This window comes from Mercenaria mercenaria, chromosome 2 (assembly GCF_021730395.1).
Source record: "Mercenaria mercenaria strain notata chromosome 2, MADL_Memer_1, whole genome shotgun sequence".
NCBI lineage: Eukaryota > Metazoa > Mollusca > Bivalvia > Venerida > Veneridae > Mercenaria > Mercenaria mercenaria.
The window spans coordinates 94,360,405-94,432,493 of record NC_069362.1 but is presented as its reverse complement, the minus strand read 5'-3'; the positions used below and the strand labels follow the sequence as shown (position 1 = coordinate 94,432,493).

Below are 72,089 nucleotides of genomic sequence, written 5' to 3'. Positions count from 1 at the left end.
CGCAATTTGTTTTCCGTTTAAATCAATAAATATATGTAATAGACGTACGGCCTATATAATGATTGGTATCACAACTCTGTTTTCGGCCGTCTATAACATTCCGAGATGTTTCGCTACAGGAGTTACTACATGCGGTGATCGTTGTTATATGATCATAACTACAGATTTTGGCAAAACCAATTTTTATACAACTGTTTATAGCGAATGGCTGTACACAATTCTTATCTATGTTATTCCTCTTCTAATGTTAGGGGTTTTAAACACTCTTCTTATTACAGAACTGATGCGCATGCGTAGAAGAAGAAGTGTTACAAATAGTAAAGAAAACACAGAGTTTAATTTAAGTATTGTGCTAGTTATAATTGTAGTGGTATTTATCATTTGTCAGACTCCTGGATTAGTGGCACAATTTCATTTTCTGGACGCCGATTTTTTAATGCAATGGACATGTGTGAGTAACACTTTATTTGTGTTGAATTCGTCAGTGAATTTTATTATATATACCGCGGTTGGACGGAAATTTAGAACGCTTCTTTTGAAAATACTTAAAAAGTGTTTTTGTGGTCCTGGAGATTCCTCGAATACAGACAGAGAACTAACTACATTAACAACAATAAAAGACACATATGGAACGCGTGTAACAACTGATGAACTGACTGCTTTAAAAAACGATGATTTATAGTTTTATGTTGGGAGTATAAATGTAATACATGTATATATGATAGAAAAACTTCATGTGATCATACATTTCTTCAGAATTTTACTGATACGTATCCAAATGTCTTTCATTATTTATACCGTCTGTTTATTCCGAATTATTACGTCTTTCCTAAAATTTCTGAATGTCGCCCAGATATATTAGGCCCAGAGTATAGTTTGAACACGAACCAAAATATGCCTGTAATAAATCATTTATCATGGAATAATAATACGTATATTCTACTAATATATCATATTCCAGCTTGAATTGTCCCGCTGAGCAGATCGTATATCATTTATGATTGCAGATCCCAGATCTTATTTAATTGATATTGTATTTTCGTAATGGCCAGAACTCTCAGCCATACACATTTTATGATATAATTGCATGAAAGCGTCATAGGCGACAAAACAGATTCATAAAAAATTCAAGCATATACCAAAAATAATCTTTGATATTAGAATAAGGCGGATTTCACTCAAGGACTTTATAAACGCTCCATCTATGTGTTTGAAAGATTTGACCAAGGAATATTTATGAAATATGGTATAAAGGTGGTAATGTGTCTGTGCTAAACGAAGCGTGTTTTCAGCTCATAGAACTCATATTCTGGTATATTTTATATAGAGGATATTACATGAGTGTCTTTTCATATTGAATTTATTAAACAAGTTAAATAAAATAATAATAGCGAGTCACAAATGTAATATTCTTTTTATCACATGTTAGCTTTTTCTGACTAAACATCAAAAATGCTACTTTCTTTTACTATATAAACAAGTCTATTTGACCAACGTCTCCTGTACTGTAAACGACGTCGACGCCAAAGCTTTATTACACTAGTGTATTATCCTTTTTATGTAAAGGCTTTATTACACACCCGCGACGTCAAACATGTGATGATAGGATATATAAAAATTCCGTTGTCGTCACTGGAAAAGAATATCCGTTTAAGTCGTTACACCGTTAAAAGGTAAATAAATTGACCACTTTGCGAATGATAAAGGGATGAATTGATTTTAATGTTGCAACATGCCAACGTAGGTGATGTGGACGAAATGTAAAATGCTCACATGGTGTTGCCAAACGTGGAATCCTAGAGCCACAGCCTGTCCAGTATTATTTCGGTGACTTTCCAACACCGATATAACTGGATAGTATTTGGTGTATTACAAGCAAAGAATCTGAGAAACGCCTACTTTAAGAAAAAATAAATGTCAGCACTGATTTTAATGAATAGAACTTTAATTTGATAAAGTAGAGAAATTTTGAAAGAATTTTAATTTACTTGAACGACCCATATACATTTTGTCTGACTACAGACTGGCTTTGTTGCCTACAGTTTTCTTTTCTCTCATATACAGACAGACAGTCAATACTATTAAGCACAGTAATTAAGTAATTACTGTCCACGTTAGGAATGCATTTAACAAACTATCTGGAAGAAAGAAGCACGTGAAATTGTCATTCATTTGTATGTTTGATCTAAATTAAACTGTGCTGATAAGGATGTGCACAGTTTCATTTCAAGCAAGGGATAACATCAATCAAGTTCCGGATATTCTTTGACACGGAACACGATGCTTTCTATATGAGAGATGATATGATTGAATTAATATTGTTTCTGAAATATTTTAGGAAGTTAATTATATAATGAAAACGTTTATATAAATGTACAGGTCCGTCTCAGAATTTAACTAAATAGCAATCTGTCTCATAATTGTTCGCATACCCCGTTTTAGCGTGATCCTGATGTAGCCGGCATAGAAGTATGCGAAAACAAGTTAAATTTTTAGATAACCAAAGTTTTTTTGCAGTTAATGGTCAAAACCTGCAAATATAGTTTAGATGGTAAGCCATAACATATAAACATTAAATAAACGTAATTGGTTTCCGTTCAAAGATCTTATTAATTTCAAATAAATGCTTTGAAATAAAGTCAACAACCTCCCAACGATAGGAAAAGAAATGTATGACAACGCAATCCACACCATTACAACTGATAGATTTTATGTATTACAGTATAACAGGGATTGATTACAACAAAATAATTGAACAGTAATTTGTCATTTGTGTAATCCGTCTTTGTCCTATAAAGGAACTTGTCAGGACAAATCACAATAACTCATTTTGTCTATTTATATTTACTGAAATATAATGTTATGCATTTATGTTTAGTAAAATGGTACATTCTTTTCCTTTCCAGCAGCCTCTACACATGATTAAATAAAATGAAAAAATTAAGATAGTGGCCTTTTACATGATGTTATACTAGCATAACCGAACCATTGAATAACAATAGTTCATCATAAAAACGTAAATAACACTAAACAAGCATTTTCCAATTTCTGTATCAAATATTTGAACTTTCATCCTAGAGTGTGGTGGTCAGGACGAATTTCGGTAACTCTTTCCGACATAATCAGTGCAGCAGTATTATATATTTATGTGTTGGGTTTGTCTAATAGTCTATAAAGAAATAGTGAGATAATAATTCTAAGTTAGCGACAGCTATGCTAGAGAATATCTATCACGAACTGAAGCTTTATCTAAGTGCAAAAAGGAAACATTGATGATAAACACAAACTACGACAAGTTAATTAATTCATTGCTCATTATTTCGATCAGATCTGTAGTTATTGTGTCTAACATCAATACTGATTCTTTTGAATATTTTTACTTTAAAATGTTACTAGAATATCATGCTAATGTTTTTCAAAGAACCCAAAAATCGCTGTAACACGTGCGTGCGCATGCAATCATAATTATTCAGTTTTGTATTAACTACATTGAAATGCACACGATTTGTCAATATCAAATCCAATAAAGATGTACACATTTTCTTATAACCTTTTAAATAAAGTCTATCAATCCAGGTTATTTTCCTGTGATATACAGTTATTACAAAAAAAAATCATAAATCATTTAATAGTAATAAATGTATCATGATCAAGTAAAAAGTTACAGATGTTATAAATAAAGATACAATAATGTTAAAACACTGGTCTTGCTGAGTGAAATTCCAAACAGAACACATTGTGCACAACTTCACATGCTATATAGCACACATGCTAAATGACAATTTTGTGAGATTTGATGACTTTGGATCAAATACTTGGGACCATTGATGGACAGGCGGACGGACAAGGGCAATTCTAAGTTCCCAAATAATGGTTTGGGATACAAAAAGTTGAAAATGTTGCAGGTTCGGATTGATTGAGTCTGTTCCTGAATGGCAGTGGAAATGCATGTTACTGTCTACGCCACAAAACAAATACAGTCGACATGTCAAAGTATACCTCTTGAATTAGGGTTTGCTTAAGCGGTCCGAACAAATGTTTGGTAGAGCGATGGAATTGAATTCCTTGGCACATGGACTTGTCCTGACCTGGCTGCGCATGTTTAGCTAAGAACTAAATGTTCCAACCCTTTAATAACATTTTTACATAATGCCAAGCACTCGACATATGTCTGTCACTGTAGGCTGAAAGAGATGTACAAGAAAGATATGGTTGCTATAGAAGAAGCAAAACTGTCAATTTATCGATCTAATGATTAACAAATGACATAAGTGTCAGACAACAACCGATTCTTAGACATTCTGTTGCGAGGAAGTTAATATAACTAGGTCATGTTTTTGTATAATGTATATCGGTTGATATCTGTCATGTTCATATTTTCAGCTTGATTGACATCGCTCATGATTGTGCTTTTCCCATTATTTCGTATCTCAAAGATTGTGCTACGTGATATACCATTTTTGTGTTTAAATTTCTAGACCATAGAACACAACGGTAAATCAGATTCAATGGCATTTGAATTAGTATTAGTATGTATGGTAGAAGGTAGAACATCACGGAAAGTAAGTCACGAGAAGAGAGCAAAATATGCTGTGTACTGATAAAACAAGGACAAAGATGAAGTCTTGCAGAAAAATGCTACCGACATAGCAGACGAGTGTAAAATGTCGTTTCTTCAGAAAGAAAAACTAAAACATTATGGCAATTGGAAGTGCTGGTGATCGATAACGACAATAAAACTCCCACTATGAAAGGATCATTGTTTCTTAATTAGAACACTTCAGCCAAATGTAACACGCAATGCTGATATACGTTGTTCGCTGCAGTCCTATCGCTCGAGTTAGCTCATTGCGTGTATTTGTGTACATGTATATTATCTTTATTTTGCCGAACAGCATACGCGTATATCTATATATATTGCAAATTTCATTCACAAGTTTAAGATAGTGTTGTCTTACTTAATGTCACATTCGCATAATTGAATGACCAAATAGCAAAATTGAAAATAAAAGTATACCTAAATACAAAGTATCAATAAACATATGTTCATCTCTATAACAGATATTTAAACTTTAATCCTAGGACCGTCATGGTTTTATGTTAAGTGTTTATTGAGTAAGTTTGTCTACAGAAATGATGAAATGATAACTCTTTGTTATTGTCAACCTTGCTAGACAATGTTTATCAAATTAAGCTCTACTGTATTGCTGAAGCAAGACAAAACTGCTTAAAGGTGACCAATCACAACTGAGCAACATTTTATGACCATTTTCAGTTTTCATATATTCCGTCAGAGATTTATCTAAAGAGTAAAAACCCTGATTACATAGAATTAGATACCTATTACAAATGTATGTATTACTATTTTTATGAAACTTTGCAGATACCTCGTTTTTAATCGTGGTCTTTTTTATTTCTATATACTTCCTAGTTTTACATTTGAGTTTGATAGATATTGTGATATTTTAGCTACTTGAAACAAGATGCAAGTTTTAAAACAGCTTGTATCTTAGATATTCATCTATTTTCAATCTATCTTAGCTGCGCATCCACGATAGGCAGGAGATAGAAATGATTTTGAAAACTTGCATTTCTTATGAATTTAGGCAAGCATATGTTTATCAATGCAAATGTTTGACAAGTTGAATACAATAGTCCCTATATTCGCATTATTCCTTCGGCAACATATGTTTATCAAATTCATAATTATGCTAAAATAACGCTATTTTGGTTGAGTAACCAGGATAGGAAAATCATACTTTAGATATATATTTCCAGTCAATTGTTCAAGTTTGGAATTAATCCATTATCTGACAAAGATCGGAAAACCCACCTTTAAGACTGGTAAATCTGATTTTGTTTTTTTGTATTTTTTTTTTTGTATGAAGAAAATATCAGTAAATTAATTAAGAAAGAGTGACAAATCATACCAATGCAGTGATAAAACGATAGTTTAAAAGGTCAAAGAAACAGAATTACCATGTTGCTAATTTAAAGTGGAAATTGTGTTTAATGTTTATTTATAGTTGCATTTTGATTTGAAGAACAATACATAAACATAAAACAATCACTTGTGCAAAACACGAATATCAAATGGATTCATCTCCAGCCCACCTTTTGGCCTACTGTCAAAGCTCAAAGTTTTATTTGACGTATTTACATTCGGAATTTATTTACCATTAAAGATATTTTTTGACTGAGTGTTAGTAAATATTTTAGACAGCAGACATCCATATTTTTTGAGCTAAATAGCCCGTTTATTCAAAACTTTATTCATACATAACATATATACATATATAGATACATACTTCTGAAAAGATAAGTGAACAGAGAAAAAAAATCATTCAAATATACATCAGTACGTAATTCAATATAATATGTATAATATGATTATATTAAACAAAAAACTAAAAGAACATTCAAATATACATCAGTATGTAGTTCAATATATAATCATTGATTTGAGATAATTAATAAACGGTTCAATCCTTGGATTATGATTTCCTAATTTGCATTTATATATAAAGTATTTTGCTTAGATTATGATGTAATTATTATCTGTTGTATTGGAGATTTTGTTTAAGAACCAAATAAAATTTTGGAAGTTTAATGTATATCCTATACCTTTGTTATTTAAGAATTATCTGAAACTTGACCAATTGTCTTGTACGATTTCGCATTCCCAAAAGAGATTGTTCAAAGATTCTATCTCCATGTTACAAAAATAGCATAAGCTAGATTCGATTATTTTGCATTTATGCAGAAACTGATTAGTTGCTATAATCCTTTTAAGATATTTATATTGGAAAACCCTTAATTTTGAGTCTATACAACTAGAAAAAGTCGCACTATATATCATTTTCCAATTTAAATTTTCATAGACACTATTCCATTTAATTTCAGATTTGTTTATTGTCGTTGTGTTTTTTCTCTTATATTGTTTATATAGTAATTTATTTGGTTTTTTAACTTTCTGAATAGTTGCAAATAATGTCTCTGCCTCATCATATTGATTATCATTTTTTAGCTTTTCCTTCCATTCACTTGGAATATTAGAGACGATTGTATGATAATTAAGGAATTCTGAATTGTTTACATTAAACCTATTTTGAACTGTTACAAATGGCAAAAACTGATTTTTTTTCTAAAGTCGTATATATTTTTAATGTATTTAACTCCAGCTGTAAACCATTCTTTATAGTACATGGTTTTATTTTCATTTTTGATAAAAGAGTTGTTCCATATGATTTCATTTGACACACTTCCTACATCTGAGTTGAAGTTTATACGTGTTCAACTTATAAGTACGTCTTTTAGGAATGTGTGTTTTATTTTTCCTTTTATATCGTTTTCAAAGATGTTTGTTTCAAATAACAAGTTACCGCCAAATTTTTGTATTTCTTTTTTTGTATATATCTTTCCAGAAGCCTGTGTTTTCAATATTTGTTATGCGCTTTACCCAACTTGCTTTAATTGAGCTTATATATGCTATTATATATCTATCATCTTAAGTCCGCCTTCTGCATATTCTTTTTTTTATTACATTTCGTGCGATTTTTTTCTGGTTTATTATCCGACAGAAAAGAATATATACGTTTTGTTATATTTGTCAGTATATGTTCTGGAGGATTTTCAAGGACCGTCAAAGGGTATATTATTTTAGGTAGAGCGAAGGTCTTTATAACAGTAATTTTTCCAAGTAAAGTTAGTTTGTGTTTTTGCCATCTATTTAAGCAGAGATATAACTGTTCTAATATATTATTTAAATTCAACTCCACTCTATTCTTTTGATTTGTAAATACAATTTCTAGCGTTGTGGCTTTGTCAGATGTCCAATTAAATGATTTCATCTTGCAAAATATTTTGTCTGTGTGTTGTTGACTTTTTTGTGTTAAGTTTTAATCCGGAAAATTGACTAAATTCTTCGATTTTGCTTAGCAAACAGTTACAAGACTTTTCTGACTCATCTAAGATGAATGTTGCATCGTCAGCAAAAAGTGATTCTTTAATCTCATGGTTTGTTAGGGTTACACCTTTTATATGGGGCTCATGTTTTACTTTAAGAGAGAGAATTTCTATCGCTATGATAAAGAGATAGGGAGACCGCCATAAAATTTTAAGAACTATATGTATAAGACATTTCGTGTTAGGCCAATCGTCATTTAAACGATTTATACATTACCAAACCAAATCTGCTAATAAATTTACAAATAAAATTCCTTTTATGTATTTTATCTTTTGTTATAAACGTTGTCACTTTACACTCTACAATCATTTACATTTAAGAGAAAGTGTAAGGAAATCCGTTTACTTCCAGAATAAGCAATTATTCCTTTAGCAATGGCTTTAACATTTATTGCTTTTGTTTAACAATTTACTTTTACGCCAATTTAGTTTCATCAGAAAACATTTACTTAATGGGCCAATTTGGGATCGTAAATATCAGTCTGTTGTGAAATCTAGAAAATTGTTTTGTTTAAAATGAAAATTGATTCATCGTTTTAATATTTTAAGTATAGTTTGCCTAATAAATAGCGTTAGGTAATCTTCATTGAATTTAAATGCATGTCTTTAGGAAAACAATTGATCATGATCTCATTGATTTTGTGACGTCATTCTTTATTTTATATAGACACAAGGCATTGTGTAATCATGAACATTTTTTGTTGTTTTTGTTTGGTTTACAATCATACCGATACAATTATAGGTCACATGCCAACTGATCATTTCAAGCACGGACAGGTACCTGGATAGAACAACAGACCTTCTGTAAGCCAATTTGATGATTTTCTGATATGAAAGAATTCTAAGGCATAAGCGAGGTTCGAACCATTAGGGAAAGACCTTAACAACTCGACCACGGAGGCACCCTATTTATGAAAAATATTCCAGCTCTGAAAAAAAACAGTTTCTTTCCTCCTGACGATAATCTTAATGCAACATTTTCAAAGTCTGTAAAATATAAATCAGTATCATTTGTCTTTACTCTGAAGATATTAGTTTTAAAAGATAAAAGGTAAGGGAAGATGTCCCGGAAGCACAGTGCATCCCAAACACAGCCATAGATCCATGCATCGCAAAGTAGGCCAACAACAAAAAGAAGCTGTAACGGAAAAATATGTAGACGGGTTGCTTCTAAAACCCAGCAACTACATTATTTTAAAGATATGCAAAATACAGAAACATGGGGGGGTGGTGGGGGAGGGTAAGGAGTAGATAAAAGTGTCGGGTGTTTGGGGAAGGTGGAGCAAGGAGGAAAGCCACGTTCCTTAACCGCAGTATTCCTACAACATCACAGACACGCACTTACAAAAGACAAACACACACACAACTTGCATACACAGATAAAAAAGACAAGTAAGAAAAATCAATAAAATATACACACACACAAACACAAAAACAACAGTCGGGCATCACCTAAGGACGGCCGGCCAGTAATCATTCTAACATATTACATCACGCGTGAAGTGCGTGTTTCTTGACACAGTTTAGGACCATCAAGTATCTTTTACGAATTTATTATGACGTTGCCGTGTGGCGGCCGTAACAAGTCTCCCCAGAGCTGCTAAGTTTTATTTTGATTTTCTCAGACCGTTTTATGTTTTATGTTGCGTAAGTGGTTCTGCTTAAAAATGTTGGCTAAGGTTGTTCCAATACTCACTCTGTAAAACTTTATAGCTTTGGGTATTGACTAATCATCCCTTAGACATGGGGACTCCTTTTTGACCTTGTCTTTTTGGCAATTTCTGCATGCTCTCCTATTTTAATTCTAGTTTGTTTAATCCTGGATATTCTTGCATACCAGACGGGGATTTCCGGTATTTTTACCGGTGCTGGAAAAATCCATCTTACACCCCGGGGTGTAAGATGACTCTCGTGCTTTAAATGACGTATTACGAACTATATATATGTAGAAGATTTATGTAGTTATTTATATTTTATTTCGAAAAACGGAATAAAAATCCAGTACCTTGACAGTTCCTCTTTGTTCCTGATAGTATATTTCTCGATTCAAAACACGTTATTTATCAAAAATTCATAACGTTACGCTGGAACTGATAAAACAAAACCGGAACTAAACATTGTTATTTGTCTTTGAAACGTCATGACGTCTTTCGTGTTTACGGACGTTGATTTCCCGCGCTTTGTTTAAATACGCTGCGATAAGAAATAGTTCTAAAAAGAAAGCCGTTCAACTGATTTTATTTTTATTATTATATCTTGATATCGGTATGCAAGAAAAAGATTCTGTCACTGGTTATAGGTGCAGATGGGAATATCCGGCTCTCGGGTAACTGTTTCGGCGGTAACTCGGTAGGAACCTCGTTACTGCCTAAACAGTTACCCTCGAGGCCGGAAATTCCCATCTGCACCTATAACCAGTGAAAGAATTTTATAATGTTTTACACAGTCCTGCAACTTTAGAACATCGTGGGGACTAAGAGTGAGGAAAAAATGCAGCATTAACCTGTAAAAACTAATCAGTGGTGACTTTGCCACTGGTCTTACCAATGCGGTCTCCACCGGATCCCTTTATTTTGATCGTTTCGTCCTTGTCTGTATGTTTTACTTTGTCTGTGTATTTGTGTATGTGTTAATCATATACACATCCATATATACTCTGCTTTTGGGTTGCGTCTTGAGGAGGTTGGTTCTACGAAATTGTCTTTCCTATTGGACATTTATGCTTGATTTATAGTTAATAAAGCAGAAGCTGTTTGTCCTCATTTTCGTGTTAACTGTAATTTGCTACAAATCGTAAAATATTCATTCCTTCTGAATGTCAAGACTGTAAAATGAGAATAATAAAATTCGATCCTACTTTTCTCTTTGAACCAAATAAAATTTTATGTATCAAGTAGCGTGATCTTCAAAGATAAATGAGAACTACAAAATCAAGATTTAGGCAGTAACGGCAATCAATCAAACTGTGATAGGAACTTATGTATTTAATAAAGGTACATCTTATTATTTATTTCTGAACGTGTATGCCATGGCTCAAATCATTAGATCGACGAATTGCATATTTTTTCATCTATTGTTATAAAACTAAATAAACTTTTTTTTTTCTTCATTCACCTTCAGACTTACTTTACGAAAAATGTGTGTCAGGTGTTTGACATTTTGCAGGAAAAACACTTGTTAATGTTGTTTCTTACTTTTGTGTCAAATGCTGAAAGGTCGGGACAATATATAGGATCCTAGACTACAGAATACAGATCCGCCGCTCTCTCGGACCTTCTACATTTCTGCTTATAACAATAAGTAGATAGCAAAGGCGATAGATAGTTGTGCTTCTGAACTGTCATTTATTGTTTCAAAGTCACAGAAATATGAACGAAAATAAAGCAATGATGTTCGTATTACAAAATATATAAACTGGAGTATAACAATAAGTCCAAGTACGTAACTAAATACTAATGCTGGAAAGTGTTCCATTACATAGTGTCACATCGGATTTTTGATGAAGGAGGTGAACACTAATGAAAAAAAAAAACTAACATACTAGTTAAAGAGAGTTCTTTGTTAATCACAATCACCTGGGGAATGAATTTGTATCATAACAACCTAAATATCATCAAACATTTTTTTTTCATTTCTATAACAGTTATATACACTTTCGTCCAGCACACAAACTGCTTCTGATAGAATTAATTCATCCACATTCAGTATTCATTTACCTGGTTTGTCAAAGAACCTAACTCCACTGCAGTTTTTAGAAAAAAACATGAGCACAATGAGTAAAATTTAGATATGCAAAACCGGTCACATCACAATAATTCTAGTGGGCATGTTAATGCCAATCATTTTACGTTACCCACAAACTATCACACAGCATTTCACAAATGAAATTCCTTGCAATTCTTTGAAAGAACTGTATATAAATATTTCATCCTTTTATGGCTTTTCTCTATTTAAGAGTATTGCTAAATTACTTTTCTAAATAAATAAACAAAATTTAAAGTACTATTTGGCCAATTAATCATCCTTTACCGTTCCGATTTATACATGAATTCGACACTAAATCTTGCCAACAAAACGCTTTTTTGCTTTTTATTCTTTTTTGTTAGTTAATGTTTGTCAGAAAAATTAATTATTTGGCATAATTCAGTCTAATACAATTACAAAAACGTTAATAATATTCTATATTGTGTGAGCTACAAAGGTAATCTATGTAAAATCGAACATAACGCATGATACAAAATTAAGAAACCGGAATAACAGAAATAACAATGTCTTTCTGTGCATAAAATATATTTTATCGTGATTTCTGTCTCGAACGATACCAGGTTCTGAGAACTTTGTGGGAAAGACCATAATGTCAAGTAGAGGTTATAATTTTTTACACAAATAGTACTAAAATGGTCCCTGTGCTTCTGATAATATTGACAACAAGAGGACCATGATGGTCCTGAATCGCTCACCTCTTCCCACATGATCCAGTTTTGGGTATGACGTCGTTTTTTCTATTATTTGACATAGTGACCTAGTTTTTGAGCTCATGTGACCCAGTTTTGAACTTGACCTAGATATTATCAAGATAAAAATTCTGACCAATTTTCATGAAGATCCATTGAATATGGTCTCTAGAGAGGTCACAACCTTTTTCTATTATTTGACCTATTGACCTAGTTTTTTAAGGCACGTGACCCAGTTTCAAACTCGACCTAGGTAGTGTCAAGATGAACATTCTGACCAATTATCATGAAGATCTATTCAAGGGTATGGCCTCTAGAGAGGTCACAAGGTTTTTCTATTTCAAGACCTACTGATCTAGTTTTTGATCGTAGTTGATCCAGTTTCAAACTTGACCTAGATATTATCAAGATAAACATTCAGACCAACTTTCATACAGATCCCATGAAAAATATGGCCTCTAGAGAGGTCACAACGTTTTTTCATTATTTGACCTACTGACCTACTTTTTGATGGCACGTGACCCACTTTCGAACTTGACCTAGATATCATCAAGGTGAATATTCTGACCAATTTTTTTGGAGATCCATTCACAAGTATGGCCTCTTAAGAGGTCACAAGGTTTTTCTATTTTTAGACCTACTGACCTAGTTTTTGACCGCACATGACCCTGTTTCGAATTTGACCTAGACGTTATCAAGATGAACATTCAGACCAACTTTCATGAAGATCCATTGAAAAATGTGGCCTTTAGAGAGGTCACCAGGTTTTTCTATTATTTGACCTACTGACCTAGTTTTTGATGGCACGTGACCCATTTTCAAACTTAAACTAGATATCATCAAGATGAATATTCAGACCAACTTTCATACAGATCCCATTGAAAATATGGCCTCTAGAGAAGTCACAAGGTTTTTCTATTATTTGATCTACTGACCTAGTTTTTGAGGGCATGTGACCCACTTTCGAACTTGACTTAGATATTATCAAGGTGAATATTCTGACCAATTTTCATGAAGATTTCTTGAAATATATGGCCTCTAGAGAGGTCACAAGGTTTTTCTATTTTTAGACCTACTGACCTAGTTTTTAACCGCACATGAGCCAGTTTTAAACTTGACCTAGATATCATCAAGATAAACATTCGGACCAATTTTCATGACGATTTCATGAAATATATGGCCTCTAGAGAGGTCACAAGGTTTTTCTATTTTTAGACCTACTGACCTAGGTTTTAACCGCACGTAACCCAGTTTCAAACTTGACCTAGATATCATCAAGATAAATATTCATACTAACTTTCATACAGATCCCATGAAAAATATGGCCTTCAGAGAGGTCACAAGGTTTTTCTACTATTTGACCTACTGACCTAGTTTTTGACGGCACGTAACCTAGTTTCGAACTTGACCTAGATATCATCAAGATGAACGTTCTGACCAATTTTCATGAAGATCTTATGAAATATATGGCCTCTAGAGTGGTCACAAGGTTTTCTTATTTTTAGACCTACTGACCTAGTTTTTGAAGGCACGTGACCCAGTTTCGAATATCTCCTAGACATCATCAAGGTGAACATTTTGTTCAATTTTCATGAAGATCCATTGAAAATTATGGCCTCTAGAGTGGTCACAAGATTTTTTCTATTTTTAGACCTACTGACCTAGTTTTTGACGGCACGTGACCTAGTTTCGAACTTGACCTAGAATTTACCAAGATGAATATTCTGACCCATTTTTATAAAGATCCCATGAAAAATGTGACCTCTAGAGATGTCACAAGGAAAAATTTATGCACGCACGGACGGACGCACGGACGCATGGACGACGGACGCTGCGTGATCACAAAAGCTCACCTTGTCACTTCGTGACAGGTGAGCTAAAAATCGTACTGAGAGAAATTATGCTATACAAAACGAACAACAACGCCTTCAAAATCAAAACCATGAAGTTTTAATTATGAGTAGGATTGAAAGATGCCAACTATAGATAATAATCCACTTCGAATGTGCCACTCTTATATTTTTTGTTATTACTTAGTAGTAATATTTACAGAATCATACAGCTTCATAATAAAATAAATGCATCGATGACGTTAGTTCAGAACTGTCTGCTATTAATGCCTAACACAAAGACTTTTCTTGACAGTAATCAACTTGGAGTGTATGATTTCAATTATATAGAAAATCAGATATTGATGGTACGGGGAACTGGAAAATCTAGCATCTTCATACGCATGCAGTCATATTAGTGTTTGCATTTACTGCATTGAAACACAGACACACACACATGCTGTAAATCTATCATCGAAAGATGTAACCTTTTTATCATGATATCTTATGCAGGTTGTCAATTCCAGCTGTTTCCCTGTAAAATATTCTATAAATCATGTGATACTGAAAGACAAAAATGCTAAAGTATGACAGAAAATGATGTGCAGAAAAATAAAAATAGGGATATTTCTGTTGAAAATAGTGTGTTACATTCGACCTGGTTAAAATAAACGTGCAAAAAGAAGTAATGTGTTGATGTCAACAGCATCTGCTTATTTCCGTTTTGATAGTTGATGGTTTGTTTATTCGTTCTTTGACTCATTGTTGTTACATGTTCTTATCCCACTGGGATCAGGGCATCTAATCAGTGTTTCTAGATAAAAGATTTCCAATTACGTCAGTGCTAAAAGCGTATTTCATTACCTCCAACGAACAGACTCAAACAAATAAACCCTACTATTATTTTGCTTCCGAAGAATCTTATAGATTGTTTCTTTTGTCATTTGTTTTTCAATGCTTATTCAAACTTTTCATGCAGATAATATAACGGAGAAAAAATCACAAATGATGCCGTAAGTATCGTTTTAACGTGAAGGGGTTCATTCTTATAAGCTCTTCAGCAGAACATATGTTTTTATTAATTTTAAATAACTGTTATCGGATAAATTATATCATGCTTGTAAATAATCATGTATACGTAGAGGTCCAAATAAATGTGTTCACATCCGGGTAATGCAGTTATCCGTTTATCAATTGTCTCACCATTTGTTTTTTGAATAATTCTAAATCATCATCATTTCAAACTTTTAAATCAGAAGTATGAAATGTTCTTGAACATATACTTCTTGGCGAAGATGCTCCAGAGTGGACCATGTGAATTGCACTGAAAAAGAGGAGATCAAATACATAATGTGTGAGTTAAAATTGTAAATATCAGCCTTTTATGCAAAATCTAGAATGAATGTAGAGCAGCAAATTGATTAGCCAATATACAGACCTTTATTCCTGTCTGAAGTCTGTGTTCAACGGAATAGAATTAAAGCATAGACAAAAATCTAACAGGAAAAGTTACGTTCCAAGAAAATTACCTCTCAAAAACGTAAACTTCCTACAGTAAATGTAAGAATGTGTAAATCTTTGACTTGTACACAAAAATCCGTAACATGTACACAAAATTAAGACAATTAGACATTAGAGCAAGCATTCTAACCACACAATAAGAAATGTACTTATTACTGAAATATGTAAAATGATAAAAGTATCATATTCAACATACAACAGACATTAACCAAGAGATCATAGCCCTCACATAGCAAAGTTCTTAGACTTAATGAAAGATTTTATAAACTATTACTGAACGTTTTTTGTTGACTTGCACTGGCAATTTAATTTCAGAAATGATGTTACCCGGACAACAAGGTTTTCCAAGACATTCGCTTTGTGTTGACAGCGATATTTTCACTGTTAATTCGTTTTAATACACTAATTGTTTGGTGATAATGATTGTTTCTCGAAATTGATATGTAAATGCAGAATGTTTGTTAATTTCACACTTAGAAACTTTTGTTCTATTGCATTATCGCAGTGTCCTGAAAAAGTGTAATCTTATCAACTGTTGTATTATGTTTAAATACATTGCAAAACTTTTAGTTTTTATAAATGTTTTGACATTTGATTTATGTGTAGAATAATTAAATCTGATAAATGCAGTCTGGTTACCTCCAATAAATGCTCAAAATTTCTCATTAGAGAAAGTATTGACAGATGCTTGTCATTAGTTTGTATTTGTTTCCTAAATTAAAAACTAATTTAGAGATGATAACTTTCTCTAATTCATCGCACAAATTCATAATCGTTACTTATCATTATGTGCTTACCATGTTGTTTGATGTAACTTATACATTTTATTATCTTTAGACGTTCTTTAATTACCCTAATATTGTGCTTTTATAGATAAATGAGTACATCAGTTACACATAACATAAACCAAGATGATAAATTTCTGTTATAATTTTCTATTTGAGAAAAAGGTTTTGTTACATTCTTAATCCTTCAAAGAATATAATTTAATGACTTAAACATAACCTGGTAGAAGGTATCACAAGACAGAAATTAATGACTTTTTCAGTGCAACCCATTTGCTATTCTTGTAGACTATATTCCTTTTGGTGAAAATTCTAAGCATTTAAAGAGTATACTGAAATGATTTTTAAATTTTCCAATTCATCTGTCATTTTTAGCAATTTGATGTATAACTTTTCTTCATTACATGTCGTAAAATTGTTTGAATTTAGTTAAACGTTTTTACACAAGTCAGAAGTAGAAGTTCATTGTCTGAATGACAAATATCCTCTTTGAGTACTGTAGGCTGTCCGTTTGCTGTCTGGTCATACTTGAAAAATAGTACCAGTAGCTGTCTTGGCACTCAGCACTCACATAAGGGACACTGGTTTGTTTCCATTCTCTCATATCCTCGTGGTTATGTGTAATGATAGAAATGAGGAGTTGGAACTGATTGCAAGTTGTAGAACTGGTTTCAAAATCGACCTGAACTACTTCAGTATGAACAAAATAGCTATTGCACACACAAAGATACTAGTAATCTGTGAAGAGATCCTTTGGAAGCATAAAACGCAACCAAGCAACATAATAGCAGACTCAGTTTGATATAGACTGTTTATGAGAGGCAATAAAATGTGCAACACACTCACATCCCTTAGCACCACATATTAAGCGGAATTCTATTTTAGTGAAAATAATGTACATCGTGAATAAAACAACACATGTACTGGATCAAAGTACGCCACTCGGCACTTAAATGCTGCTGTTGTGGTACTCAATAAAATCAATAAATGATGCTCTTGAGGCACAGAATGCAACCCGGCAAAAACATAGCACTCATTTGGTCTGTGAGGACTGTTCATGAGATGTGATGCATTGTGTGACACCCGTCTCGATCGCACGCCCCCACCCCACCACATACACCGCGCAGCCCTCTAGCACGGCTTAAACGGAATTCTATTACATAGTATTGAATTGCCTCCATGATTCCAAAGGACCACAAAATATAACACCACTTAGGCCAAGTATGGGGAGCTTTTTACAGCCGCCTTTCAGCACTTTAAGGCTGCTGTTGTGATAGTTGATTCTGTGCAGAGATCCTTCAGAAGCATAGAATGCAATGAAGTAGTTACACAAACTGATTATTTAACACGTCTGTCAGTTGCTGTAAATTGCCAGTTGCTAATTGGTATTTCTATTGTATTAAGATATCTGATAGATGCACAGGTTTCAATCAATGGAATTTGGCAACGTTCCTAGAATGCAGAACCATCAAAACGTACCCACGTAAGAGAGCAACCGTACCAATAATAAAACGACAAATAGCAACTGGCAAATAACAGGACGCAATTGGCAAATAGCTACATGCAATACTGTAACTGTCTTTTACTTATTACTTAATAAACAAGAGCTCCGCCAAGCGGGGCAATATACGCCCGAAAGGTTATATCAGAGGAGGATGGAAGCAAAATTTAAAGAACTTAACTGTTGAAGCCGAAAGGACAGGAAGAAAAAGGGAAGAAATTCAAAAAAAAATTCTAAGTCGACAGAAAAAAATTATAGGTCAACAAAAAAAGTCCTTACCAGGTATAGATATGTCAAAATACACCTAAACATTGGAGGTAAAATCCATGTTGTACTAGTGGTCTCGGTTTTTCCCTATGACCAATAATAAAAAAGTTACAAAATAAGCTATTTATAGTAATATAAAAGGGAGGTAATTCAATAAAATAATATTGTTAGTTAACAAAAAAGTGATCTGCCAAATAAAAACAAGAGCACCGCAATTCAGTGCAATATACACACGATCAAAAGTCATATGACATTTGACCCCTAAGTGTGACCTTGACCTTGAAGCAAGTCATCCAAAACATGCGCCCTGCACGTCATCTTGATGTGGTGAACATTTAAGCCAAGTGTCTTTGAAATCGTTCAAGGGGTTCAAGAATTATAAAGCAGACACGAAATTGCTAATACGTCTCTTCGGGCGTATAAAAATGGCAATTAGCAAAATCAAATGGCAAATATCAATTAGCAACTGTCATACCGCTATTTGCAAATGTGAACTTGAAATCAGAATTCCGAAGTCAATGTCAAAGAAGACGCTAATAGCTTCCTTCCGTTCTTGAGAAACTTTTTACTTAAATAAGAATTCATTTTGAAGCATAGAATGCAACCAAGCAAAAGAATAGCAGACTCGGTTTGATTGAGTCGGTTCTCGGGAGATAACAGAAAATGCAACACCTGTCACGTTCCCTAGCACCGGCTTAAGCGGATTCTTTCATAGATATGAATGGACCCCATGATCTCAAAGGATCAGAAAATATAACACGGGACCTCCGTGCCCGAGTGGCTAAGGTAGCTTCCTTCGAATCACTTTCCCCTCATCGATGTGGATTCAAGTCTCACTCGGATATTAGACAGGAATGAACTATTGATCAACGAGACAAAAATTCCTCTTCTTTAAGAAAACCTTAGCCATCGGAACGTACGCATCGATGTATTTAAAGACAGCGGGCGTTTCTTGCTGCCGTTTCACTCTTACAAAATCTGTGTTTTATTGTCTTAATGTTTGTCATTCCTTAAACTCTATAATTATTCTAGCTGACATTTACAGTTTTATCATCCGAGATATTTTAGCTACATTTCTGGAAATTAACCGATAAATAAATAATAGTGTCATTTCTATTAATGAGAATACAACAAAAACGTGTACTTTCAGAAGTAATTTAACTGCAATGTACCACTTCAAAATGTAAAACTGGGAGCTAATCAGCATTCAAATCGCATGCAACCATGTGTTTTGAGTGGCATGAGAAGAATGGTTTCTTTTGATGTCGGTTTCTGGACTAGAGTGTGTTTTATTTTCTGTCTTTTGAGCGACAACCACGAAACAAAGAAAAGAACACAGTAGGGTACCGCATTGGAACTGTCGATTGCAAACAAAAATGTAGTTAGTTTATTGTGGACACAAAACTTTCCACTCTCTTAACCGGCTCTGGATTGCATTTTAGACTCCTAAAGATCTTCTTAGAGATTGTGCTGCTATAGCGAGTCATACCGTAGTAGTTATGTAACCTTCATTTACAATTTGTGTTGCTTTAGTCTTGCAACCATTAAAGGGCTGTTGGTGCTCTGACTTCAGACAAGTTTTTGAATACATTGGTGTAATTATACCTTAGATTGACCTATATATGTTTTCTTTATATAATCTGGTACTTTGTCACTAATGTTGAATTCTTTCTTTACGCGGTGCTATTTTTACACTGTCTTGTCTAACTTCTGTCTATGTTTCCGTAAAAAAATATTGTTGGCCTTTTTTGCGATGCGTGACTCTGGCTGTGTTTTGGGTGCTCCACCCGAGCATTTTACTGTTCCTGCTTCATAATAAAAGAAAGCTAAACAAGTTCCTGTAGTGGCTAAATTGATATATGATATCAGTATTTAAGTACTAATGAACACGATTAACTTATATGATGTTGTAACAAGCGTAAATACAGTTCATGACACAGTGTTTTTTATCATTAATCCAACAGCCTAAGTAAGTCTTGGTTAAGACAAAGCCCAGTAACCGGTTTTAAGCCATATTCATTAGAGTAATTATAGTTAGTATCTTGTCCTTCGCCTGCAAACTGTGAAGTCTTTGCCACTGTCAGATATATTACAGAAGTTCTTTCAAATACATTTCTGTACAATGAACTGAAAAGTCTTCACTCGGTGAGGGAGGCCTATTTTATGCATCGATCACGTTGTAATATTCAAACTATTTTCCAAATTATTAAATTTGCTTTATTCTAATATCTGTACTTGGTATCTTATGTTCAATAAAATGTTCATAAGGATACTCTATATTTACTTTGTGAAAAACTGTCCTTAATGGGATGATATATCGCACATACACGTATTTAAAAAGGCGTTTTCGTAATATTTCAAATGAAGGAAATTGATAACGACAGGCTGGATATTATTTTTAAAAATTCTACGTTTATTTACTCTTATTTTTAATATGATATGTTCCGTTCTAGTCCTTTCAATAATTTCTGAAATTTGTAAATTTGTTTCAGTATGTATCGAGCTAAAGATTCACAACATAATTACAATCGCAAATCTGTGGGAAGAGAAATAACTAATATTCACAGTTCATGCACATTAAGTCAATTGCTAGAACAGATAAATCTTTTTTTTTTGTTAGAATAAAACAAAAACAGGGAAAGAAATATAGATATATCTAGCTTTTCTAGCAAATAGATAATCCAATTTGCAATGTTTGAGCATAAATTACGTCTATGAGCAGCACTCTAATAATCTCCGTGACCTGAAAATGTACTGATGCTTAATATGCAATATCTGTAAAACATAATCAAAAATAAAATCTAATATATGCCACATGAGCTGTTTGATGTGCATTCCTTCTATTTGCTAATAAACGGAACAGATATTTCCGTTAACAAAGATTACAGTAATAGAACAGACACGCGGGTATCATGCGCGCTATGGCACTTGTCATTATTTATAGTACAGGAATCAATGCTGCTACTTTCAGGTAATACTATCATTCTTCTGGTAATAAATTCACCATTCATCTTTTTCGTTTGTGAATTCAATTTTTGCCTTTTAGATTTATCCAGCAGTGAAATCAAACATTAAGTTCGCAAATTAATATCGTATATGCAAAATCCAGAATGAAAGCAGAAATCAGCCAACAAGCTGCTAAGCCAAGTTCCTGAATACCTATCTCAAATCAGTCTTTTGCAAAATACAAGGACATAGATCAAAAAGCAATGAACTTGTGACTTAAATTATCTTATTGCTTATTTTATCTAGACATAAGATATTTACTAATCATGAAATAGATCGTACGTTTCCGGTCCTAAGATAGCACTCTTCTTAGGAGTTTTGAGAGCTGCTGCAAAGAACGCACTATGTTTACACTCTCTATTCATTTACAATTTCTAACAATTGAAAGTTCGTTTTAGGTTTTTCTGCGACACATGCGACAAATGTAATGATTTTTTACCATAACATTTTTCATAAACACTGCAGAACATTTTTCGATCGCTCAGTTAAGTTGTAATTTGCTTTGCTTCGGCCACATTTGAAACAAACTAAATAACTGTTTAAAGCTAACAGCACCGTCAGTACCCAATAACTTTGCAGTCTTGCGGAAGACAACCGGTGTTTGATTGATAGATATGTAATAGTGACTTTAAAGACATTTTGCTTACGAAACTTCCACGTTGATCTAATAAGTATTGAACCACTCAACAATAAATTATTCGTTATCGATTGTGTCAATTTAATGACACTATAATTCTATTCATCTTCTTTGTAGCGAAATAAATGTCAAACGATCCTGCTTGTTTTGGTTTCTTTGTGAAAATGAAATATTAGCAATACAACATGACGTAGCTTAATGATTCCTTTGTCCCGCGTCAAAAATATCCTCTCGTCCTGTAGAGAAAGCAGAAACCTTTCTTGTTCTTCTAATTTGGACAACGTACTAAAACTATAACCAGTACATTTAATGACACAGAGTATGGAATTTTGTCATTTGGACACAAATTAAAATTTAGAAACTATCAAATATCATAATATCACTGTCTCATACTGAGTTACTAAAATCTGGAAAGTAGATCCATCGGAAGCACTGAGAACAAGGCAAACAGTGAAAATTGCAGACTCGAAACTCATTATAACTTCATATAAATTAAGAATGTTTTAACAACTAAACCTCAGAACGGCACAAGTCGGCATGCCACAGTGTATAGCTTAAATGAGAATTCGTGCAAGCTGTCCGATAGAGCGTTTGGTGATCTGGCTGCACATTTTTATCTTTAGTAACTTGAATAGGAATGTGTCTGAAGAATGTCAAGCACTCGACATATTTCCGTCACTTTAAGCTGGAAGTGTGGTAAAGGAAAGATAGATTTGTTATATAAGAAGCAAAATTGTCAATATGTCGATCTGATGCTTAGGCAAAGTAACAGATAACAACCGATTCATAGACATTCTGTTAAGGCGCAGTCTTATATAACTTACCATCAGTCGATATCTTTCATGTTCCTATTTGCGGTTTCGTTTGGCATTGTATCATTATCTCGCTTTTCTCTATCATCATGCTACGTGTCATACCATTTTTGTCATTCGTAAAGAATAATTTATTCAAGCAATTTCTTTGAAACAAAATGTATTTTTACATCTTGAAGTACCTTACAATCAGTGTTAATATAACGCATGCAATGGTTCTAAGTGTATGCAATGGCCTTATTTTTAGACAGCTGACTGTAGCTTAAAGCGTTAAAAATGAATCGACCGAGGTCAAAATCTTGAATTAAATGTAACTTTCAAAATTGTAGGCAGTGTTTTCCTTCAAAATAATTTTCAATGCAGATTTCGTGCTGGAATTATGTAGAATGAAACAAATAAAAATGTATGCATAGTATAAGAATTACAAAATGAACATAATGAGTAACAACAAATCAGTAAATTATCACACCATATATACCCACTGAACAACAATTTGACTAACAAAGAACCTAAGATAAATCACTCTTAAAAGTAACAAATAAAGCTGCTGTGGTTTTAAATTTGAATTCATCATTAAATATTTGGAATAACTATTGATTAAAAGGGACTAAAACAAAAATGATTTATGTACCTTCTGTAACCAACAACCAGAAACCCTAGTTCATCTATTCTGGCACTGCGATGCAGTATAGATATTTTGCAAAGTGTCTAGAACTGGATAAGAAGTAAATATAAAACCATAGAAAAAGAGTTGTCTAAAACGACTGTCGTTTTGGGAAACTGGCATAAACAAAATAATCAAGGTGATAAATTTCATATTTGCAAAAATCTATCCTAAATATTCAAGTGTTAAAGAATAAATTTCATTGCTCTTTAACACAGAAAAACTTCAAGCTCAACAATCTAGGACGATGAACAAATTTCAGAAAATATGAGGACGTCATGCGGTACTGCTTGGAGACGACTAACTCATAAAAGCAAGGTGATATTAGTAGGCAAAAAGGCCACCTTCATCATTTACATTAATCAATCCTTTGGTAAAGGCAAGTTGCCTGTAACACAAAAAGAAGGGGTCGTAACTTAAATAACCAAAAGGATTATAAGAAAACATACACATACATGAATACTATATTACATTTAAACAAACACGCACAGCAAATATGTCAATTTCAAATTTCAAAGAGAGTGTTTGTGAACTATTTACTGCCTAGACCTCACCGAGTCGCTTCGCTTTTTCTTTTATTTACAATTACTATATAACATTGGAAAAAAAACGTTCCCTAGACTACAGGGTGACCTATGAATTCCAGGACAAATGAAAGATTTAAGTTAAAACGTTACATGATAAACGGAGTAGATCTTTAAATGCAGTCCTTAGAAACTTTTCTTCTATTGCAGTATCACAATGTCATGCAGCACACAGTGTAACCCTAGCAACAGCTGTCATTACATAAAACATGTTGCAAAATTGTTGATTCATAAAAAGTTGATATCACTTAACTAATGTATAGAATACTTGAATCTATACGATTAAGTTATATATGTATATATATTATCTCAGTGTTAGTAATATTTTGATATTTTTACCATAACAGTTGCCAAATTTATGGCCACAATCAGGCTACGTTTCAAAAACTGTATTTTTGAAAATTCTGAGAGTATGATGCATCGGCAGATGATTTACATTAAAATTGCATTTTTTTTCAAATTGAGAGCTAACTTGAAGATGATAAATGTCTCTAATTCATTTCATCTGATGAAATTGAATATTGCAAAAAAAAGAGACATTTCTTCCAAGTTGGTGCACTGCTAATCGATAGGTGTGTTCCATGTTGTTTAATGTAACGTATATATTTGATTAACTATTACTGTTTGACGTGCGTTAATTACAGTAACATTAGGGTATTGTAGATACAAAAATATGTTAATCAGTTGCTCATAATATCAAGAAAGATAGTGGCTTTCTGTAATAATTATTAATCTGAACATGCGGTTTATATTTATATATATTGCATTCCTCGGTCGATTATTCATATTTCTCGAGGCGAACATTTTTCATATCAACCTTTTAGGAATGCAATATTTATTATGTTATACCCAAAACATATAAAGGTCAAAACTTTACTAGAAATTTCACAATTTGAGTTAACTGATATAGCATTCATATGATGTCACATGCCATGTTTTGCAGACAGTGCAACAGAATTAAACACATTTTTTTTATATTTTCTCGAACTGGGGTGATAAGCTCATATATTCTATACCTCACTCATATGTCTCGTTAAAATTTCAAGGTTCAAGATTACCAGCCAAAGCTTACCTATGTTTCTATCGTGTGCGTATGAATTCAATTTGAAACATGTAAAAGGCAAAATCAGTGTACATTATTTGAAGGTTAACAAAGCATTACTATTTTATCATGCGTTAGCATGTGCTAACTGTCTATTGACATTTACCTATTGGTACTTTTGCTTCACTACATTGTCAATGTTAACGTGTTATCTTCTTCTTCTTCTTTTCGTTCGCGACTACACTGTCAGACCAGTAGCCTCGATGAAACTTGTGGTTTGCCACAGATCCTCAACGCGTCCATACAGTTTCTGGTGGATTGAGGTATCTATCGGCCAAGTCGCAGCTCGCTCCTGGTCATGCCTTTTACATCTCTGAAGTATATGCTCCGCAGTTTGATCTTCTTCGCCACATGGACAAGTTGGCGATGATGTCAGTCTGTATTTCTTGTACATGTGAGCATTGAGCTTGTTGTGCCCTGAGCGGAGCCTGACCATCATCACTTGTTCATACCGATAAAGGAGATGAAAAGCATCTTCCTCCATCCTTGGTCTCGTTAGTGCCTTGATGATGGTGACTTTCTCCTTGTAACTCACAGGTTCTGTTGGTTGTTCTGACTGAGCTCCTAGCTTAGCCAGTGTGTCTGCCTCTTCATTGCCTGCAAGTCCACAATGGGATGGAATCCACTGAAGTGCTACTTTGCAGGTTATACTCAGGCTCTGCATTCTCCTGGCTAGCTGCAGAGCTTTATTGTTGATCGGAGCTTCCATGACAGACAGTGCATCTGTGAGAAAGACGACTGAGGAACTTTCTTCTGCCGAGTCTTCAACCATTGAGACGGCCTTCATGAGTGTTTCAGTCTCTGCCTTGTAATTGCTGCAGTGTTTTCCTGTGGCTGCATGTAGTGTTTCTTTCTTGCCAGATGGGTATTGAATGAAAACTCCTGCTCCTCTATCTTTGACGGCGCATGTGGCTGATCCGTCTGTATAGACATGAGTCCATGATTCCGGAGGATAGTCTTCATTGATCATAGCAAGTGTGAGGCTCTTCCGAATGCCTTCATCCTCTTGCTTCCCGCGGTCAAGACGAGGAACAGCAAGTCTCACAGTCACTGAGGACAGATCATTCGCTAGTGGGTTTATAATGTCTTCACAACCTAGGGGAGTCGTTGGTATGCTCAGCTCAATTGTGAACTCTCGGTTGAATTTCTTTGCCTCATGTACGAAGCTGCTACGTTTGAGCCGATTCTTTGTGTAGCCATCTAGCTTGACTTTCATGGGATGGTCTTGAAAAGACCTGAACTTCTCTGCTTGAAGCAGAATCTTTGCATGTCTTCTGTCTTGTAACGGCTGTGTGCCTGTTAGCTTCTCCATGAAGGAGATTGGTGTAGACTTTGTAGCACCTGTCATGATCCGCAATGCTTGGTTTTGAACCTTGTCTAAAGCCTGGTGGTTAGTTTTGGCAGTAGTGGACCAGGCAGTTGAGCTATACTCTAAATGGGGTCTCACTGTTCCCTGATATACTGTCTTGAGTATTTGCTCATTTGCTCCCCACGTTGTTCCAGCAAGTTTGCGCATCATGGCAAGCTTCCTGCGGGCCTTCCCTTCTGCTTGACTAATGTGGGGCTTCCAGGTTAGCCGTCTGTCAAAGGTCACTCCGAGGTATTTTGCCTCGTCTGCTTCAATCAGCGAAGTATTTCCCATCTTGATTTTACCCGCCCTCTGCTTTGACGACAGGGAGAATAGTGTGGTGGACGATTTCTCTGTATTGATCGATACACACCAATTTTCAGCCCAAGCTGAAAGCTTGTTGATGGCTTCTTCCATCCTGTATGTGGCTGTAGTGGCATGTTCTTCCTTACACCATAACACCAGATCGTCAGCGTAGAGAGCAGCCTTAACTCCTTTCGGTAGTTCAGACACCAGATCAAGGATGAAAAGCAAGAAGAGTGTAGGGGATAAGACTCCGCCTTGTGGGACGCCATGACGCATCAGGAACTTCCTACTGCTGGCATGTTCTAAACTGACTCTTGCTCTCCTGTTGTGGAGGTATGACTTAATCCACCTCAGCATGTGACCTCCTACTCCAGTCCTCATCAGCTTGACGAGGAGTCCATCAGTTCAGACTTTGTCAAATGCCCTCTGCAGATCAGTCCATGCTGTAAGCACGACTTTCTGCTCTTGGAAGGCATCCTCTATCTCTTGCGACAGATAAGTGGTCTGGTCCTCAGTGGAGCGGAACTGTCTGAAGCCAGCTTGTTGCGTTGTGAATAGGTTGTTCTTGCATACCAGACGGGGATTTCCGGTATTTTTACCGGTGCTAGAAAAATCCATCTTACACCCCGGGGTGTAAGATGACTCTCGTGCTTTAAATGACGTATTACGAACTACATATATGTAGAAGATTTATGAAGTTATTTATACTTTATTTCGAAAAACGGAATAAAAATCCAATACCTTGACAGTTCCTCTTTGTTCCTGATAGTATATTTCCCGATTCAAAACATGTTATTTTATTAAAAATTCATAACGTTACGCTGCAACTGATAAAACACAACCGGAACAAAACATTGTTATTTGTCTTTGAAACGTCATGACGTCTTTCCTGTTTACTGACGTTGGTTTCCCGCGCTTTGTTTGAATACGCTGCTATAAGAAATAGTTCTAAAAAGAAAGCCGTTCGATTGAATTTATTTTTATTATTATATCTTGATATCGGTATGCAAGAAAAAGATTCTGTCACTGGTTATAGGTGCAGATGGGAATTTCCGGCTCTCGGGTAACTGTTTAGGCGGTAACTCGGTAGGAACCTCGTTACCGCCTAAACAGTTACCCTCGAGGCCGGAAATTCCCATCTGCACCTACAGCCAGTGAAAGAATCTTATATTAGTATCCATGTACCACTTCAGGCGTGCATTCACAATCCTCTCCATGGTCTTTCCAACACAGCTGGTTAGGCTGATTGGGCGGTAGCTTGCAGCCTTCTTTGGATCCTTCCCTTTCTTGTGGATGGGGATCATGACCGCCTCTTTCCATATCTGTGGAAGCAGTCATTGTGTCCAGCTGTAGTTGTAAATTTCCAGGAGTTTGCAAATTGCTTCAGTGCCTAGATGGGTCAGCATTTCATTTGTGACTCCATTTGGTCCAGGAGACTTCTTTGTCTTCAACTGCCTAAGAGCTGTCTGTAGCTCATGCAGTTTAAGACCCTGCTTCATGCATTCTGGTGTCACTTGGCTTGTCTGCCTTTCCCTTTTTTCTCTTCGGGCTTCCCTTTGCCGTTCCCTGTTGATGGGGATGTTGGAAACATCTTTGTAGTTAGAGGCAAAAGTGTTTGCCGCTTGTTTACCCGTCAACAGTTCACCATTCTCTTCCAAAGTTACTGAGCCCCTTCCTGTTTCTTCATCTTTCAGCTGTCTCGTCAATCTCCACAGCTTTTGGCCATCTCGCTCTAGGTTGACCAAGGCTGTTTTGTTTCTCCAGCTCTTCCTCTGTGCTTCCCGTTTGTGCCTGAGGAATTTGGCCTTGGCTTACTGTAGAGAGAGGTTACTTTCTTGTAAGGGATTGTTTCCTGCTTCCTCCCTGGCTTCTGATAACTTTGCCTATAGATTCTCCAACTCATCACTCCAGTAGGGCTTATAGTCCTTTCTTGCTCCCCTTGGAATGGCGCTGTAAGCAGCCTTAAGTATACTGGCGTTGAAGTCTTTGACAACCCGGTTGATGTCTCTACCTTCCACTCTGATGTCTTTACAGAGCTCAGCACTCAGACTTTGGTAAAAGGTCCACCTGGCCTTCTTGTAGTTCCATCTGGGGATGTTAGGTGGAGTAGAGGCTATACGGTTCATAGTAAGTTGGACTGGGCGATGGTCGCTACCTCCTAGTTGTTCATTGACTTCCCGCTTGACATGTCCATGTATGTCATCAGTACATAAAGCAAGATCAGGGGTTGATGTTGTTCGCCAGCTTCTGGAGTAAAATGTTGGGGGATCATCTGGCTTGTTGATGAGGCTTAGTTTTTTATCATCTTGCCAGGTCTCCACGTCCTCTCCACGTTTATTCAGGTGGTCATATCCCCAGCTTTGTGAGTGACTGTTAAAGTCTTCTACAATGATGAACCTGGTTTCATCAGTTGTAACTTTGTCAAGGGACAGAGCTTTGTCACTTGGAGAGTGTATGTTCACAAGTTTTAAACTGAACTCGTTCTTTCTGAGGCTCAGAACTTGGAACTCGGAGTCATCCATATGCGTATTGGTCTGGACAACGCTGATGTTGTTCCTGACGTGTGATATATGTACATGTTCTAAGAAGGCGCACCCTCCAAAACGAAACCCACGTTTGACAACAAAACTACCAATAAGAGAATGGCATTTGGCAAGTAGCAACAAGCATGAGTCGGGTACCAGCAGGTATAATAGATACCACGTTAAACATGTAGGTGCTAAAATTTTATGTTTTCAGCGAATACTTGTGAATAAAGGAAATTTTTGCAAATGGATAACATTGGATAATAACTTTGTACGTTTATCGGTCACAGTCTTTTTTTTAATAAACTTTAAAAAACATGAAACGCTGAGGATGATGAATCAATCAATGTCAGTATAAACCAAACAAGAGCTGTCTGTTGACATCGCGCTCGACTATTCGAAGAATTGATGGAAGTATGGGTTCAAAATATCACAATAGATTTTCGGACAAAAGAAAAAAATAGATAAGACAAACCATGTGCCTGTATTTGTGGATTTGGATAAGTCTTGCACTATATGACAATGTGTGACCATGATGGTAAGCAAGTGTTCCAAGTTTCAAAGCCATTTACCAACAGTTTAGACAAAATATGGAACGGTATGCGAAACTTAACTAATTTCTACATCAAAAAGGGCCACAACTGAGCTAAAGTCCTTGTCCTAGTTATGTAGCCTTGCCTACATATATAGACTATGATAGTAAACAAGTGGTCTAAGTTTCAAAACCATATGACGAACAGGTTAGGCAAAATATGGACAGATATGAAAAATTTATATGATGTCCAAGTCCAAAGAGGGCCATAAGTCAGCCAAAATAGTTGACAGAGTCATGTACTCTTGCCCACAGATGAAAACCATGATGATACACAAGTGTTCAAAGTTTCAAAGCCAGATGTCAAATAGTTTTGACAAAACGCAGACTTGTACGAAAACGGAACCAATTTCCGAGTTCAAAAAGGGCCATAATTCAACCAAAATACTTGCCAGAGTTATGTACTCTGGCCTACAGAAGGAAATCATGATGGATGATAAGCAAGTGTTCAAAGTTTAAAAAGCCACATGTCAAATAGTTTTGACAAAACGTGGACTAATGCGAACACTGAACCAATTTCCAAGTCCAAAAAGGGCCATAGTTCAGCCAAAATAGTTGACAGAGTTATGTTTTGATTCAAAATTCAAGGAAAGAGACAAATGCTGCTATGGCGCATAATGTATAAGACACAATGTTCTGAAGAAAACAATATTTTATTAATGGTACGGGAGGTTTAAAAGTGTAAAGGATAATACTGCTGATGTTTCGCAGTTCACAATAACGTTCGGTAACGTTTCAAAATTTGAAAAGCTCCTTGATACGGCTCAGTACACCACAGTTCAGTGTCCCATATCAACAATACGACAAGAATATGAACAGTATTCATTTGGTCGTAGGAAGGTTTCGAAAGTACATTAAATGGCGAGAAAAATTAAAGCATTTGTAATCACGATTTATACTGGTTAAATATGTATGACCTGGCAGCGTCAAATGACCTTGAGCCGCTTGAGAGTTAGAGTACGTACATGTTTTGAAATCTGTAATTTCAATATTATTCTTTAGATATTCAAATGGTCAAACATTTAGATATTCATATGGTCAAATTTTAACAAATTAAAACTAGAAATAAAGAAATTAGAACAAATTCCGGATATTTTCGTTCCTGCTTTTATTCTTAAATAATAATGTAAAGCATTGCATGATCTAAATGAAACATTGCCAATTTATTAAGCCTTTTTAAAGATGACTAAAGCTGAATGAAATACCTGCGTTCATATCGGAATAGTATCAATGGGGACGTGATAATGTATCTCATTGAACTTATTATTTGTCATTTATTGTTTTATTTATTGCACTTTGCCTGCAATTTTATAGTTGAAAGCTATGAATCCCAGACTGAACGGAATCATGCAAGGTATGAGCGGAAATAATTTTGTAAATATATTTTCATAGGATATTTATATATATATTACGCATTAAATGCAGAATATATAAATATGTGCATGGTGTACCCGCGTGTAAGTTAAAGTAATAAACATAGAGATATGCATTGTAGCTTAGAATTAAAATTCAAACTGGAATAGTCTTTCATTTCAAGAAAAACAACTTTCATTAGGATTGGACGGACAGAATTTAAAGGACTTTTAAAGGAATATTCAGGTAATTGTTCAAGAAGTTGATCTATGATAAGTTTATGCTATTCAATGGAAAACGATAAAGTCAGTATTATGGATAAAATTTTTCAACCGTGGTCGACAGATGGCTGTATGTGAAATCGCGAACACATGTGACAAATCCTCCAATTAAGAATCTGACAATCAAACTCAAATAATCTCACATTCTCTCGGAACGTTTAAAAAGAAAATTGAAAAAGACCTTTTATAACAACATTTAGGTTCGATATAAAGCTGGCAAAAATAGGGTACATAGACAAAATCATCGTAAGAGTAAAAACATAATCTTTTTTCTGAGGTCAATATACCTCTGAGTTTCTGTCCTGTATTCTACTTGCATATCCCTTCAATCATGGCATATCTCCACCACAAGGTAGCAAGGTAGCTATTCTGATACTTAAAATGTTATCTTGATAAAGCGAAGTTTTCTGAAATGATTATCTCAATAGTCGAAAGTTTCCTGAAAATATTGTGATAATTTACCTTAGTATCTCGATATTTTTGCGCACAGTTGCCATTGCGTAACTTAAAATTTCGACTTAGTAACTCGAAATTTCGAGATACGTAACTCAAATTTCCGAGAAATTAACTCGAAATTTCGACTTAGTAACTCAAAATTTCGAGTTGATGAATAACATACACATGGCACTAATGCTCTTCCGTAAGAAAATATTATGTTTTAGTGAAACGTTTTAAGAAAAATGCACAAAATTCTTTGAACGTTTACAATATCATCGTGATAGCTATCTAGCTTTCTCGTGGCAGAATTATGCCACCATACCCTTTAGATGGACAAACATTTTGAAAATCGATAATATTATAAAACAATAATTTGACATAAAAGAAACAGTACGAATAGCTTTATTTCTTTCATGCAAAATTAAATGAAAAATACCATTGTATTATCATTACTGTTATAATATGTTTTCAGACCGAAAGCTGCATAGGCTTAAGACTACATTAGCATGACATTTCCTCGTAAAGATAACGAGTCAGTTTTCTGTTTGTATGTAGATTTAGTTTATTAATAAGATTATGTGGTGTTAAAACAATTTGTTTTTGTAAGTTATGTAAATTTTCGATAGGAAAATGCATCCGCTTAAACCGTACGTCTATAGCAGTGATTTTGCCTATATGTGTATATGATTAATATATACACGGACGGTTAAAAAGAGACAAAAACAGATAAATAAAAGAGCACAGTGGGGCACCGCCATAAGAACAGTCAGTGACAAAGCAGGTATAGATTTACTTATATCACCATTCCAGAAACTGCAGAAAATAGTCCTCAATAGAAAATCAAAGTGATGTATAATGTTATCGCTTTGGCTGCTAATACTAACATGTACTGCATTGTGTTAAAGAATTGAAAATGCCATTTACCTTCAATTGTTTATTTTTTAAGCTGTAAATGTAAATCTGCTATTTTGCGTAAATAATATGTCATTCTTTCGTTTCTGTAATTTACCAATTCCGTGTATTCTAAATTACGAGTACTGCACAATGGTAGCCGGAATCAACTGCACTTTTTCCCCGTTAGGAAGTGTGTTTAACGTCTTTTCAACAATTTTTCAGTCATATAAATGACGGTGTCTACTTGTAGCAGTGGTTTATATTGATGTCTCACTGGAATATCTAGCCGTAGACACGTGACATTATACCCTACCCAGTCACATTATACAGACACCCGGATGACCAGTCCTAGCACTATCCTCTTAATGATGAGCACCAAGCCAGGCTGTCCCATTAGGAAGTGCAACTTTACTATTAATGTCTTATTTTACATTCATCTTACTTTTACGGTTTTTAATCACATAATTTTCTTGAATTTGATTTTCATATATCAAAGTTCGGTTTCATACATTCAAGTACTCAACTATCTTTTTAAATAATCAGATGGCACTTCACTTTAAAATATTGTTTTGCTTTGCACGTGTGGTTAGTCTATATAAACTGTTTCGAAATTAGAAAATTTAAACCAGACGTTTATACATATGAAAAGCTAAAGTTAATTGTGCAGATATGTATGGTATGAATTTCATTACAATAACTTATGTATGAATATCATTTAACACGTGAAAGAAACAACAAATTTAAACTGTTATCTGCAAAAAGAAATTTAGGGCCGCAAAGCTGCTTACTTTCATCTAATGTCCACTTTTCTCCGTTTTGTAATAGCTAGAGCAGGTGAATATCAGAAAAAGTATAGACAGCTTAATGAAGAAATAATTTTGTAAATTTGTATCTGTTTCGATATCTTTATATGATATCTATGGTACATTCAATGAAAAATGTAAATATTGATAATGTATGATGTACGCATGTGTTGAAGTACGTGCTGTAGGGTAATAATAAAAACCTGACTGGTAAAAATTTCTAATATATTTGAACTATTAAGTTGGTTAATTAAGCTTTAATTTTGTATGCGACTGTGGGGAAAAAGATATATTGAACAGTTATAAACTTGAGAAAAAATCGCGACGAAGTGTTAATATGCAAAGTAAGACATTCGGAAGCATTAATTGGTTAAATATGCAATGTTTGCATGATACGTATGTTAGATTAATACTGGCCTTATATGATCATGGAGATTCATGGGTATTTTGCATATTTGTATTATGAAAAGATGTAGTTTTAGGACTTTTACCATAAAAATTTATGTGATTAGCCGAATGGTTAAAGTATTCTAGCTAGAGAAGTATCTTCAGGACCACTGCTATAATTATTCGTCGTAGAATAAACGAAACAAAATTACACACCTTTCTTTGTGCAAGATTAAAAGAGAACTATCTAAATTGCTAAAAGTGTGGTGTTTAGTTTTGCTATTTGCAAGTGTTAGATGGATGATAGAATAACACAACTGATATGAAAACATTATAAACTTCTTGTTTTACTACAATTCGCCGACCATCATTTTTAAGGATATTTCTTGTTATGTAATGAAACCGTTCTGCGATTATATCAGTTTTCTTAGTACTTATTTGTTACGGGTGTTTATAGCATAACTGTTAGCAAGCCAAGACATTTTAGAAGTATAATGAACATTTTTAATCGTAAGCTAGCTGTAGGATGACACAAGCTACAAAATGTTCTATGTTTTATAATATGTTTCTTCTAAAACCTAAATACTTGCTGCTTTAAAAGAAGAAAAGGATTTATGTTCAAGTTGTCTTTGGTTTCCGATCGATCTCTCTCAAACAGCATTCCATGTAAATACACAACAAACTAACAGGAATTTCCTTTTTTACTTATATTCATGATCAGTAGGACTGTGTTTGTCCTTTAGAAAGGCAGACTTGTATATGCCGTGTGCAATTACATGACAAATAGTCAGCTTGTTACCTTCGTCCATTACCGATGTTCTGAAACTGACATTTAGCCGAAATGTTAGAATCCGGTGTCGAAAAGTTTATTTGGCACAAAAATAAATACATCTGATGTGGATAGGGGCGTAGTTGTTCTGTTTTGCAGCATGTATAGCAAAATTCTTTCTATAAGTTAAACATCTGTACAGTCAAATTAAATAAACGGACCATATGTTTTAACATTAAGCATTCTTTCATTATTCCCCAATCCCGTGCTACTCCAGTCTCAAAAGGTTCATTCGAAAATAAGTCACCTATTATGTCTAGAATAATGAATCTAGCATAACGTGTCAAGAAAATATTCTTCCGCAGTGCTACTTACTGTGTGTGTTTTTGTGGTTTTAGCTTTGCATTATATGACAACGTGAAATATAACATACGTTTTAAAACATGCAACCTGTAAGGCACGTATGGAAAGGCGACGAAGTCTAATGTACGATTAGTCGAACAGTTAATATTATTAATTAAGCCGTAATTAGCTATTTAATATTCACGTACGGAATGCATTTAACAAACTACTTTGATGACAAAAACAGGTAAATCATATAAATTCATAAGCTAATGTCTAACTTTAGCTGTGCTTTGAGCAATCAGTAATAAAGAGAAAGAAGGGTTTCATGAAAGAATGACAGAAATCAAAATTAATATGTCTTGTTAAATAGAAAATCCTTGGCACGAAACAATGTGCTCGAGGTTTGAGCGATTTGTTAACATACGTCTTGATTAATATCGTTTATCTGGTTAATTACAAAACTAACATAATAGTTTTTTCGTAATCTATGGCAAATGTCTGCATGCGTGTATGGTGTTATACCATGTGTAAACAAAAACGAGTACACATATACAAAATAACGCAACAAGTTACCGTTTTATAAGACTTCTACTATAAGATAGATCCTCAAGAATTTGCGTAACTGCAATGGGAGAAAAGGAAATGAAATAAACTGCTCGGATATCGATAACAACACGTAATGATTGATAGATTTTGAACAAAATACTGTTATACAGAGTTATTATCATCAATAGCATTGCGCAATAATTTGTCATTTGTGTAACAGACTCATCCGGCTTTGTCCTAAAAAAGACTTTGTCATGACAAATAACAATAACTCATTTTGACAGTATGTTTGTAGAGTCATACATGCTCTTGAGACCACATCTAATAGTATAACACTTACATTAAGAGATCATCTTTTCAGTTCCATCTGTGATAAAAGGTCATTTTTGTGCCCTTTTCTTTGGCTCAATATCGGACCGCTGCTATTTTATCACTCTTACTTGTTTAAATGAGAATAAACCTACTGCGTTTTATATGCAGTTGCTTTTAATGTAAAATTCATTTTACAAGCACTGATTTTAAAATAGATAAATGTAAAGACTGCAGACATTCGTCAAAATTTGTCTGTCTATCTCTTCACACCTCCCGCACATCTTCCGCGAGTATTATGTATCTAGATCACCAACGAATTCCGTTTTGAAAATCTTATATTGCGTCTGCCATAACAAGACCCAAAGACTTCGGGTGTATCGATACTCTATACCAGACATGTAAACAAACTGAATCAGACAGTCTACTCACAAAGGACTAGACTTAGTCCATTATTTTAACTGGGAAAAATACTACTCTTTTCGTGTAATTCCACTCTAGTGTTTCATTGAAAGCACCATGTACATTTGTATATATCATATAGTGAGTGTTTCTAAAATGTATTTTAGTACTTGCAGCTTGTGTAAATGTCCAGTTCAGCTCAACACGAGAGGAGAGAGCGTTGACGACCGCATGCATTTCCTCAAGTGTCCATAAACAAATTCATTCAAAACGAGTCTGCAATATTTTCATTTTTGTCGTGATGTGCGAAATTTTCCATTTTTTATATTTAAAGTTTCTCTTCCCTGTGTTCTAGGGACTTTTTCCCGTTCTAGCCCTCAGGTCATAACACTTTATCTTTATTAGTGCAGAATGAATTGGCGCCCTTGAGAAAGTGCTGTTGTATGTGTATGACCGTGTTTCTTGTGAAAAGGATGCCATACAGATATGGTATTAAATACATTTAATAGATAACAAACTTGCAAAAGTACCTAGTTCTGTTTTCGGGAGCTGTTGTGCCATAACAACAACGTTCTGTTGCATTTCCGTAACTGCTTTATCTCTAAAATCATACAGTACAACTGCCCTATTACACGTTTTATCCAGTCCAAAATGGCTTAATATAAAACATCCATGATATATATTTTTGCCGTACCTGACTTTGAAACAAAGAGCAAAATGTGTCTTCTCGAAAATAATGATAACTATAATGATTTAGGTACGATTGTTTCTCCTATGTTGTAGCGGTGGTGGTTTTGTGATCAAGGTGTCGGGTAGTCTAAGAATGTTGTTGCCCCACTAAAGTCACGACTATAACTTCTCAAGTGACAACAGGACTGGGTTTTTTTCAGAAAGTGTACTCGAGTGTGGTTCAAAGATACTACCGCCGTGTTGAAATCCATGAAATGTCTGTAATGGTTTTGGTTGTAATGCATAATAATGGTTACGAATGATTGATGTTTAAAATCAGACAATTCAAACGATAAATCGTTGACAGACGTTATAGATTTGTGTAAATAATATATTTACCAAATAAGATATAGCCGACGCGTATTTTAGTTGATTTGATTAACTTCTCGCTAAATAATTTCACAAGGGACTGATCGTTGTGTTTTGATTGATGAAAACGCTTCTGCTTTATAAACTTAGCATGTTGAGTTTATTATCACATTTCTTACCTTAATAGCATCAAGCTCTTCATCAAAATATCATGATTTACATTATAGTCTTGGAAAATCTCGTAAATTTTGGCTGAAATGGCTACACATTTTAAACCTAAAAGCACTTGGTAACTATTTTAATTCTATTCAAAACAGTTTTATGTAATCTGAGTAAAAGAATTTGCACATATGTAACTAGTATATATTAACAAATATCTGTTTATAGAAACATTTGCGGTATTTTTATGACATAGGTTCTTTTGTACAATATTATTTTCCAAACGTCTTATGTTTTTTCTGGAATGATTTAAGTTGTCATTTGCGCAAGATACAAACTTCTACAAGCTAAATATCAGACCTAAGAGTTCTACGCAGATGGCACAGTCATTGTCCAATTACCCGTTAGTCTCGTGCCAGATAACTAATGTTTTTGGACAATTGCCTGATGTAACAGTCACACTAAAGACATGTTAGCATAAATGATGCAATTTAGAGAAAAACGTGTTAGCGTAATTGATATAAAACCATTATACAATAAATTATTCATTATTTTTTGTTTAGATAATGGCAACAAAGTCCTTATTAAACGTTTGCACTTGCTCTTTACGAAAATAAAACATTATTAATACATAATATCCAAGCTTAATGACACTCTAGCCCCTGTCAAGTATAGCCGAATGAGCAATAAACATTCATGATCCATGGTTCAAATTTATAAATGAATATATTTTTAATACATGCATGCCATTAATATTGTGCATTTACTGCAATGAGTCGAATGTTAATATTTCGACAAAATAACTATCAAATGTCTCATCATTCTCTCTTATAAATGCTGACTGCAGATAGCTGAGTTTTATGATATAACCATTACATTTGGATCATTTGTGTTAGTCGCAATATAATTTTGTCATGCCACATTTCCTCTCTGAGTATATAATAATTGTTGTTCAAAATCAAAGAGAACAAACTTTGTACGAATATAGTAAGTATTATACAACAATGTAGATTTCATCGAGTAAAACTAAACAAACACGAAATTATTTCGAAATATAACTGTATACAGCTGTAAGTTGCAGAGAAGCACATTCAATAGTTCAACGGGACTGTTTTCCATGGCGGAGGCATATAACCCCGATCTGGTTACATATTTTAACCACTTGAACCAAATTAATGAAGCTGGGTGTTGAATCCCTTGAATACCTAAAAATGCATGAACTTTATGTAGAGGAGAGATAGTTTTATTATATTAAAAAGCAAAATCTTCAATATATTGATCAAATGATAAGCAACATGGTAGAAATATCAAAAACCTGGCCCCGTGTTCACAAAACATTTTTTGGTCTCAGCTGAGTTTGAGTCTGAAATTTTAATATCAATTTTACTAAAACTTCAAGGTTAAATTCCAACTGAGAGTGACCATCAATACTGAATAGCCACTTGAAAATAGTTATTAACTTAAAATTTCGTTTTAAAAATGCTATTTAGATATAAATGACGAATTAAGTTTCGTTATCAAACTCAGCTGAGACTGAAAATGTTTCGTGAACACGGGGCCTGATTTCTAAGTGTTTGTGTTTACTTTCATTATGTTGTTTGTAACGATATTCAATTGGCTGCCTAAGAAATCTTATCGTATAATTAACCATAACTTTCAAATTCTTATCTTTACTATTATTGAAATCACACAGGTATGTGCTTTTACCACGGTCTAGTATTTCGTATAATTAACTCAAGGGTCATTAAAAGTGCTTTCTGACAAAACTATTGCCGCTTTGCAGAGAGTGTCTGTTATCAGGCAAAAGGGGAAGAAGCAACAATTTTATTAGTATCATTTATTATTTCTATCTCACTTCAGTCCTTTTTTAGCCAACTATCCTACAAAATGTAACAAAACTAAAACGAAAATACATCTACTTTAATAATTTACCGCGGGAAGTTAGGAAGTTGTGTTTTGACTTATCAGCACCAACGTCATTTTTTTGGAAATTGAAATTGCGTTGGACCGTGCTGTAAATAAGAAGGTAATATCACTTATATATACGCCGCTTTGCTAAAATCATGATGCGTTATATACCATGTTACATGGCTAGAGGCGTAACATATCTTGATCAAAGAGAATGGGTATTTATAATCTATAGAAAATGATTTAAAGATGTTTGTTTTACGAATTAAATTAGTCAAGGACCCCTTCATCTTCCTTGTATACTTTGAATCACTTAACTCTCACCGCTTTGGACTCAAAAACTCGGGAATGTAGTATATTTCTTTTTAGGACTCTGTCCAGTTGGCTTACGACAGGTTGGTGGTTCTAATCAATTTACCTTTCCATGCCTAAAACAAAGTGCGGATGGCACGTTCAGTCTTCTGTTTCCATCAAAAACTTTGAATGTCGCCATATAAGCTAATTTGTGTCAGTGTGACTCTGACGTCAAAGTCAACTGCAGGGGTAAAACTTAGGAAAATCCAGCTTTTGATATAATGAAAAATGTGCACATTATCTCTGTCGTTCAAATTCACACGGATTATTATTTTTTAATGAGGTATCTGCTTAATAAAAAATGTTGTCACAGGTAATTCAGGAGAAAACAAGAAATAATAACACATTTTTCCGCATGCAAACTATATAAACTCATGAGATGATGTCCGGAGCTGATGACTATCATCTCTGTTTTTTTCTTTTCTTTTTTCATAATAGAATAATCTCTATACAAGAAAGAAATAACAGTTTTTCACTGCGCACAAAAAAAGAACGTTTTACAAAAGTCTATTGCGAAGAGTTATCATTTTCAATGCGATTCAACTATAATTATACTTTTTTTGTGTGACGAATTAACAAAGTAAGTCTTGTATTTTAGAGACGTCAATAATATAACGCGTTGTTTCCGAGGTTTAAACTTCTGTCTCGTTCGTTATTGCTTTAAGATAATTTGTTTTAGATTACTTCTAGAATGTCAGATACAACTATTTGAAGTTTACATAAGACGATATTACTGAAAAACGGATGTATTTAACTATGACCGGAATATCCACGAAGTCGCTGCTACTGCTGTATCAGATACTCTAGAAAATGTTTTAATTACCAAAAATCGCATTGCTCTGTGTTCAGTAATCAGCAATAAAGTTGTCTTTCAAGTAAAAGATTGTCTTAAATTATTGTAAAAAGGGGGATATTGTTCGATTCAATGATAACAGTTGTATTGTAGATTCATTTTTTTCAGTTCAGGATGTGTGTTATTATTAATATTGAGACTCTCTCTCCCTCTGTCCCTCTCTCTCTCTCTCTCTCTCTCTCTCTCTCTGAGTATGTGAGTAGCTTTCTTCTATTTATACTCATATATTTAATATATAAGAGATCGTGTGTTTACTATTTCACAATACTATTTATGGTATAAATATCCATTAACACCGTAGAAAATATTATTCAATATTTGGATTTATGGTTACTTCCCTTTATTGTTCTAAATGTATGGTTTCATGTTTAAAATTGAAAGATGTGATTTTCAAACAATTTTATTACGCATGAGACATTTACAGCTGCTGTATTTGCCTTTTCCATAAAACTAAAATCAGTTGAAACTTTAACCAAGGATCTTTAAATACAAGGTCTTGTTGACCTTTGTCTCCTTTGTTTGTATCAGCAATCATTACTTGCATACTTTCAACATAAACAGATCTGTCAGCACCTGTAAATGACTGTACAACATCTGTCAACCTCAATGTACCTCATGCACCTTAGATATTGATGAAAGAAAATGTCAGCTTATCCTATTTCTGATTCTTCATAGCTTTATTTATATGGAAAATAAACAGATAACTTGAGTTCTCATATGTGTTAGGCATTAACTTCAGTCTAAATAAAACTAAATAAACAAATTATGTATGCAGACATCAGACCTCGAAGACCTGAAGAATATTTAACTCATTTCTGAGTATTAACAGAGGGACAGTTATTTAAACTTTCTTTAAAGAGAACAACTGCTCTTTAGTAGATATGTATCACAAGTTCCAGCTACATGGCATGTTGTTCTTTTTATTTAGTGACATTCTTTTTTTTCTATAAGATATTTTCTTCTTTTTCTATTATTCTTTTTTCTTCAATATTTTTCTAGGACCAAGGGGACAGTAACACGTACCTTTGTCTTATTTACGTGAAATGTCTACCAAAGGCATTTTAATAGATATAACAAATCTAAAAGTTTGCTGTTTGAATACGAAATTAATTAATTGAAGATTGTTATCAAATTTTGATGAAGCAATCTTATGTATTTGTTTGAAAGTTTAATAAGTGATCGTTTACATCTTTGGGGGGAGTATTCTTAAGATTTTGCTAACCTGGTTGCCATACCAAAATAGATGTAATTTAGCATATGTATAAATTTAATAAACAAAATTTGCTTGATGAATGAAATAAATGTATGAATGCTTGTGTTTAATTTAAATTTGTCAAAGATTTACACTGAAAACTACATATTTAGCCGAAATTCATAATAAATGCACGTGTGTAAAATTATCATTACCTCCCTTTACTTAATTTGGTTGCGCAATTAGGATAGATTTGAAATATATGATTTCGGAAGCTACACACTGTTTTAAACCTTGCATTTTGGCTCAGATTGTTAAAATACCCCAGTATCTATCAAATGTCAATTTAAAAACTAGAAAATATCTTGAAATTAAAGGGTACAGTCCACCTTTTGAAGATTTCAACATTAAAGTAATTAAATTAAATAGAAATTAATAAGAGATACATTGCGAATAGGGATCTAACTCTATGTACCTGGTCTTTTTGTTCATTAAATGATTATCTAACAGAAAATACTAAAACTGAAAATTGTCATAAAATATTGCTTGTTCATGTCTTTCAACAAATTGAGAATGTAAGTGACACCTGGAGTTTTGCTGCGGCTTACTGGTGATGAATATATACTATGCGAGACTAGATAAGATGTACTTTGACGTTCTCGGTGCATTAATCTTGCTAACAAATCTATACCATACAAGCATCCGCTGGTGTGATTGAATTGAAAAAATACATGTTGAGCTAGACGCTGTGTAATTTATTGTCATACGCCATATGATACTTCCAATAAAGTGTAAAAGTAGCATATTCTAGCATTTACCAATGTTTTATAAGATATTTACTCCATCTTAATATTTATAAAGCATCTAAATCGTAAAGTAATATGAAACGTTAAAATATTTACAATTTTTATTATCTTTTTTGAAGCAGTTTGAAGTTAGTGGCTTGAATGAATAATTATCTTGAAAATAGTGAAAGTCGGGATTATACTCGTTTGGTTTTGTAAGTACCATTTTCTCCATTTATATTAACAGAAATACTGTCTTTTTTACCATTGTCGAGGAGAAAATTCACACCAAGACAGTCATACTTTTCGACATCACTTATCTAATGAGAGGTCCTCGTGGACGAGTGGTTAAGATTACACTTGCCTTTCATCAGTTTGGGTACAGCCTCACGGGGGATATAGAATTGTTTCTTGTGAGGAAGACATCCAGGCGACTTACGGAAGGTTGGTGATTTTACAAAGGAACCCGCTTGTGCGCTACATAATGCCCGGAGGCAAATGGGGGTGTTCTGTTGATTATTTAGTCTTAAAGTCCGAACCTTACATATATGTAATCAGCTAGAGAGAGTCTAAGAGTTAAGTAAATATTAATTTGAAGTTCATTGTTTTACGGACAAAAAATAGTCATGAGGTATTTCAATGTACTTTTAAAAAATCTTCTTATACTAGTAGATGTAATCAACCACCACAACAGCAGTCTGATCTTTAAATGCTGTCTTGTCATTATTTACAGCCCTTCGAAATCTAGCAGTCTATTCAATGTTCCTGTATGACAGGTGGTGTTAGATATATTTTATTACCTACAGAGTCTGCTATTCGTTCTGTGCTTCCAAAGGATCGTCTTTTAAGATGTGGTATTCATTAACGTGAGTCCAATCGACTGTACCGGAAACAAAGTCGTTGCAAATTAAGGCATAATTAAAATTACGCAACTTTAAATTTTATTCTAAATGTAATGTCATGCGAAAATTTAACAATAATAGAATTACTGCTGAAGCAGCTGCCACCGTAATGAAGATGCACATTTTGTAAAGATTTATTTTTGTTCTATGTACTGATTGACACCAATTACATACAACTCTGTTTGACGCGTGTATTGTGAATTATACAACTATTTACACCTTGCATAAAACATCGACAATAAACCTGTTCTATTTTTCATTAAACACTTTGTAATAAGTAAAAATGAGAATGCTTTTACTTCTCATCTAACAAAATTAACTAATGTTTCACGATATAACAAAACAATACTTTGTCAATTAGAAGTAAACCTCCGTCTGTTTAGTGCAGAGTTCATGCTTAGCTTATCAGACGAGGATACTATTGAAAACGACCGCACAAATTGAAATGAAAATTATTAGGTACTAATAATTTTATTAGCAGAACTTATTCCAATGCATATTCGTTCGACACAGTATATCAGCCCCAGAATTCAAAACGTAAAGGATATAAAAAAAATGTTATGTGTGTTACTCTTTGATATTTACTTTGATATAATACCTCTTTAATTACATTTCAAAATGTAGAATATCATATATCATTATATAAGTTACGAGTGTATTTATGCACCTACGTTAACTTATCAAAATCAGTAAAGTAAATGATTTAAATGAATTATGTCTATAAACGTGATTCATTATAAAGTATTTATCATATTTTTGTAATAATATATTAAATTTTAATACGGTTTTGAGATCAGTCGAAACTATTTGGAAATAAAACGAATATTCAACTTTAAGTTCCTGGTAAATCAAAATTGTAAATGTATGACAAATGATAACTGTCTTTATTCTATAATATTTACACTACTGAAACACCAATGGCGTTTAATGTATTGATGATATGATGACTGTACACTTTTAAATTTGTCTTACTATACACTGGTATGGGGTTTTGCTTTAAGGAGGCTGCGTTCTTGAAACACTGCCTTTCTTCAAGTGAGTATTACTTGCTGTTTGTCTCAGTAATTGTACTAACCCTTATAAAAACAAGCACAATACGTGTTTTCACTGTAAATATATTCTTTAATATCCTTGCACGACCTCTTCGAGTGTGTTACAAGATGGCTGCTCTCCACAGTACCTATGTTAGTCTTTGTTTAATACGGGAAAGCAATAATGTTTCAGATGTTGCAGACTTTGCCGAAAAGTCTTCATTTTAAAGTGTTTCGGATACCAATATTTCTGTACTTAAGGTGCTTTGTTAAATATCTGGGACTCATATCAAAAAGAACGAAAAAAATTACCATTGTGATAGCAACATGTTGAAAATCATAATTTTGTGTTGACTACAATTATCGCAAAAAAATAGAGATTTGAAAAGTTTTTCAAATCTGATCATTGCAGAAATGGTAAATCTGTCAGAAATAGTCTTCTGAAAAACTTATATAGAGCTTTGCTAATAAAAACGATAACAACCCAAAATATGCGTATTAAAGAAATCATATAGACCTTTTTACAAAAGCTTGGTTGCTAAGCGGGTGTTTTTATTTTAACGCACATGCGCTCTTTACGTGTGGCAAAAGAACCCTCAACGATAAGAAAACCTACATAAAAATATCATACCATTACGAATTATTTTGGCACTATAAAGATGATTTCAGTCAAGTAATTTATTATACTGTATATTTTGCTTAAAGACATGTATATTTTTTAATCATATCTTACCTGAAAAGCATGCTTTATTTTTATTTTCGTCAGAAAAGAACAAGCATTTCCAGTCCATTTCCACACATCATACACATATAAAAGTTTTTTCCTTGCATTTGAAAATGTCATACTTTTTTTAAGTATATCTATTTTTCCCGCGACTTCATATAGTTGTTGGATATATTTTATTTCGACTTGAATGACATCTTCATACTCGGGGGTCGCGGCTCCATGTCACTGGAGTTGCTGTTTTAAGTGATCCACCGGAAATCATTACGTAACTATTACGCAAATGACATGATAAAATAATAAGACATCTAGGTAATTAAGACCCTTTCGAGGGTGTCCACTAATTAGAGCGGATCATAATTTAATGAAGCATATAAGATGGCTTTGAACAGGCTCAATCAAACCGAGCCTGCAACATTTTCGTTTTTGTCGTGTTCAGTGACCTGTGAAGTTTCCACTTTTCTCTATTTGATGTGATATACTTTAATGCATCCGATCAACAATGCTTAAATATAAGAACGCACTCGGATTAACATATCATCTGGCGGAGCTGTTTGTTGATTTTTTTGCGTTTTTTTTTTATTTGAATAGGAAAAAAATCATTTCTAGTATTTTAAAATCTACAAGTATATACTTTGGAACTTTAATGGACATTTCCTTTTAAAACGATGAAAGCGTAGTTACGAAAAATATAATTTGTAAGATATGAATCAAATCAAGGACTGTAAAAGCATACTGATACAAATCTCTTTTTTTCTATTTCTTATCTTTACATGCTGGACCATTTTCATATCGAAAACGTATCGTGCGCAGGAGTCTTAATCCGTAATTTAGTAGAATAATTATGAATAAACTTGAATTCCACAAAGAGTAGAACAGATCAAAAATCGATGTAAGACTTAGCGCAAAACACCCCTCCCCCCTACACGCCCCCTCTCTATTAAATCTGGCCGCTGTATATCAGCTGTGGGTTTATAAAGATCCATATATATTTTCCTTTGTCTTGTGGTGGATATTTACTATAAAACAAACTCATTATTGATCGAATAGATTGAAATACAATATAATTCTAACGTAATTTATATTGTGCTGTCATGTCTTTTTGCTCTACGTAGAGTGCGCATGCGCGAAAATTGTTTCCCGTTGCTAAGCAAATAGCTCTGCGTAAAAAGGTCTATTGTGAATATATGAAACGAAAAATATCTATTTATGTTATTAACCATTTTTAGGGGAAACAAACTGATTTTTGTCAAGATTCCATTGTTCGCTTGAAGGAACTTATATCGAAAAAGACTGTACAAACTTCCAGCAGGAACTGTAAAGGATTACAAACCACTTTCAAATTCTGAATAAACAAGTCCAGATTGCAACTACAATGAAGTGATCGAAGAAGGAAATGGTATATATTATGAACAATTCTCTCTAAATGATAACACTGACAGTCTGTATTCTGATTTTGGTTCTTGTGTGTGCGCGCACAACTTCTTTATAATATACAGCCTTTTATATAAATGATAATATGATGCAGTTTGACTAAACATAAAAGAAAAGTTGGTCATTAGTCGTATTACGATCTTGCAATTACTATGCATGATATATAATTATAAAACAAGCATTACCCATACCACTGAATAGAAAAGCGACCAATTGAGTGTCACCCTTCATGTAAAATGATACGGGCTAACGTGTGTTCTCTACTGGGATTTCTGTGGACTGAAAGACACACGCAGACAGCAAATGTAATATTTTACCAAGAGAGACAAAGATTCAAGTCTTCACTTCAAAATGTTATCTGGCTGTGCGCATGCGTGGCGGAAATTGGCGGTGATATCAATACATTCAAATTGAGGCCCGTCATAGTGGTTAAACAACATGTTAGTTAATGATATCAGAAAATGATATTTAAGTGGATGTATAATGGATATGAAATGGAATTATAGGAACGAAATATAGGACAAATGAGAAAAAGCTTGATAGTAATTCATATAAGATATATACAGACAAATGACCCTGCGACATGAGAATAAAATAACACCTTTTCTTAAATGTCATAGTTCTGGGTTTTCTTTTAAAAATGACAATACTGTTTGATATGCAAATTTTAAATATCATGCCTTATTTATATTTTCCTTGCCATTATCGATTATACGTATGGGATTATATAACAGTCGAAGAATTGATAGAATGTTGTGATGCATGCCAAATAATTTAATCTTCCCTATTATTACATTGACATATAATGATACAGACCGAAAGTTGTGTGTGGTTGAGTCAGTTGTTATCCATCAGATGCAGTATAGCTTTGCAACGTTCCATGCTCTTTAATATCGTTCGTGTTGTATGGAAACTATCTCATTATATATTAAATGAAAGTATGTTTCATGTTCTTTATAAATCATAACAAAATGGAGAATTACACAGACTTAACGTTACTTAATGAACAATCACATTATTTAACAACAATTAATCTCCTGAAATGAATTTACTTACTTGTTTTACAATTTTACAACAAAAAAAAAGAATATTTTTACTGGTGAGTAATTCTTACATATATTGAAATAATAAAAAAAAGTTAAAATGATAAAAATTGTACGCTATAGCAGCTATATTTTTCTTCTGTGTAAGGTCATGAAATAACAAAAGTTAAAATATCGACCTTACTGCGTGTTTTAGAGACGATATCTATTAGCATTTTTATAAATTGGCACGAATATCAAAGCACCAAATCAAATATGTAAACAACTTCTTAAAACATAGTTTTCATTTTATTATTATAGAGATATCAGAAATGAAAACTTCTGATATCCGAATTTTATGTTATTATGCGAATTAAATGCACGACGATCATTGTTAAAATTCCTTTTTTAACCCTTATAAATTTTGCGAGGTGTAGTGTAAGATATAACTCCATAGAAATCTATTTTTTGTTATAAAAATTCCTTCTAAAAAGTAATCGCTTGGCCAGTTCAGAAGAAGGCAGTTGTTTCAAGCTTGAAAATGTAGTTAAAATGATACTTTTATTTCGTATAAACTTTTTCAATTATTGTCGGCATAACACTATATTCTGTTTCCTTAAAATGACAAAGATACTAGTAACAAACTATTAAATATATATAGATATTCACTCGATCATTTTAGAAAAAACTGGCTACCGTGTTGTTTGTTTGGGTAACACAGCACGAAGTACATAGATTTGTGTATACACACACTATTGTTGGTAAGATAAAAAATAATACAGGCTTAAAATGTATAAATATCCAAAGTTTGAATTTGACCTACCTCTAAAATGTAACTGGCACTAAGTGATATTACTTAGTGGAAGCAGCTCTACATACGCTATAGCCAAGTAAAATACAGTTCATGGTTATTTTGCTACATTTTCAAATCAATATTAAATGATAATATATTTCCTTGAAATATGGGCATAGAATATACTTTCCATTGATTCCGTGAAATCTTTAACTCCAATATAATGCGTTAAAGTCGAGTTAATGCAGATATTACTGAAACTTCGGAGAAGCCATACAACCAGTTGATTTGGATGAAATATGTGTAATAATAATAATAACAGTAATAATTATAATAATGATTATAATAAAATAACAATAATAATAACAGTCGCCATCAACAACAGCAATAATAATATTATCATTATCAACATCAATCATAATTTTTCATATCAGAATAAAAGTTGACGAAACTCTTGCTATCCATATGCATAGCACGGCCATCATCGAAATTACGAGGAAGCATAAAAAGCTGATAAGATATGCCGGAAATGACACGTGAGCCTCTTTCGCTAATAAATGGTCAAAGTTAGCGAGTATGAAGCAAGATCATGTACTCTCAATGGTTAAGTCATTCCGGCTTGTTTATAAATCTACCAACATATTTGATTTGGGGAGATGCTGTGATAAATAAAATTAGGTTACGACGTTGTTACATATTTTATTGAAAAGGTAAATATTTATTCGTTAAGACAATTTTGTCTATTTCGCGGATAATTATAGATAATAAATTTCAGAGTCTTTTTACACTTCATCCATTGCGACACAGTTTTCACATGGTCATTATCTCCTGGTTCTATAGAAGAATGTCAAAATGTTTGTCCTCTTTAAGCCTGCAGGCTCGTGAAAATGACTTAAAGGGACAAATAGCTAAACAAATGTTAACATTGTGGTACTACTACTACTACTAATAATAATGATATAATAATAATTACAAGAAGAAAAAAGTAAAAGAGAAGGAAAAAGAAGAACAAATGTATCATTTATAAAAAAAATATAGAAAAAATGTGTATTTTATCCATTCGAATTTGTTTTTAGCTGTTGTTAGGTAAATGTCTCTGCCAATAAATAAAGAGCAATTTCAGCATATACATATTTGGTTTATTTCTGTTAGCTAGATTGTTGTTTGATCGTCTCGCCAAATGCTGAAAGCAGCAGTCACTGGTTTTCCGCACAGTATTTCCAATACATATTAACTGAGATGCGTCTATTATTCTATAAACTGATAAAGAATCTTAATCAATTAGCATTTGTGTAAATTTGAAGCCCCAGGTCTGTATAAAGATTACGACAGAGATATGGACGATGCATGAAATCGTATCCATTGATAACAGTAAAATATTAAATTTAAAACGTGTAAAGTCTAGGAATGTTTTACCGTGGGTTTACCTGCTATTGGAAAATCAAGCAATTCTCATTAGAAGATTAACTAAGCAGTTAGTGTACGGAAAGGACAACCCCGCTTAAAAGACGTATCAAAATAACAGCAAAGATGTATATGATATACATCGTTCATACCGCGTTCGGTGGAGTGATATTGTTTTGGCGCTGTTCGTCGTCCGTCAATCTGTGCGTCCGTCCGAAATTAAAAATGCTTATAACTAAAAAAAACATTTTACCTAGAAATACCAAACCACACATAATTATTGATAAGCATATGATCTGTTCACATTTAGTAGTATCTCCCTTGATCTGGAAAAAGCAGAATTTTCCCCTTGTATTGATAAAATCTAGGGCTTTTTGACTGTATCTTAGTAACCTTTGGATGAATCTTCATGAATCTTTACACAAATGTAGGCCACTATTGGGCAGTGATATCGGCGTGACTTACCGGTTTAAGCTCCCCAGTGGTGGGTTTGACACTGACCGTTCCAAGGCGGTGCCCCATTGTGTTCCTTTATTTGTTGTTTCGTTCTTGTGTGTTTACTTTGTGTGTGGTGTGTGTGTGTGTGTGTGTGTGTGCGTGCGTGCGTGCGTGTCAATTATTTAGTTTTAGTAAACATCAAAAGCTTTTATAAATAATTATTTCACCTTTACTGTCAGTATAAATAAATAAACATTATCTATTTTAGATATATGTTTAACTGTCTGAAATAATATGAAAATATAATTTTCCTAGGGTTTTTTTCAGCTGAAGGAAAATTATCCTGGGTAAAATATTTGGACGAAAATGGAGACAACTCCGCTAAAACTTTATTATAGGATTAAGAGATCTGAGGTATGTATTATCTCCTGCAAATCATGCACTTTTACATCTAACCATAAAATGTGCATTCATTATTACTGCAGTGGTCAGTGATTTGAAAAGAAAATTATGTAAACATCAATCCAATAAATCACCTGAGGAAAGTGTGACATTTTTCGAACTGAAATTTTTCCGAGTTTAGTTTATTCTTTAATTAGTATCTCATCTGTATGCATCATATACATACAACATAAACACAAACAATTTAACATTAAACAGTATACAGTCGCTCTATATACAAGAGACAATACATTTATAAAACCTTTCATTCAATTTTAAACATATTACCACATATATAAAATACTTAGAATTAAAATACAAATAAATACAGTATAAGACATTGAGCTATATGTATTCTTTCAGGACCACAAACTTGAATTTATTTATTTATTTATTTTGTTGGGTTTAACGTTGCACCGACACAATTATAGGTCATATGGCGACTTTCCAGCTTTGATGGTGGCGGAAAACCCCAGGTGCCCCTTCGTGCATTATTTCATCACGAGCGGGAACCTGGGTAAAACCACCGACCTTCTGTAAGCTGGCTGGATGGCTTCCTCACATGACATGAAGAATTCAACAAGCCGAGTGAGGCTCCAACACATTTCGATGAGGGGCAAGTGATTTGAAGTTAGCGACCTTAACCACTTGGCCACGGAGCCCCCCAACCCCCACCCTACCCCCAACACAAACTTGAAAGCTCAAACTGAGTATTTAAGACATGCCAATGACCCTAAATTAATATTGTGTCAAATGACAACACAGCAATAACCCTACAAATTTTGGGTTATATGTCTAACAATAGCTGTCCGTAAGATAGCACGCTCGACTTTTCTCAATGCTTGACTCTGAATTAGAGTTTTGCCAGTAAAAGGGGCTTAACTCGATGAAATATATGTTTGACTTTATCAAACACTTTTACAAAAATTTAAAACAGGGGATCGTTTCTCCTGATGTAGACTTTGATATAAATAACTGTTTTAAGTTTCAAGTCAAAAGCCTTGATAGTAACAGAAATATTTGACTTTAACAGATAAGTTGACCAAAAAAGTACTCTAAGTTAAAAAGGGGCATAACTCTGTCAAAATTCAAAACAGAATAATGGGGTTGTTTCTCCTGGTATAGACTTTGATAGTAAATAACTATATTAAGTTACAAGTCAAAAGCTTTGATAGTACCAGAGATATTAGACTTAATCAAAAACTTTAATCTATACATACCATGTTATAAAGGGGTATAACTCTTTTAAAATTAAAATCAGAGTTATGGGGATTGTTTCTCCTGGTGTAGACTAGATAGTAATTAACTCCTTTAAGTTTCAAGTCAAAAGCTTTGATAGTAACAGAAATAATTGACTTTTTCAAAAACTTTAACCATGAAACTTTCAGTTAAAATGTTCCATAACTCCTCTGACGAATTTCTTATTTTAAAAAAGTTGAAACCCGCATAATTTCACAGGGTAAAAATGTTGAGACAGCTACTGCTGAGAAGAGAACGATCTCTCTATATATATGTCAACTTATGAGAAAATATCTAGAAATATAGGGATGTCAAAAAGCATTTCAATGCTGTTAAATACATGTAATGACTGTGTTATTATGTATAGCATGCTGGTAAAATAGATAGATTACTTTTCGCTTTCATTGATATAACATGGACAAATGGTATTCAATGAACTATTCCACTCTATAAACAGATTTCCTTGTGTAAAGTAGATTTAGGCTGAGTCTTCGAAACATGTATTTATCATTGTCTCAGTGTAAAGAGTGGCGTAATAAGAGGTAAAATAACCAAATAGTTTTAGTACACGATCGCTTCACTTCGAGTGATACCTTAAAAACAATTGGACCTTTCTTCCCCAAAATAACATGTAACACCTGTTACTTTTAATTGTTGTTACTTTTCTGAATTTATAAAATAATGTTTTATATTTCAAATTACGATTATTTCAATACTCGAAAAGATTACAACTAAACCCTGCTTTATACCTTTTAATTACTACACGATAAGATTTTAATATTTTAATATGTTACAAATCAAACAAATCAAATATTTACTAAATGAATACAAGGTTGGGTATTTATTGGCCACTCAAAAACAAAAATGTACTTGACGAGGTATCTCGCCAAGTATGTAAATAAAGTAACCGGAAGGAGACCAGGCGCGTCTGGCTAAAATTTGCAAACTATTACAATGCAACTCTGCACTGTCACACATAATTTACACTTTCATCACGTGGTAGCAAAACCGGCAAATTTCAACATAACGTAACTCTGCACTGTCGGACATAACGAGGTAGCAATACTGACTAACTTAAACATAATGTGGCAATGCACGGCAACTTCGGTGCCAGTAGTCACGGTATGATAGTTACCAGGCACGACCAGGTATCTGGAAATGACGGTTCACCACATGCCAAAACCACTGCGTGAAGCAAAGCGGTAAGTTGCATGCTAGAGGGTTGATAACGCAATACAAAGCAATACGCAATACAAAACAATACGCAATACAAAACTAGATTTCGCCAGGTAACATATTCAGCCCTAGCCATATAACAACATAAGAGTAACCACATAAGAGTAAACCGCCTCGGTAGCCTAGTGATAGAGCGTCCGCTTCGAGTGCGGGAGGTCGTGGGTTCGATCCCCGGCCGAGTCATACCAAAGACGTAAAAATGGTACAAGCAGCTTCCTCGCTTGGCACTCAGCATTAAGGGGATAGTGCTAGGACTGGTCAGCTTCATATGAATATCCTGGAATCGCCAGATATCCATTCTCGCAGCGATAGTTACTGGCATAATGTTCCTGTGTATACGACTGTGCATTCTTCTATAAGGCCTTTTGTCAACTATTCTGAGAAGTTGCCTGTAAGCAGAAATACTACAGAGAAACAGTCAGTTTGTGTAAAGAAGATAAAAAAGAGCTACGGAACCAGTTATGCATCGATATTATTTTGCTTAACAACCAATAACGTGAATTCTCAAAAATAAATAAAATTATTTTTATTCAAAATAATTTACATTATTTCAAAGTAAAGTCCTTTCAACTTATAATATACCAAATAATCTCTGTCACAAATTTAGGTTAACCTTAGAGTGAAGCAGTCATATGATCCTGAATATATATTCCTATATAGTGTAACTTGTCTGAAAGATCGTCTTTTCGACCACTTATCTTACTTTCATGAGATCTTACACTTAGATTTTCTCGAACTATTGGTTTGTTTACATAGTTATATGAAATCAAGTTAAAATATCCTGAAAAATCAACACAAATGAGCATAATTGTTTGCTTTAGAGGTTTTCATTTTCTTAAGATCTGACGTTGTCTGTATGGCTAGTAAATGCAAATATCAACTACAGGCCCGTCTCAAAATTTAACTACATAGCGATTTGTCTCATAATATTTCACACATCCCTTTGTCGGCTAAATAAAGATCACGCTGAAACGTACATTTTTGCAAAGGAAACATGATTTCGCTATAGCAATTGTATTTGATGAGTTTAAGTGGTAATGCATATTATAACTGTGAATATTTTACATGATTTATCGGTCTTTAATTCCTACATCAGTAACATCAAATATTAAACAGCAGACGCATATTGTAAACCTTTTTGCATGTGACTGATGCAGATCTGATCCAAGCTCAGTATATCGATCTGTGAAATATATCATATTAAATAGAAGTCGAGAAATACGACTCAAGTTTTTATGCTAGCTCACAACATAACGGTTATGAAAGAAAAGCCGTGTAGAGCCTCAGAATGAAATAAACTCCGAAATAGTTTAAATCCAAAATCTTGCATAGAAGGTATGTTTTATTGAACGAATATAGTACAAAATACGCCAAACAGTTAACAAAGTTCAATTTTATCAAGTATTTCTCTTTTCAGTTTTGTGATAAACATTTAAAGATATATGTTTCTTGAAGACGAAAACAAGTTTTAACGACTTAATAAGTTTTTATGTTTCTCGGTTAGAACTGGGGATTTATAAATTTTATTTAATATTGGTCATATTTGAATGCTTTGCCACTTAAATTCATCAGAAGATATCCAGAATGCACTTTTTCAATGACAATATATGCCCTTCATTGTGTTTGTGCGTGTATGTTTGGGTTTAACGTCTTTTTCAGCAATTTTTCAGTCAAATCACAATTTAGCCGACATAGGGGTATGCGAAAATGTATGACAAAACTCGCTATGTATTTAAATTTTGGGACGTACCTGTAAATAAACTGGAAAACTATTGCCCTCATATTTAGACAGATGAACATAGCTGTATAGGTGCGCATGATCATTCTGCATGCTCGTCTTACAGATGTCAGTAATGTATTTATCAATATTTACAAACAGATTCCTTTCATTTAGAGGAAATGATGACTTTTTAATCGTAAGGGTAATTGACAGGTTTTTAATAACGTTAATCTTAATTTGATTTCCTTGTTAACTGCTATCATAATTTTTTTCTTCGAAGTAGAAGTAATAAACAGTGTTTGATAATACTAGAAATGAAATGAATTTTATAGGATATCGGCTGCGCATTCTGTGCAGTATAAAAGTAGGCGTGTGTTGGTTTACTTGATCAAAGTAAAGACATTCTTTATTGTGGCGATATTAAGCTACTCCATGCGGAATATCGCAGTTATTTTAATGTCACATGTTATCAAAATCTTTAGACACTGCAAAAGTGTTAAATTTTACAGGAATACGTTTTCTGAAAAGTTTGCTGGAAATTGTTAAATGTGTATGTATGACTACGGATTAAATTAATACCAGATAGTTAAACATACTGGAATAACAATAACAGTAAAATGTAAACATTTTAAATGTAAACTTTATTATCTGTTGTTGTTGCTTTTGTTGTTGTTAATGTTGTTGTTGCTTTTTACAGAATAGAAGTAAAATTTTGGAAACGATCCTACTATACATATATTAATATTAACCTGTGAATTTTGCACATTCTGCTCTATAAGTGCGAGACATGCCGGTAGGTTTTTATGCGAATACATTAAGTTTTATTTTAAAGCATAATAATTTATTTTAACATGATTTTATTGGCTGTTTACATGAAAAATAAGTTTTGTAAGTTCTTGGCCTTAATACTTGATGCTGGATGAATTCGTCAACACATTTATTTTTTCCAAAGTGCACTGATCAACATTGCATTAAACGAGCATACTTCTTTTAAAACCTACGCAATTTGATATTAGTGAAAAAGTATGATATGTAAACAGTAAATATTAGGTTTCAAATTGCCTTATTCTTGCAGAGTTTTTTTCTTCTTTTGTTTTTAATGTAAATATTCTTTAGCCTACCCATTTGTAAATATGAAGAACTACTCAATAGACGTATTGCCTTTTAAGTCTAGCCAAAACCACGTCTATTGCCTTTTAAGCCTAGCCAAAACCACGTTTATTGCCTATTAAGCCTAGACAAAACCACATCTATTGCCTTTTAAGTCTAGCCAAAACCAGCTTTTGACATTTTAACACTAAATGTCATGCTAGCGTCATTGATATCATTCTATTACAATTCTCCTTACCGCAGAATTATACAACAGTTATCGCCAAAATATGACAGCAACGATCTGGCCAAGATATAAGCAATACATTTGTATGTCTGTATCAAACTGACAAATATTATATGAATGAAAAGTACGTGATCTTTACTTTTGTTTGATGTATTATAGCAAAATGATAAATAATGTTGTAGCCGACATGAAAAGCAAACAACGAATAGAGAAAAAATGTTTTTAATATCTACTTTAACTTTTTTATATAAGAAAGAAACAAATTTTTTCAGAATGCAATTTTACGAAAATGAATAAAAATATACTAATAAATTATACAAAGCAAAATCTTATCATTGATAATGAAGAGCGATGTCTTAATTTAGCGCATTTGCCGTTGAATACTGCTGCAAGAATAAAATGTGATCTTCTTTTTATCAAGCATCACACAGGATTATTGTATGAATTCTGTTACTCCTTAGATTGTTTGCATTAAGATTATATTATCGACAGTTTGTATTTTCAGTTATACATTGCAGGCAAGCCAGTGTATCAAAGTCAACAATTTTATACTTTATGTTAGATCTTCAAATGTTTTGAATTAAGTTTTAATATGCTTGTTTCTGTTAAAACACGCTTACGCTAAAATGACGTCACGTTAACGGACGATGACTTCAATGTTTTTGCCGCGACAAAGAAAGAGCGCCACTATAATTTATCTTATCTTCTGTTTTAGATAAAGGGCATATCTATATGCCAGAATAATTCACTCATTTATTCCGCGGACGTATAACCACTTTTTCGTGCATTATTTCTTAAGTAAAATGTCTTAGTGTTTACTGTGCATTTCAATTTACTTAGACAAAATACTGGATTTGTGAGTGTGCTTTTTCTTGACAATAATAACTGACAAAAGAAAACATGATCCTTTTTATGATAATGTTAGAATTACTATATCTGGACAATTCACAAATTCCTTATATCATCAAAAACCGCTACAAAAGCACTGTAACAAACATGTCCAGCATCTAATATTAACGTATTGTATTTTCAGGAATAAAAGATGGAATAAAGCATTGGATTTCCAGCGGCACATATAAAACTTATCATGCACGTGAAAGAGTTGAATTTCAAGGTCAATTTAACTTATGGGGATGATAGCATTCAAGATGATGGGATAGACCACTTGTTGCAGCTTATGTTTATATTCTGGGGCGTCATTATGCCAATCATCGGCGTCATTGGAGTCTTTGGGAACATTTTAACCGGAATTGTTTTATTCCGACGAGAAATGAGATCTACAACAGTCTATTTCTTGAGAACATTACTAATAACGGATACTGGAATAATTGTTGGTGCAATCATGGGAGTATCAGTAATTTCAATTACACAGTTGGATTCTAAAGAATTGTTATTCACTGATGTGATTTACCCGCATATTTTTACACCAATAAACTACTTTGTGATGGCTCTACAAACGTTGAATGTATGGACAACTGTTGCCGTCACCGTGGAACGTTATATCGCCATTTGTTTTCCGTTTAAATCAATAGAAATATGTAACAGACGTAACGCCTATATTATGATTGGTATCACAACACTGTTATCGGTCGTTTATAACATTCCGAGGTGTTTCGCTACAGGACTTACTACATGTGGTGATCGTTGTTATATGGTCATAACTACAGATTTTGGCAAAACCAATTTTTATACAACTGTTTATAGCGAATGGCTGTACACAATTCTTATCTATGTTATCCCTCTTCTAATGTTAGGGGTTTTAAATACTCTACTTATTACAGAACTGATGCGCATGCGTAAAAGAAGAAGTGTTACAAATAGTAAAGAAAACACAGAGTTTAATTTAAGTATTGTGCTAGTTATAATTGTAGTGGTATTTATCATTTGTCAAACTCCTGGATTAGTGGCACAATTTCATTTTCTGGACGCAGAAGTTTTGATGAAATGGACATGTGTGAGTAATACTTTGTTTGTGTTGAATTCGTCTGTAAATTTTGCTATTTATACCGCGGTTGGAAAGAAATTCAGAACGCTTCTTTTAAAAACATTTAAAAAGTGTCTTTGTGGTCCTGGAGATTCCTCGAATACAGACAGAGAACTAACTACATTAACAACAATAAAAGACACATATGGAACGCGCGTAACAACTGATGAACTAACTGCTTTAAAAAACGATGATTTATAGTTTTATGTCGGGTACAAGAAACAATAAGTATAAATGTAATATACATGATAGAAAACTTTCCCTCTCCATTGATCATACATTTTTTCAAATATCCAAATGTCTTTCATTACTTATACCGTCTGTTTATTCAGAATTATTGCGTCGTTCCTAAACATTCTCTGAATGTCGCTATAATAGTCCCAGAGTATAGTTTGGACACGAACCAAAATATGATTGTAATAAATAATTTATCATGGAGTAATAATACGAATATTGTCCCGCTGAGCAGATCGTATAACATTTATTATTGCAGATCCCAGATCTTACTGTTGGTCTTATGCGATTTTAATTGATATTACATTTTCGTAATGGCTAGACCTCGCAGACAAACACATTTTATGATTTAATTGCATGAAAGCTTCATTGATTCATTAAAACTCCAAGTCAATACGAAAAATATTCTTTGATGGTAAAATAAGACAGGTTATAATCTCAAGGACTTTGAAAACGCCCCATCTATGCATTTGAAGGATTTGATACAGGAATATTTATGAAATAGGGTATAAAGGTGGTAATGTGTGTTTACCGCTCATAGAACTCATATTCGGGTAGGTTTTATTAGGATATATAGAGATTCCGTTGTCGTCACCGGATAAGAATATCCGTTTAAATAGTTACAACGTTATAAATGAATTGACCAATTTGGATAAACTGACTTTCATGTTGCAACACGCCAAACGCGGAATCTTAGAGCCACAGCCTAAAATTTGGCATTTTAGGAATAAATTCACGTAAACAATATGCTCGTATTTAATATCAATAACCAAACAGTACTTTTTTACTGTACACGTATTGTTTTGCTTTAAATGTAACTATTTCACGTTAAGAATTATCAAAATATAATAAGCAGAGTTACATTAGGGACGACAGAAATCAGAACCAATATTTTTTATTGAAGACATCCTTGAACGTTGTTCACATGCCTTACAACCACGGAAATGATATCATAGATATGTTTACCCAATTATGTCTGAAAGATGTTTTTTATTTTCTATATCTAATCAACAAATCAAATCTCATTAACACAAGCGTGAGAGTTTCTGAGGAAATCAGAATATACTGGAGTAGAGCACGAATAGGCGATTGTTTAAACGATTAATGTTGTTGTTATTTTTTATATCATTGATCCCGTTGATGTTGTTCTTCTTCTTATTTGTTTGAACCTGTGATACGGTGGCTGCGCACAAGGTTAATATTGGTCTTCCTTTCTTACAGCTTGAATTACGTGCGATTTCTCCAAGTTTAACATCAACACAATTAAATAGGATATAAAGAAAATAAATTCATATTTTGTAATCCAACATTCTTACTTGCAATGTCCAAACAGCTTGGTCAGGATGGAATATATAAATATATGCATTTTGTCTACAGTCAGGTTTTGTTGCCTATATTTACTTTTATGTAAAATACAGACAGAAAGTCAATACTATTAAGCAAACAGTAATTAAATAATTACTGTCCACGTAAGGAATGCATTTTACAAGCTATTTGGAAGAAAGAAGCACGTGAAATTGACATTCATTTGTATGTTTGATCTAAATTAAGCTGTGCTGATAAGGATGTGCACAGTTTCATTTCAAGAAAGGACAACATCAATCAAGTTTAAGATATATGGTTATGTAAAGCTACGAAAAGTTAATTCTTTGCTCATTATTTCGATCATATTTGTACTTTACTTTAAAATGTTACTTGAATATCATGCTAATGCTTTACAAGGAACCGAAAAACTCACCATAACACGTGCGTATTCAATTTTATATTAATTACATTGAAATGCACACGTTTTGTCAATATCAAATCCAGGAAAGATGCACACATTTTCTCATAAACTTTTTTTTATAAAGTCTATCAATCCAGTTAGTTATTACAAAAACATTTCATAAAGTATATCTGATAGTAACAAATATATCATAATCAAGTAAAATATGTTACAGATGTTATAAATAAAGAAACAATAATATTGAAAATATTGTCATGGCATTTGATCGCACGTAAATACGATGGTATCAACACATATGCAGCATAAATCAATACGTTGAAAACGAAGCCTGACTGATACAGTTTTAGTTTTTAATAATGCTTATTTCAAACTTTTACTTCTAAATATATGTTGACGTTTATACCACTGGCTAAATATAAATAACAAGGAATTAAAATCCTTTAGGAATTAAAATCATAAAAAATGTAGTGGGTACCCTTTTGCCGTGTATTGATAACATTTATAAGGTCTTAATTATATTTCTGTTAATGAAGATTACTGAAACAGAACAGAAAAAAGAATGTCATGCACGCTACTGCACTTCTCCAGGAGCATTTATATATCAGGGTAAAGTACGGTAACTTCCAGGTTACACATTCATTCTTCCAGCAATAACTTTTAATCGGTTTTGTTTTGTGAATTTACAATTTATTTGCTTATTTCATTCTCGTCAACAGTGAGGTCAAATGTATAATGAGCCAAACATTCAGTTTGCACATTAATGACGTAATTATCAGACTAGATCTATTATGCAAACTCCTGAATTAAAATAGAAATATGACAGAAAGCTGATCAAAAAGTTGAAGAAGACGTGATCTCAAATATGTTTGTTGCAAATAATAAATAGAACAAGGAAACATATCAAAATAGGAAAAGCTACGACAAGGAACGCAGACTCTCTAAACACTCTGTAACTATGAATGTAAAGATATGTAAATTAAAAACAAATTGACATAGTATTCGTAAAGAATAGACATGTTTGTATGACTCTAGGTGGAATATTTTACAACTGTAACATAAGCTTTAAAACTTCATGTGTATTGTTCACTAATTCAAAGGTCGAAACACTGGTCTGGCTGAGTGAAATCCGAAACACAACAAATTGTGCACAACTTCACATGCTATACAGCAACCCTGTCATGTTTTACGACACTAAGTCAAATACTCAGAGAGGCAGGCAACGCAATCTTTTATGCCCTTGAAGACATATTTTTGACTAAGTCAAGGATCTGGGTGTGCCTGAGTGATATCTTAAAAAATACACCAGGTGTACAACCTCACATACTGATTAATATACCCATAAAATTTCATAATAGGCACTTTTTACGCGTATTTTGACGTCAAAGGCCATAGCTCTGGTCTGGCTGTGTATAATCCTAATTAAAACACCAGGTGCACAACTTCACAAGCTAAATGACAATTCTGTGAGTTTTGATGACTATGGATTAAATACTTCGGACCATTGACGGACAGGCGGACGGGCTGACGGACGGAGAAATAGACGGGCGGACGGACGGACGGACAAGGGCAATTCTATGTTCCCAAAAAAAATGGTTTGGGATACAAAACCTGAAAACTCCAAAGGTTGTCTAACAAAAATGAAAATGTTGCAGTTTCGGATTGAATGAGTCTGTTCCTGAAGGGTAGTGAAAATGCATGTTACTGTCTACGCCACGAAACAATTACAGTCGACATGTCAAAGTATACCTCTTGAATGAGGGTTTGCTTAAGTGGTCCGAACGAGCGTTTGGTAGAGTGATGGAATTGAATTGCTTGGCACAGGACCTGGCTGCGCATTTTAATCTAAGTACTGAATGTTCCATCCCTTTAATAACAATTAATCTATAGAATGCCAAGCACTCGACATATATCTGTCACTGTATGCTGAAAGAGATGTAGAAGAAAGATATGGTTGCTATATAAGAAGCAAAATGTCAATTTATTGATCTAATGATTAGCAAATGACATAAGTGTCAGACAACAACCGATTCCTAAATATTCTGTTACAATGAAGTTGATATAACCTGGTCATATTTTTGTATAAAGTACCATAGGTTGATATCTGTCATGTTCCTATTTTCAGCGTTATTAACATCGCTCATGATTGTGCTTTTCACATTATTTTGTATTTCATTTTTTATCTCTAAGATTGTGCTTCGTGATATACCATTTCTATGTTTCGAAAGGTATTATTTTACCATAGAACAGAATGGTAAATCAGATTCAATGGCATTTGAATTAGTATTAGTATGTATAGCAGGAGGCAGAACATCATGGAAAGTAAGTCACGAGAAGAGAGCAAATAATGCTGTGTACTGATAAAGTAAGGACAAAGTGACAAAGTCTTGTAGAGCCACAATCACAGAAAAATGCCACCGACAAAGCATTTCACACGGAAAACGGAAGTGAGTACTTTAGAAAGAAAAAAAACATTATGGCAATTGGAAGTGCCGGTGATCGATAACGACAATAAAACTCTCAATATGAAACGATTTTATTTTTTTTTTATTAAAACACTTCAGCCAAATGTAACACGCAATGCTGTTATAAGTTCTAAACCTTTTTTGCTGCAGTCTTATTGACTGTCATTAATGAATATTATTATCAACAGAAGATACAACAGGATTATTATAACAGTAGCTCGATCTGGGATGCTGTATTCGGCTCGAGTGGATTTTGCCAGATCGGATATCACGAGGCGCGCATGCGCCGAGTGTGATCCTTCTTTGCAAAATTCACGAGAATATAAAATCTCAGATCTAGCTACTGTTGTAATGACCCTTTTATTATATACTTCCATCTTTTGTTGTTTTTTTTGGGGGGGGGGGGGGGGGGGGTTGTAATCGAACGAAATCTTAAATGTTTGTTGATGTTAAAGTTAAAATGAAATGAGTGATGTTTTTGTGTGCGCTATTTATATTTCTGTGTCAGCTCATGCATATTCATGGAAGTAGTCCGGCAACATACAATACGGAATGTACAATACGGGACTTTGGAAGGTACAATACGGGATTTTGTTCAGCCTGTTCGTATTTCCTTGTGAAATGCAAGCTGTATTTTTGACAGAATATATATAGGTATATAATAAAGATATATATTACAACGTTTATCAATGACTTTCAGCAGCTAGCGTTACAGTCAAGCGTTTTGAGTTGAATTAGCTTATTTCATGCCCTTTCTTAATGTAGCGCGATTGCATTTTTGTGTACATGTATATTGTACTTTTTAACAGTTTGTGGTACTGTCTTAACTTTGCCGTATAGAATATGCGTATATCTATATATATTTCAGTTTAAGATAGTGTTATCGTACTTAATGTCACATTCGCACAATTGAATGACAAAATAGCAGAATTGCAAAATAAATACGTAGTACGTAAATACAATGTATCAATAAACATATTTTCATCTCTAAAACAGATATCTAACTTGAATCATAGGACCGTCATGGTTTTATGATAAGTCTTTATTGATTGGGCTTGTCTACAGAAATGATGAAATGATAATTCTTGGTTATTGTCAGCCTTGCTAGACAACGTTTATCAAATAAAGCTGAAGCAAGACAAAACTGCTTAAAGGTGATCAATCACATCTGAGCAACATTTTATAACATTTTTCAGTTTTCATATACTCCGTCAGAGATTTATTTAAAGAATAAATAGACCGATTACCTAGAATTAGATACCCATTACAAATGTATATATTACTACCTTTTACGAAAATTTGCAGATACCTCGTATTTAATACTGGACTATTTCTTTTGATTTCAATTTACTTCCTTGTTTTACATTTGAATTTGATATTGGGATATGTCAGCTACCTGAAACAAGATGCAAGTTTTAAAACAGCATGTATCTTAGATATTCATCTATTTTCAATCTGTCTTGGCTGCGCATTTAGGAAAGTATATGTTCCTCAATGCAGATGTCTGACATGTTGAATACAATATATTTAGTCCATGTATTCTTATCATTCCTGCGGCAAAATATTTTTATTAAATTCATAATTATGCTAACAAAACGCTATTTCGGTTGGGTAACCAAGATAGGAAAATCATACATGTATTTTAAAAATATTATCAGTTAAAATCTAACATGCATTAAAAACTCTGTGAACAAAAATAAGTGTAAATGATCAGTTCTTCAAGTTTGGAACTAATACATTTTCTGATAAACATCTGATTTACCACCTTTAAGACTGGTAAATCTGAAATCTTTGCTTTTGTATCAAGAAAATATCAGTAAATAAATTAAGAAAAAGTAACAAATAATACCAATGCAGTGATAAAATGTTTGTTTAAATGGTCAAAGAAACAGAATTACCATGTTGCCAATGTAAAATGGAAATTGGATATTATGTTATTTTATAGTTGCATTTTGATTTGAAGGACAATGCATAAACATAAAACAATCACTTGTGCAACCCACGAATATCAAATGGTTTCATCTCCAGCACACCTTTTGGCCTACTCTGGAGGCTAAAAGTGTTTATTTGACGTATTTACATTCAGAATATATTTATCATTAAAAATACTTTTTGAATGATATTAGTAAATATTTTACAGACAGCAGACCGCCATAAAATTTTAAGAACTATATGTATAAGACAATTCGTGTTAGGCCAATCGTCATTTTAGCGATTTATACATTACCAAACCAAATCTGGTAATAAGATTACAAATAAATTCCCTTTAATGTTTTGCCTTCTTCAATCATTTACATTTTTGAGAACGTGTAAGGTAATTCGTTTACTTCCAGAACAAGCAATTGTTTTTAACATTTATTGTTTTTGTTTAACAATTCACTATTATGCTAATTTACTTTCATCAGAAATCATACACTTAATAAGCCCTTCTTGGATCGTAATTATCAGTCTGTTATCAAATATCTAGAAATGAATTTAGAAATCAGATAGCAAATCTATCAGCCATATACACCTGTCCAAAATCTGAATTTTGTAAATTAGAATGGAACAGCATATTAACTGTTCTGTCCTAAAGAAATAATAAACGGGTATTTTATTAATCTTTTCTGAAAAAGACGTCGTTTGGCTTAAAATGAAAATTGATTCATCGTTTTGATATCATTTACCAGTATACCATGCTTATAAGATATATTGCCTAATAAACAGCGTTAGATACTCTTCATTTAAATTTAAATGCAAGTCTTTGGGAAAACAATTAATCATAATCCCATTTTTGTGACGTCATCCTTTATTTTATATAGATGTAAGGCATTGTGTAACCATGAACAATGTTTTTTGTTTTTGTTTGGTTTACAATCATACCGATACAAGTATAGGTCACATGACAACTGATGGGAAGGACTCGGGTGCCACTTCGAGCATTATTTCAAGCACAGAAAGGTGTCTGGATAGAACCACATACCTTCTGTAAGTAAGCCAGTTTGACGATTTCCTGATATGAAATAATTCTAAGGTATAAGCGAGGTTCGAACCATCAGCGGTTAAGAAAAGTGATAGGTAGTCAGACCGTAACAACTCGACCACGGAGTCGCCTTATTTATGAAAGAGATTCGAGCCGTAAGAAAACAGTTTCTTTCTTCCTGACGATAATCTTACTGCAACATTTTCAAAGTCTGAAAAAATATATATCAATATCATTTGTGTTTATTCTGAAGATAATAGTTTAAAAACACCAGTAATCATTCTAACATATTACATCACGCGTTTAGTGCGTGTTTCATTGCACTGTTTTCAGATCATCAAGTATTTTTACGAATTTATTACGACTTTGTCGTGTGGCGGCCATAACAAGTCTCCCCACGGCTGTTTAGTTTATTTTGATTTTCTCAGACCGTTCAGCATGACGTTTATGATGCGTTAGTGGTATGTTTAGTATTTCAGCTTGAAAATTTCGGCTAAGATGGGTCCAATACCCACTTTGTGAAAATTCATAGCTTTGGGTATTGTCTAATCATCCCTTTGATATGGTGACTCCTTTTTGATTTTGTCTTTTGGCACGTTCTGCAGGCTCTTTAAACTCAGATCTCCTCTCTTAATTCTAGTTTGTTTAATCCTGCCCATTGTTTATCCGTTTAGGGCAAGCCCATTTTTAACTGGGGAAAATACCCAACTTTTTATGGAATTGCATTCTGTGTCTCATTGATGGTTCCATGTACATCGCCGTAAGAACACTTCTACGGATCTCTCTTTTATTTTTGATTCTTTAACATGTGCAAATGTGGAGTTCTGCTCAACACGGGGCTTGAGTGCGTTGACGGTAGCATGCTTCATCACTGTCGTCAATGACTAGGCTTAGTCAAGAGCCTGCAATATTTTCATTTTTGTCGTGTTGGGTGACCTGTGGAGCTTCAACTTTTTCTTTCTTATTACCACAGCATCATTTTTCAGTAAGTTTGCGTTACCAACGCTACCACAAACGTAAAGTACTAGTGTCCGTTTATGTTGGAATTAAACATATTGTAAAAGCGTTGATTTGTATTGTTATTTTCACCTGAAATGTCAATAGGGAAATGTTTTAATTGCTACGTGTACACATCTTACAGTTTAAAACGTCGGAAGCATTTCGGAGCAAATAATCTAAATAACCAGATTCATTCCACATTGAAGTGACTTCATTCAAAAACATTTAACATATAGTATTATGACTTTTTGATGTAACAAAAATAAATCTAATGTTATTGTCTGACTTCTGTCACTGTGTGAAGTATCATTCTACATCAACATCTGTAAAAAAAATGAAAGCTACCATCTCAAAAGCGTTTGTTAAGCTAGTAACTATACACGCATGAACAATACTACACAACGCAAGTGATTTTACATTTGTATATATTCTCAGAAACCAGGAGTGAGCATTAAGCCTGACCAGAGAAGCTAAATACTCATCATGGGTGATTAGCCAGAAGTTGAAATGAACGAGGTTCCTACAAGAAATAGTTTTTAGTCCCTATAACTACATTTTGTACAAAAATATTAGTTTTCTTGCAATAAATGTTAGAAAATCATATCTAAAATCGTTGGAAATGCGCTATACAACAACCAAAAAGATCTTCCCTCGTTAAATTGCTAGTCGCCTCGATAAAAATACAGTTCCTGCTTGTAATATAAAATATCTAAAGAATAATGGCATAGACATATAAATTAAAATTTTATGTTTACCGTAAGCAAAGTAAATTAAGCTATCAAGTTAACAGATTCTTTGAAAGTGGCCATTTTGTTATGTTTCTTTTTGTGAACGACATCAGATCTCACCTTCAGTCTTGTGGAAAGTGCCGACCCTGATATCATTGCACAAATTTTGTTGAAACGTAAACAAATACTATTTTCTTTCTGTACTAAAACATGCAGTGAATGTAAACATGTGTTTACAATCAAAGTAGCATTTAAATGAAAACGACAAACCCAATAAAATGTAAACAACGATTGGGATTGTTACAAGCAGCAATGTTGAAGGATCGACAGAGCGGCGGGTCTGTATTCTGTAGTGTAGGAATCTAGTCCCGATGTTTCAGCGCTTGACACAAATATAAGAAGTTACATGTAACGACATTAACAAGTGTTTTCTTCTCCAAAATGTCAAACACCTGACAATTTTCGTAATATAAGTCTGAAAGTGAATGAAGAGAAGATTAGTTTCAGTTTTGTAACAATAGATGCAAAATATTCCACTTGTCAATCTAACGATTTGCGCCATGACATACACGTCAAAAAATAAATAATTCTAAGATATGTCTTCTTACATGTCATTTTTGTAACACTAACACATTTTCACGTAATATACCATTAATAAGTACATCAAATTCCTACCAGAGTTTGATTGATTGTCCATTACTGCCTTAATCTTGATTATGTTGTTCTCATTTATCTCCGAAGATCACGCCACGTGATATAAAACATTTTACGTGGTTCAAAGAGAAAAGTAGGATCTAATTTTATTACTCACATTTTACGGTCTTGACATTTAGAAGGAATGAATATTTTATAATTTGTAGCAAATTACAGTTAACACGAAAATAAGAACAAACAGCTTCTGCTTTATTAACTATAAATCAAGCATAAATGTCCAAAAGGAAAGACAATTTCGTAGAACGCAACCTCCTCAAAACGTTAACCAAAGGCAGAGTATATATGGATGTGTATATGATTAACACGTATACAAATATACAGACATAGTTAAACATACAGACAAAGAGGACGAAACTGTCAAAATAAAGGGATCAAGAGGAGACCGCCTTGGTAAGACCTGCGGCAAAGTCACCACTGATTAACTTTTAAAGGTTTATATTGCATGTTTTTTCTCACTCTTACTCCCCAAAATGTTCTAAATATGTACAACTGTGTAAAAAAAAATGTTATCCGCTCCAGGTGAATCAAGAACACGCTAACTGGTAACAATACCCATAGAGCACTCCACATTGAAATATCGGTATGTGCAACTGTATACACGCACACAGTGATTGAGCACATGTACATAACAACAACAACGAACGCATTAATAACATAAATTGATAACGTAAAAGTAACAAACAGACAAATACATACATGGAGGACACACGGTAGGGTACCGCGCAAAAACAACACTGCAGAGTTTAAATGAGATTTCTGGCGCCAAGTCTCACTCTTTATCAATACCTTAGACAGTGTAAATAAATTACTACCCGTAACACACAAAGTTAAAGAGTAGATAGCAAAGGCGGAATAGTTGTGCTTCTGAAATGTCATTTATTGTTTCAAAATCACAGAAAAATGAACGAAAATAAAGCAATGATGTTCTTATTACAAAATATATTAACTGGAGTATAACAATAAGTCTAGGTACGTATCTAAATACTAATGCCGGAAAATGTTCCGTTACATAGTGTCACATCGGAATTTCGAGGAAAGAGGTGAACACTAATGAAAAACAAGAAAGTAACCTACTAGTTTAAGATAGTTCTTTGTTAATGACAATCACCTGGCGAATGAACTTTTATCATAATAACATAAATATCATCAAACATTTGTTTTCATTTCTATAATAGTTACATACTCCTTCGTCCTAGCACACAAACTGCTTCTGATAGAATTAATTCATCCACATTCAGTATTCATTTGCCTGGTTTGTCAAAGAACCTTACTCCACTGCAGTTTATAGAAAAAAACATGAGCACAATAAGTACATTTTAGAAGAGCAAAACTAGTCATATCACAATAATTCTAGTGGGCATGTCAATGCCAATAGTTTTCATTTTACGTTACCCACAAACTGTCACACAGCATTTCACAAATAAAATTCCATGCAAATTTTTGGAAGATCCGTATATAAATATTTCATCCTTTTATGGCTTTTCTCTTTTTAAGAGTATTGCCAAAAATTCTTTTTAAATAAAAAAAAACACAATTTAAAGTACTGTTTGGCCAATAAATCATCCTATACCGTTCAGATTTATACATGAAGTCGACACTAAACGTTGTAAGATATCATGCTTTTTATTCTTTTTGTTCGTTAATGTTTATCAGAAAAATTTATAATTTTGACATAAATTGAATTGTTTGCAGTCGAGTACAATTACAAAACGTTAATAACCTTCTATATTGTGAGAACTACAAAGGTAATCTAGGTAAAATCGAACACAACGCATGATACAAAAATAAAAAACCGGAATAACAGAAATAACAAGGCCTTTCTGTGCATAAAATATAAATTTATCGTGTTTGCTGTCTCGAACGATACCAGATTTTGAGAACATTTTGGGAAAGAGGTGTCAAGTAGAGGTAATGATTTTTTACACTTTACACAAATAGTGCTAAAATGGTCACTGTCTTTCTGATAATATTAACAAAAATCGCAACAAGAGAAATGATGCAAAACAAAGCGAACTTCAACGCCTTTCAAAACCAGATACATGAAGTTTTCCTTATTGTGGGTAATTGAAAGATGCCAAATATAGATAATAATCCACATTGAATGTGCCACTCCTATATTTGTTGTTATTAATGTGTAGTAATATTTGCAGAATCATAAAGCTTCATAGAAAATAATTAATCGATGACAGTAGTTCAGAACTGTTTGCTATTAATGCCTAACACAAAGACTTTTCCTGACAGTAATCAACCTGGAGTCTATGATTTCAAATGTATAGTATATCAGATATTGATAGTACGGGGAACTAGAAATCTAGCATCTTCATACGCATGCAGTCATATTAGTTTTTGCATTAACTGCATTGAAACACAGACACTCACACATGCTGTAAATCTATCATCGAAAAATGTAACCTTTTTTATCATGATATCTTATAAAGGTTGTCAATTCCAGCTGTTTCCTTGTAAAATATTCTATGAATCATGTGATACTGAAAGACAAAATTGCTAAAGTAAGACAGAAAATGATGTGCAGAAAAATAAAAGTAGGAATATTTCTGTTGAAAATAGTCTGGTAAAAATAAACATACAAAAAGAAGTAATGTGATGTTGTCACAACATCTGCTAATTTCCCTTTGATAGTTGATGGTTTGTCTATTCGTTCTTTGACTCGTTGTTATTATAATATTATGTTCTTATCCCACTTCTTATCATGGCATCTATTCAGTGTTTCTAGATAATAGATTTCCAATTAAGTCAGTGCTAAAAGCGTATTTCATTACCTCCAACAAACAGATTCAAGCAAACCAACCCTGCTACTATTTTGCTTCCGAAGAATCTTATAAATTGTGATTTTTGTCATTTGTTTTTTTCAGTGTTTATTCAAACTTTTCATGCAGATAATATAACGGAGGAAAAATCACAAATGATGCTGCAAGTAACGTTTTAATGCGAATGGGTTTATTCTTATAAGCTCTTCAGCAGAACAAATGTTTTACTAATTTTAAATAATTGTTATCGGATAAATTATATCATGCTTGTAAACAATCATGTATACTAAGAGGTCCAGTTAAATGTGTTCACATCCGGGTAATGCAGTTATCCGTTTATCAATTGTCTCTCCATTTTATTTTTGAATTATTCTAAATCATCGTCATTTCAAACTTTTAAATCAGAAGTATGAAATGTTCTTGAACATATACTTCTTGGCGAAGATGCTCCAGAGTGGACTATGTGAATTGCACTAAAAAAGAGATCAAACACATAATGTGTGAGTTTAAATCGTAAGTATCAGCCTTCTATGCAAAATCTAGAATGAATGTAGAGCAGCAAATTGATTAGCCAATATACAGAGCTTTTTTCCTGTCTCAAGTCTGTCTTCAACAGAATAGAATTAAAGCATAGACAAAAATCTAACAGGAAAAGTTACGTTCCAAGAAAATTACCTCTCAAAAACGTGAATGTATGTATGTGTAAATACGACATTTAGACATAAGAGCAAGCATTCTAACTACACTGTAAAAAATGTACTTATTATTGGAAGATGTAAAATGATAATAGTATCATATTCAACATACAACAGACATGCATTCTCCTACAATTTGTTTTACTGGTTATTTTATCTTGACAAGAGACTTTAACCAAGAGATCCTTACATGGCAAAGTTCTTAGACTTCATGAAAGCTTTTATAAACTATTACTGAACCATTTTTGTTGACTTATATACACTTGCATTGGCAGTTTAGTTTCAGAAACGACGTTACCCAAGACATTCGCTTTGTGTTGACAGCGATATTTTCACTTTTAATTTGTTTAAGACACATATTGTTTGATGATAATGATTGTTTT

At 33.4% G+C, this 72,089-nt stretch overlaps 2 protein-coding genes across 5 annotated transcripts in view; both read left to right on the top strand.

The window, feature by feature from the left end:
* LOC128555286 (FMRFamide receptor-like) overlaps positions 1–3,281 on the top strand; it is a 51,056-nt gene extending 47,775 nt beyond the window's left edge. For all 3 annotated transcript variants that reach the window (XM_053537278.1, XM_053537277.1, XM_053537279.1), the window contains one exon: positions 1–3,281. This exon is cut by the window's left edge and continues 470 nt beyond it. In XM_053537278.1, coding sequence (XP_053393253.1) covers positions 1–682 — 682 coding nt within the window. In that variant the 3' untranslated portion in view covers positions 683–3,281.
* Positions 3,282–50,789: 47,508 nt separating this feature from the next.
* LOC123562910 (FMRFamide receptor-like) lies at positions 50,790–60,023 on the top strand. 2 transcript variants are annotated; one of them, XM_045355497.2, is made up of 2 exons: positions 50,790–50,876; positions 57,468–60,023. In XM_045355497.2, exon 2 carries the CDS (start codon positions 57,522–57,524, stop codon positions 58,617–58,619), a length of 1,098 nt encoding a protein of 365 aa, XP_045211432.2. In that variant the 5' UTR covers positions 50,790–50,876; positions 57,468–57,521; the 3' UTR covers positions 58,620–60,023. The 2 variants fall into 2 exon arrangements, with proteins under 2 accessions (XP_045211432.2, XP_045211431.2); XM_045355496.2 differs by lacking the exon at positions 50,790–50,876 and adding an exon at positions 55,479–55,648.
* The last annotated feature ends 12,066 nt before the right edge of the window (positions 60,024–72,089 follow it).

Coding starts and splice junctions, on each gene's coding strand:
- LOC123562910 (XM_045355497.2), top strand. CDS start 57,522: ATGCACGTGAAAGAGTTGAATTTCAAGGTCAATTTAACTTATGGGGAT.